The sequence below is a fragment of the Fringilla coelebs genome (genome assembly GCF_963513975.1).
Source record: "Fringilla coelebs genome assembly, chromosome: 24".
Taxonomy (NCBI): domain Eukaryota; kingdom Metazoa; phylum Chordata; class Aves; order Passeriformes; family Fringillidae; genus Fringilla; species Fringilla coelebs.
This window is the reverse complement of record NC_140050.1, coordinates 2,039,582-2,111,437: the sequence shown is the minus strand read 5'-3', so window position 1 is coordinate 2,111,437 and position 71,856 is coordinate 2,039,582. Positions and strand designations below refer to the sequence as shown.

At 41.0% G+C, this 71,856-nt stretch overlaps 1 protein-coding gene across 2 annotated transcripts; it reads left to right on the top strand.

The window, feature by feature from the left end:
• The first annotated feature begins 11,708 nt into the window (after positions 1-11,708).
• On the top strand, positions 11,709-69,294 carry RANBP3 (RAN binding protein 3). Of its 2 annotated transcripts, XR_014616725.1 has the most exons (18): positions 11,709-11,755; positions 27,211-27,266; positions 41,304-41,340; positions 41,430-41,516; positions 44,001-44,072; positions 45,272-45,337; positions 46,702-46,794; positions 47,919-48,022; positions 52,528-52,647; positions 53,174-53,277; positions 55,571-55,649; positions 56,564-56,666; positions 57,533-57,657; positions 59,883-60,003; positions 61,583-61,725; positions 63,242-63,425; positions 64,292-66,290; positions 69,189-69,294. XR_014616725.1 is itself a non-coding variant. In XM_084220959.1 (17 exons), exons 1-17 carry the CDS (start codon positions 11,734-11,736, stop codon positions 64,333-64,335), a joined length of 1,560 nt encoding a protein of 519 aa, XP_084077085.1. In that variant the 5' UTR covers positions 11,709-11,733; the 3' UTR covers positions 64,336-68,516. The 2 variants fall into 2 exon arrangements, 1 of the variants encoding a protein (XP_084077085.1); XM_084220959.1 differs by lacking the exon at positions 69,189-69,294 and having other exon boundaries at positions 64,292-68,516.
• Positions 69,295-71,856: the final 2,562 nt, after the last annotated feature.

The window sequence follows — 71,856 nt, the reverse complement described above, 5'->3', positions numbered from 1 at the left end:
TTTTAACCAGGATTTAGCCCTCATTGAAACACAGGATCAGCAAAGGTGAAACAATGGCAATTGTCCCGCAAATAATATTGATGATAATCATTATGATAATAAGAAAAACGCAGGGATTGCATAACATTGATCAGCAAACAAACATGGGGGTTACCTGGGCTAATCAAACATGGCAAGAATCAATTTATCATTGGTTACACCTCCTGATCCTTTTCGTCCTTGTTTAATTTGAGTTCCATTAGATTCTATGGAAGAATTTGGACCTTGGACTAAAGCCACAGTGCACAAAAATTTAAATGATGCTTGGTTAAGTTGGTGCACGGTCCAATGGTGGAGTATCGAGAGCGGACCAACCTCTGCAAATTGGTGTAACACTTTTGGGATTTCAGTGAACCCCTGGGAGCACAGGCTTTTACAATTGCCTAGGGATTGAATATCACTGGCATGGAGCCACAGGAGCTAGACATCCTGGGTTTTATGCCAGGCAATTCCTGTTTAATTTTTGGGTATTATTCTGTAGGCTCAGATTTATTTAGCCTGAAAGAGGGACGACCAAAAAATGATAGCACTTGGATATCCCCTGGCTCCTCATGGTTCTACAGTACCACAGATTATTGTAACAATTGGATAAGGCCTTTACCAACAAAGCAAGGCAGAGCTAAAGTGCTACCTCCTCGGGTTTTCCTCATTTGTGGGGATAGAGCTTGGCCTGCAGTGCCCCAGAAAGCATTGGGAGGACCATGTTATTTTGGCAAACTAACATTATTTGCTCCTAACATCCATCAGAGGCTTAACATCAGTCACAAGTCTCAGCACTCGAAACGTAGTGTGCATCAGTTGGGCCCTGAATGTAGAGCTGAGGTACAATTATGGGACTCACCATCAGTTATATTGGCATCATTTTTCACGCCAGGAGTAGCCTCGGCACAGGCCCTCATGCAATTAAGGCGACTAGCGTGTTGGGCAGGGAAACAAATTAACATTACTTCCACAGTGCTAGATGAACTGACCACTGATGTTGATAGCATACGCCATGCTGTGTTACAAAACAGGGCTGCAATAGATTTTTTATTGCTAGCACAAGGGCACGGGTGTGAAGATTTTGAAGGGATGTGTTGCATGAACCTCTCTGATCACTCTGAATCAATTCACAAGAAACTTTTGCAACTTAAAGAAAACATGAAGAAACTTAAATTGTTAATAACTCTTTTGATGAATGGTTAAAATCTTGGGGCATTACTGGTTGGCTTAAAGACTTAGTTCGCTTTGGCATTATGGTTTTTTGCATTATTTTAGCAATTTTCCGAATTGTACCTTGCTTATTACAGTGTCTGCAAAGAATAACTGAACATGCTATTAATTCAGTCTGGCTTGTGCAAAAACAAGACAAGGGAATTGTTGAGAGTTTTTTGCAGAACAATGGACATATACAGCATATGCACAATCCAGCCTTCATAGAGACTGAGTAAGGTCACCATGCCCTTGAAGGACACGAAAGGAGAAGAACACGCTCAAAAGCAGACAGTTCAGGATGCAAAGGCAGACAAGAAGACCGCAGCGAGACGCATGAAGAAGGAAGACTAACTAAAATTAACTAAAATGTTAAAATGCGTGCGTAAAAAGGATTTAACCAATCACGTATTAGCTTGAGGTGTGAACAACAGAGAACAGTATAAAAATGGCTTGCTTTTTGTAATAAATTGGTGTCACTTGATCATATTGATCATGGCATGATGTCCTGTTACTGTTCCTCTGCAACCCAAGGTATTGATTGCTTGAAAGTATTATCAGCTAGCCTGTCTGCTTAATAATTTCCCTGTAAGTCATTCTCCTGCTGCACAACCTGCAGAGACCTGAACCCACGCCCAACCTTGCCTCAGACTCCATTGGCCATTGGACTTCCTGCCTCTCCCAGGTTGCTGAAGCTCCGGGTCAGGGTTGGGGGACCACGTCCATCCCTCCAATCATGAGCAAAGAGCTGGCCACCTGATGGAACTAAATAGGCACAAATCTACGGAGCCTGATTAGATGTATCCCAAGGTCCTGAGGGTTGATGTAGTTGCCAAGCCATTCTCCATCCTATTTGAAAATGGTGCTCAGGTGAAGTCCCAGTGATTGGAAAAAGGAAAACATCAATCCTATTTTTAAAAAGGTGTCATGCTCTTAAGCCCAGCTGGAAATTCAGCCTTATACAGCCTTACAACCTCCTGGCACCCCCTCCCATAAGAGAGAAACAAAAGTCAGAGGCAGCAATTTACTGGAAACAGTAATGTGATGAGAAAATGAACAGTAACAGCAACAATTTTCATAACAAAAGTACACAAAAAGAGGGTGATTTACATTTTAAAAAGTGCTCACTGACTAACCAACCAACCAACCAACCAACCCAGCAGGTGCTGCATAGTTCTGAGACAATGAAGAAAATGGCCTACCACCCTTCTTTCTCACAAATTAGAATCCCCCACTTCACCCCACCTGCCCTGATGTGAAGTGGATGGTACAGAATGTCAGCTTAGGCACACCCACACAGCTCCAGGCTCCATGGAACTATGCACCAGTGACTGTCACCTCTGTGCTTGGGAAGGTGTTACAAGTTTGAGAGGATGCCCGTGCACAAAAAACTCAAGATGCACTCAGAATTGCAATGCAAATTAATTTTATTAGTCGCACTAGCAATTAATACATGCTGGCCCCTGGATTCTAGAGAAGCTGCCAAACAGGAGAGGGAGATGGAGTATGGCTCCTGAGCGGGAGGGGTAGGGAGGTAGTGCACCTTCAGGGCATCCCCTGGATGAAACCAGAATGCATCATGTCTTCCTCTCCCCTCCAGCCCAGAATCATACCTTATACCTCTTCCTCAGGAGTGGACAGTTTCAACATCATCTCACCTGGGGCCAGTGTGTGAGATGAGGTCACAACAGCCCATGTTAACACCTCCATGCCAGCAATGGCTTTATGTATACTATTCCCCTTCCACAGGTTGAATCCACTACCAAGTGACTGATACATAGTTTCATTTCTGAAGGTTAAAGTCTTCCTAACTAACAATAAGGTCTTCTTCTACATTATCTTGTCAAGGTATATAACAGCAGACCAAATATGGCAGGCTTAGACACGTCTTCTGTCCCTGATACAGAAGGGACTGGAGCAGATCTTCATGGAAGCAACATTAAGGCACATACAAGACAAGGAGCTGACCCGAGACAGCCAGCACAGCTTCACCAAGGGCAAGTCGTGACTGACCACTTTAGTGGCCTTCTATGATGGAGCTGCTGCAACAATTGACAAGGGAAGATGACTAATTTTATCCACCTAGACTTCTGTAAAGCTTGTGACATGGTCCCACATGGCATCCTTATCTCCAAACTGGGGAGACATGGATTTGAAGAGTGGACTATTTGGTGGTGTTGTGGTTTAAGAATGGTATTCTCCAGTTTAGTACTCCTGCTGACACTATGCGCTGCTTCCCCTCCACCTGCCTCCAACTGGAGGCTCAAAAGACAAAGATCATGGGTTGACATAAGAACAATTTACTGGAAACAGCAGTGAGATAAGAACATTAACAGCAACAATATTACTAACAAAAGGTACAAGTAAAATAAATTATTTACATGGCAACCCCCCCCAAAAAAACCCATACCGGACCATTCTCTCCACCATGTTTTCTTGGCTGGAAGGAACCCCTTCTCCCTGGACAAGATAAAGAGAGTGTTCCCTTTTGTGTCAAGTAACATCTGGACCTTAGCCATATCCTCTCTTGGCTACTGCAAAAAATTAACCCTGCGCCATCTGAAACCAGGATAGGTGGCTAAGATATTGGCTGGAATCTGCAGCCAGAGGTATGTGGTCTGTTGAGAAGTAAAGTTTACTTGTAGAATATTAGAAATTAATTGTGTAGGTTGAAGTTGAATTGTAACTTGCTTACAGTTTAGCATGAGTGGGCCCTGCTCAAAGCTTGACTTTGAGGTGAGCTGTAAATGAACTCCATGAATATAAACAGCTGAGCAGAGGAGGAGAGGAGATCTTCAGATAAGAGCTGAGACCCTGAAGGGTCCCAAGGTTACCCCAATCTGGAAGAGATGAGGAGTTAATGGTCTGTTCATGTGGATATGAAGAAAGAATCCAATGAGGTGTTAGAAGAACCCCAGATCATAAATTGCCATTGGACCAGGAGGCATGTACAGAGCATGTGAAGAGCCTGTGAAGGTCAGGTGCACAGAATGTGAGCAGATAAAAGCCCAAGAGTTGTGCTGTTCAGGGTCCCTCTTTGGAGGCACAGCTCAAGCTGAAATAAACTGGCTGCTTCATAACCTTCTCAGAAGAGAAGGCCCTGGGGTCATCTCAACTGCAGCCTTTCTGTGCTTAAAGGAAGCTTTTAAGAAGAGGGAGAGTGATTTTTTTACACAGGCAGATAGTGATAGGACAAGGGAGAATAGTTTTAAACTAAAAGAGGAGAGACTTAGATAATGCTGGGTCATTAGGAGGAAATTCTTTCATGTGAGAGGGATGAGGCCCTTGCACAAGTTGCCCAGAGAATCTGTGGCTGCCCCATCTCTGGAAGTGTTCAGGTCCAAGTAGGATGGGTCTTAGAGAAACCTGGTCTAATGGAAACTCTCTGCCTGTGGCATGGGATGGAATGAAATGGGCTTTAAGGTCCCTACTAACTCTCTGTGATTCTATGACTATATACCTCCAGATTTAGGGTCTTTCTTCTGTGGTCTTGTGTAGAACCTTCTTTAAATGTTGATAGGCCAAAATCCTGAGGTTGGGCGCTACAACACAAGGTATTCAAGCAGGTACCCAGTCAGAGATGCTAAACAGACAGGTGAGAACACCATGAATTGTATAAGCATAGCTAAAACCATGGAAGTACAATTTTTTAGTAAGAAAATGTGGAAAATCAAGTGCTTGCTTCCCCATCTAGTGGTTATATTCAGAAGGAAGAATGTTCCAGTAAATATAAGCCGCCAGTCTCTGGAGGCCAGGGCTATGTGCATGCACTAAGATCAGACACCACAAATGTGCTCTCATATGTTTTTGCATATTGATCCTATATAGATGGACAAAGAGTTGCAGTTATAACTGTCCATCTCCTCTTCCCCTTCTACTTGCACAGCTCTTTTCAAATAATCTTTTAAGAGTGAAAGAAATCAAATATATCACAAAATCATAAAAAGGTATAGGTAGGGCAAGACACTTTGTACTTTAAGTTCCTGCTTGAAACAAAGCTGTCTGCAAAGTTAGATCAGGTAATTCAGTTGAACTTGATCCAGTTAAATTTGAAACTCTCCAAGGATGGAGATTCATCACCTCAGTGAATATACCACCTCAGTCCTTACAGTAGTACTGTTCCACCAGCTTGGGAAATCACTTGAAGAAAACAAAGTCCTAACAAAAAAAAATGCTCTCAAGTCCTGCCAGGGAATGGGAGTGCAGGCCCCCTTTTTCTTGCACACTGTGATGTCTGCAGAGGAAGATGCTGTTTGTATTTCCGCTCTTCGGTTGTGCCAAGAACAGACTCAAACTGCCAGGTTTCCCAGCAATGCAGGGTGGTGAGAGAGATTTCTCAGCTTTTTGGTTCAGACCCTGAATAGCCCTAATTACTGACATCCTTGCTCATGCTTTCAGGCTCTAGAGTCCTGGGCCAGTATACCTGGAGAGTCACAGCTCAGGAGCAGTACTGACATTGCAAGTTAATTAGAGAAGTGACCCTTAGACTATGAATGCTTCTAAGGCATTTCTTTGTATTTGTGAGTGGACTTTCTTGCCCTTGCACAGATGCTCTTTGCTAAAAGCAAGCCACAACTTGTAAAAACACAGCTTGCTTCCCCTGAGAAAAAACATCAGGAAGGTTGCTTTAATGACCCTCTTGTAGTGTTTTTAGACCTTTGCCCTTAAGTCCTGTGTTTTGACAAATCCCTTCAGTTCCTCATGTCGAACAATCCTTTGCTCTCAGGGCTTCATAAGCTTCCTTCTTGTTATCCCAGATCACCATCTAGTGGGTGCTGGAGATCCCACCACAGACAGGGAGGAGGGCTATGCCACGGCCTAAGGACACCAGGCTGCTTTTCTGAGCAGCCTTTAAATGATGCCTGGATGAGCAGAGCTGTGTGCCAGCGGGACATCATTGGAATTTTGAAGTTTCACTCAGCTAGGCTCTTGGTTACATACAAAGGGTTTAACAGACAAAACCTTCCCTTTTGTCAGTGGTGCCTTGGCCCATGCTGTTATAAGATCTGCAGTTGAAATTGCATACAGTTCCTGGAAAAGCTGAGTAAGCTCCCAAATATCCTGTTATTTTTATAAAGCCAGATTGAGTTCTAGAGTGTGCTGAGCATGTGAGTAGCTCCACTCATGAAACAACTCATAGGACATATTGATCATTCCACTTTAGCAAGTATTTTACCTTGTGAATTTTCATGTTGAAATTATTGTAAATCCTTGCAGATGAAGATACTAGAAAGATCTGAATTTAATTAGAACCTGAAAACCTTCTGAAACTGCACTAGATGCCAGAGTAAAGACAAGGCCTAGGCTGTGTAGCTGGTTCGTTCCTCAAAACTGTCACGAGATCATGCCTTTCCTTACAGTTGGAGGAAGACTGATGGCTCTCTTTCCTCAGGGAAAAATTTATGATTCAGTCCTCACAAAGGAGGAAACAAATGCTTCATATTAAACTCCCTGCTGAGTTAGATCCTCTGAAAACATTAATGGTGGTAACCAACATCACTGTCATGTTGTTAAAGACCCTCAGATATGGGGTGCATGGTGACCCCATCCCAACTAATTTTGGGTGAGGATTACATGCAACTATTAATTTCCAGGGACGAACCACTGGCTTCACATTGCATATTTCCTGAAAGCAGGTTAACAGATGTATTTTATTTACTGTAATTTCCAGCAAACAAGTGCTTGAAAATGCATGGCTTGGCCACTGCTCAGTCACCCAGTAGCTTTAATACAGCAGTGTCTGGCTCAGGGTCATGATGTCACAGGAGGTGTGAGCTGCCACAAGAGAGAGCAGGACCTTAACAAAACATTCAGAAGTGGATCTGTAAGACCCACAAAAATGGTGTGGCAACTGGGAAAGCATGTGACATTGGTTAGTTGAGTGTGACATAAATCCACGCTGCTGATGAAAAATGAACCCCTATTCCTCTTAAGGTGGCTTGTCCTTGCCAACTATCCTATGCTGTAAGGAATGAGTTATCTGAGAAATAGTTCATCAGTTCAGAAACAAGTTAAAAAATAGCTTTCAACTGAATCAACTCCAGCAGAACCTAACTTACACAGAGTCCTGGATATATTTCCCAATTAATTAGAATAACTGTACTGCTGAAAATCATAGAGATGTTGGTAGAATGGACCTCTGGAGTCCTCAGGTACAACTTTCTGTTTGACCCAGGTCTGCTATCAGAAGCAGACAAGATAGTATATTAACTGACCTACATGGTGAGAGCATCTAGAAAGTGCCTTCTTGTCCAGGACACTGATGGAGTGATAAAGCTAGAAATGAGACAGCAATTACCTGTGGTGCTGTCTTCACTCTAGAGCATCTGTTTCTTTTTTTGCTGATGAATGCTTATGATGGATCAAAATGCCACTGTCATGCTATGGAACAACTGTGAATGCTCCAGAGTCTGAGTCCATCCAAATGACGCTCTCAGAAATAGAAAGTCTTCAAATACAGTGAGTTGGTTTTGGCTGGGGTTTTCTTTGTGATGTGGTGGCTTTTTGCCTCTGTGGGGTTTTTTGTTTGTTTGTTAATTTGTTTTTCTTTTGTTCATTTTATTTTGTGTGGTGTGGGGTTTTTTGGTGGGGTTTTGGGGTTTTTTGGTGGGTTGTTTTTTTTTTTTTTTTTTGAGAGAGAGCTCAGCTATGGAAAAATATTTAATTTGTCAAAGTCATAGTGACTTTTAGGCCATGTCCCCTTAGAAATACTGACCTAACAATAGTACTAATCAGAAAGTATGGCATTTATAGTATCTTAATGGCATGCACCCAAAATAGATTCTAGTTATATCAGCAAGTTGACAAGCTCATAGGGTACAGATAACTCTTGTAATTAATTTCTAAAAGTCACAAGAACTGTGAAGTTGCTGTAGGTGGAGTTTACTTTTTATTGAAATAATAAATTGCTAGAATCACATTTATCCTGGTATTACTACAGATTTACTTGAAGGTAAATTAAATCACAATCAGAAACCTCCCAACACTGTTAGGTTAAAACTGTTAATTTTCCTCTCTTATGCTAATGATTCTGAGAAGTATGGACTCTATAAGAACATTAATAGAGAACACACTATGACCTGCTGGTTCTTCAGTGTATGCAGCTTTCTGAGATACATTATTTCTAAAACACTCCCCTTAAATAGGTCACATCACTCACTATGCTGGTACCACACATTCATTAGAGAAGCACAGGACAGCAATTCCTATAATTAAAGTTGCCCAACATTTTCATTATAAAAGCATGTTCACAGTTTCTTATAGGTTTAATAGGTTTTAATGTTCTAAAATGAAATTTTCTGTAATGGATATTTGTATCAGATAAGTACTTAAGTAATTGTTGGTTTTTAGACACATAATAAGTAATTACTGTGACTCTCACTTTTCAAGACTAGTGTTTGGCTCAGTTTGTAGGACATGTCGGCTTTGGGAAAAGAGCTTAATTCCATAAAGACTGGAGCTAAGTCAGCCATGCTGTATATCCCTGAAAATTACAGTTCTTGTGTGAATAGAAACATGCTAATTATTTTGACTACATTCTCTGCAAATTGTCTGCACAAATGTTCTCCAGGGAAAAGGCACAGACAAGGTCTAGAACCACACACAGACTCAGGCTGCCATGCAGACATCATGCAGCTGCCAGCACTAAGGTCCAGCCCTGTAAGCTCCAGTGGACACGCATAAAATAAAAAAATCTTGCAAAGCTATTCAAAGTCTCAGGTCATGATCAGAGGATATGCTAAAATCAGCTTTAAGCCATCTGGGATCAAATGAAAAATGTTGCAGCCCCCAAAATCTGTGGATTCCATGGCTGGAACTCTACCCTCAGGGAAAACAGGGATGACTTGTTCAGGACCATGTAGCTTATTGACTAGTGGTAAGCCAGGGAAGCATGACAGGACCCATCTCAGGTGAAAAGCAAGACTCTTAATGGTATTTTTCTTCTGCCTTGGTAGCTGGAGAGTGAGAGGTTAAACTGAGCCTCCTGCTGCTTAAAGTGCCCCTGGAATGCAGGCACTATCTCCAGGACCTTTAAAGCTGATGGAAAGCTTCTGTTCAGTAACATCAGACAGCTTTCAGCCCCCTCCCACACAGCTCACTGGATCCCATGAACTCAGGCGGGCTGAGAGTTCTCAAGAGATTTTTGATCTTGTCTCTGAATCCTGTCTCAAAGCTCAGAGACCTGAGCTTGGTGAAACTGACTTGGCGGAAAGAAAGGACTTCCCTGGTGGAAAGTAAGACCAGGAAAGCTTTTGAAGTCCTTTGGCAGTGTCAACTCTAGTTGACCTTTGGATTTCCTCATACCATCTCTGCATGCTGAAGAAGTATTCCTATGTTCCACTTCATTAGTCTGTCCTTGTTTCTATCCCATGTATAGATTTTTTGTGTTCATTCACAAGTTCTATGTTTACCAAGTTTGTCTCCCAACACATTTACTTACTCCTCTGATTGCTGGGACAGACTGTTCTTGTGCTTGGAGGAAGTCCTTAACAAACTGCCAGCTCTTTTGAGCTCCTTTGTCCTTCAGAGCTAATTCACAGAATCTCACTTCACTTGAATAACCCAAAGTCATTCCCTTGAAGGGGCTGCAGTCTGCCATTTATCTTTGTCACTCCTCTCAGAACCTTGAATGCCCCAATTTCATGGTTGTGACAACGAACGTAACCATTGATTATCATGTCCCTCAGACATTCCTCTCTTGGTCATGAGTACCAGATACAGCTGGGTGTCCAGTTGAACTAGATCACCTGTCTAGGAAGTGTGGTAAGAATTTGTCCCTAACTGGCTTTATAAAACACATGGATTTCCTGTGCCTACTGTCTTGCAAATTCAACTGATAATGCAGCTTGCACTAGCAATCATAAAACTCCAAAGAATATTGCCTGATCTATGGAAATATTCCATAATATGCTGAAGATGGACATTTACTTACAGATAGGAATTTTGTATTTAAAAATAGGTATCCTGTGTGGTGTGGTCAACATGCTGGAAGGAAGGGATAGCATGGACAGGCTGGAGAGGTGGGACTTACAAACTTCTACAAGGCCAAGTGCAACTCCTGCACGTGTGTCAGGGCAATCCCAAGAACAAACACAGGCTGAGGGGAGAAAGGATTGAGAAAAGGCCTGGGGAGAAGGACTTGTGGGTGCAGGTGGATAAGAAGCCTCAACGTGCCCCGACCACAGGCACTAGCACACAGAAACCCAGCCTGTGCTGGGCTCATTGCCCAGCATGGGCAGCAGGGGATTCTGCCCTCTGCCCCACTCAGGTGAGCTCCATCTGAAGAGCTGCTTCCAGCCATGGGGAACAACAACAGGAGGATGTGGAACTGCTGAAGCAAATCCAGAGGAGGCCACAGAGATGCTCCAAGGGCTGGAGCCCCTCTACTCTGGGGACAGGCTGGAAGAGCTGGGGGTGTTTGGCCTGGAGAAGAGAAGGCTCTGGAGAGACCTTAGAGCCTGGTCCAGTACCTAAAGGGGCTTCAAGAAAGCTGGAGAGACTTTGGACAGGAGTCTAGAATGACAGGACAAGGGCGAATGGCTTCCCACTGCAAGAGGGCAGGGTTAGATGGGATATTGCAAAGAAATTCTTGGCTGGTAGACCAGCAAAGCCCTGGCACAGCTTGCCCAGAGATGTGGTTGACCCATCCCTGGGTGTACAAGGTCAGGTTGGATGTGGCGTAGAGCTACCTGGCCCTGTCTATGGAAATAAGGGTAATGAGATGGGCTTTAAGGTTCCTTGGAACCCAAACCGTTCTCTGATGATTCTGTTTTTATTTATTTTCTTTTCATTAGTGCCATTCGTTTATTTGTAACAAGTTTTGTCAGTTTTGTTGTTATATTCCTGATGGACAATTGTCCTAGCAGGCGAACCAGATGGTTTCAATGCATGGTACTTACAAAAGGAATCAGGAGGCAGGCCCTTGGATTCTGCCTTAGGCTAGTGTGATAGCTTGTGAGGGACGTAGTAAAATGAAGGGCACTGCGCATGCTGCTGTTAAATGAACCTCGAAGGAATCACTAGGGGTAAGATGAGAATCATTAATTACTCCGTTTCTACCCCCTGTGCCAGCTGCTGTTGAGCGCTGGACGTGGCACCAAGAGCAGCTCAGAGCCTGCCCGCCTGGGCTCCGCAGCCACGGGAAGAGGTGCAGAGGACAAGGCCGCGCACGGGACGGAGACGCGCGGGCAACTGGCCCTGCTCCGACCGCCGCGGTACACACGGTGCGCGGGCCGCAGGGAGCAACCGGGCCAATGGCGGCCCCATAACGAGTCGGCCCACGGAGAAGCCGCCCAGACCGCCCGTGCGGAGCTGCAGGACTAACAGAGACCCGGCCGGGCACCGCGCAGAGCCCCGAGTCCGCCAGGGACAGCCCCGCCCTCCGCGCACGCGCAGCGCCGTCCCGGAGCGGCCGTAAATCGGGGCGTGCGCGCCGCGCGGGGCCCGCCGTGAGCGGTGTCGTCCGGCCGCGCGGTGCATTGTGGGCGTGGCTGAGGAAGTAAAATGGCGGACCTGGCGAACGAAGGTAGGCGGGAGTTGCAGGCGTCGCTACTTTGGCCCGCAGTGGTCCTACACTGCCGTGAACCTCGTCTAGCCCGGCTCGGCCCGGCCCTGCGGTCTGCGTTCAGGGTCCGGTCCGGGAGCGCCACCTTCCCGCGTCCCTCCCGGTCCCAGTGGGGTGAGCGGCCGGACAAAGGGAGCGCCTTGGCCGGGCCACCGTGCTGTCCGCGAGGCGCGGGCGGATGAAGCCAGGCTGGGGCCTTCGTCCTTAGGTACCTCCCGCGGGTTGGTGGCTCCGCGCTCGCAGTGCCGCGGCTCCCGGAGCTGGGGCCCCGGGGCCGGCGCTCCCTGGACACGGACAGCGGGCCCGGCGCTGGGCACGGCCCCTGGAGAGCGGTAGCGAGCGCTGTGTCTTGGCCCCGGCTCTGAGCCTCTTTGTGCCCGTCTTGTCCAGCTGCTTTTTGGAGTTATTGTCCACAGCTTTCGTACTACTGTAAATCTTTCTTTTGCTTACTCTCATGTTAATCCTTTCTTTAGTTCAGGGATTGATTGAAGGCCTATGTAAAGCAAGGCAGGGTATTGTAGTAGATGCATTGTATTTTTTGAGCTGAAAACATCAGAGGTGGGCTAGTAAAGTGGCTTCATTTTTTTCAGAAGAGCATTAGAAGAACCTGAGCTGCAATACTGCAGTATTTGGGTATTCTGCCCCAAGGTGTGTACAGTGGTGTTTTTCAGTGACAGTGGGTATCTATATTTGCCTTTGGGAATGACACATGTCTCTCAGAGTTTTGGCAAAAGCCAGTTTGCCCAGCTGTCTCTGTTGTCTCTCATCATTCCTCTCTGCTAATGGAAGAGGAAAAGAAGTGCCCAGAGGGAGGTGAATGAAAGTGTTTGTGAGGCCCCTTCTTTCAGGACTGTTTCTTACTTTGGAACTCAGTTCCAGTGGCAATTAATGTTCTGATATTAACGTTAAACACCAGGAAGCAAATAAATGTTGTAGGTGCAGCCTTTGAAGATGAAGCCTCCAAACAGCTAAAAATACAATTACTCTTAAGTTAACAAATCCTGTGATGTGGCATTGGCTCGAGCTGTTGGCTCCCAGACTCAAGGTGAGTTGTCACTGCCTGAGGAGGCATGATAAGTGGTCTCAAGAATAGTAGTAGCCAAATCTGTAATGACTATTTGTGAGAAACTTTAGTACTTAATTTATATACTGCCATTATAATGACCCTTATAATAAATTTTAATGGGTTCTTTTGTTCTCTTAGAACCAGAAGCTTGGCAGTAGCTATCTTAAGTCATACAAGCCCCTCACTTAACCTCCCCTTTCTGCTGGAGAACATTAAGCTCAACTGTTTATCAATGTTTATTACATCTTTTGATGATGACTTGTCGTGTGTTTCTATCTCTACTTACTTCTCTTTTCCTGCAGGGTCTTGTAGGCTGTCTGGGATGGTGAGGGGGAGTGTGATCTCATCCTCATGGTCCTTTCCTGCCTCCAGAGACTTACCTCACCTATAAATCTCTTTAGTTTATACTCGCCTGTCTTTCCAGAGTTGTCACCTTCATCTGTTGCTGTTCTATTTCTTCTTGGTATAAGAATGTGATACAATCTTTCCTCAGATGAAGTAAGATAAGCTTGCTTTGGAACTGTTGTTTTCCCGTTCTAATATCATTGGCTGTTGCTAGTTTTGTTCCTTTCAGTGCCATTTTTGAGGTGTATCTTCTTTGTATAACAGTGGAACTACATGCACTTCCCGAAATTCGCATCTTTCTGCTGAAACTCTGAGAATTCTGTAGTCTTTCTACTTGGCTCATTTGCAGTCTCTGTCATGGCAAGGATCTTCTCAGGTGACTGTTTTATCCTCATTCTTAAACACATCAGTTAGTTTTATTTTTGCATTGTTTAGGTGAATGCTTTACTTCCTTGTGCTCAGGTATTTTCATCTAAATATGTGAAGTAACTATTTTGGTAGCAATAGTTCTTTGACCTTCTGCTTTGTATTGGTCTTCTGTATTGGTTGTTTATAGCATTTGATAGCTCACTTTTCCTGTTCACAAAAAAGTGTGATTACAGTGAAGTTCTTAACGTTCCTGAATCTTGATTGATCTGTACAATATTGCCGTCTCAATCATATTTTGTTCTTAGGTGTGAAGCTAATTATTCTTTGACACATAGTCGACACAAGTACCTAGAATGAGGTTTCAGTCATTCCTGCAGACTGTTTTTGTTTGGTGTGTTTAAACAGTCCAGTGGACAGACAGCTTTTATTGTCTGTTCATGAAGGTGAAACTCAAGATTTTTTTTACCTGTTTGATTACTACAACAAACTTTTTCCTGGCCTTGAAAAGTGCTGAGATTTGTGTGGCTTGTGTCATTCTCATCTTACTAATATAAAGCTCTTTTAACCTGTAACTTTTACCATGACACCCATCTTTAAATTCATTGATTGGTGTTTCTGTTTCCAACAGTATATTAGGTATCTTTACCTTCTAGGTTCTGATGTCTCTCTTAAACTACTGAATGACTTAAATCGCTGCTGAGCTGTCAGTACTGCCTCCAAGTAACCATTCTACCAATGTTCTTTACAATTTCGAACTTTTTAAATGGATGATCTTTCTGATGCATTTCTTCAAAGCTACAAGCATTCCCTCTAATAATGAGTTCATTTTTTTCCATTCTTATTGTTCCTCAAATATTTTTCATCCACTTGTCTTTGCTTTGTTTCTAGTGAGTTGGTGAAACTGCTCCCCTACCTTTTTATATTGGAGTGATGACCAACTGTATCTTCACCAGAGAAGGTTGTTAGTTTAAGGGGGTTCTCTACTGCGCAGAAGGGGGCTAAAAGGTTACACAGTCCTAGTGCTACTTTCTGAAGAAGTTTGTACTGTGAAGTTTCCTAGGAACAGATCCTGGTTTTGGCATTGCCTGTCATGGTGGGAGATGAGTTGATAAGCGTGGAGCTAATGAAGAGGAAGACAGAGTAGCTTCTCCATAGCTGTTTGAAGTTTGATCGACTTTGCTGCAAAGATTTAGTGACATTGTAATAAAGGTTTTGGGGACTGTCATTGTAAGGGTGGTTATTGAAAAGCAGGGGTTTAGACTGACAAGCACGATTGTTATTGGTACTAATGTATAAAATAGTTACTGAATGTTCTTAGAACTTTCTTTGGAGTCTTTGGTACTTCACTGCGACATGTGTGAAGTGTCAGTTTTAAGACAATCCAGCTAGAATACCAAAGAGAACTAGCACCTTCTTGTCGGCCCTATATATTTATGGGAATCGGAATGCTTTTCTCATTAACTTTTGGCTAGAACATGTCGTCTTAGCACGAACTCTAGCGTCATTATAGTGCAAGGGATTTTATATCTCCAGGGCCTCATACCTCCTTGAAGTTTCTTTGCAACACAGCTCCTCTATGCGCTGCCTATCCCTGGTCCTTGCAGCAGTCCTCTGACTCCTCTTCCTCACAGCCAACACATCCATCTTGCTTCACAGTGTGGCCAACAAATGCCATCTCTCTTCTCAGCACAGCCACAAAACACCATCACTCTTCACTGCTAGCCAGCAAACTGCAGCTCTCTCTTCACACCTAGTTAGTAAACTGCAGCTCTCCTCACAGCTAGCCAACCTGCTCTTTTGTAGCACTTGCCCTTATTGGATACAGGTATGGCTTGTTAAGAGCTGGGCATGTTTCTAATCTTTAGTAATTGGCTCTGCAGCAACTCCTCAGGTGTGAGATTACCTGCTGCACTATTTTCTTACTCCCCACAAGAACACAGCTAGTAATTTCCTTGTCTATAACTTACTGCTGAAGCTGCATTTTTAAGACAACAGTCTCCCCTTGTGTGGGGAATAAATTACTTAATCTTTCCAATGGCTGAAAGGTGATACAAATTTTTCTCAGGGCTAAAATTTGATGGATGTGTTCACATTTTTCTTTCAGGAGGTGACTGCAACTTACTTAGCTTTATGAAATTGCTGGGCATACAGTTCGCAATCATAACATGTTTACTGTATGTAACTGCCTTAAATTAATTAGAGGCTAGAGAGCAGTGGTGAAGGAAGGGACCTGGGGGTTCTGGTTGATGGCAAGTTGGATCTGAGTCAGCAGTGCCCTGGAGCCAGGATGGCCAACCATGTCCTTAGGGGCATCAGGCCAACTGGGTGAGGGAGGGGATTGTGTCTCTCTGCTCTGCACAGGGGCAGCCTCACCTTGAGTTCTGGGGGCAGTTTTGGGCACCACAGTATAAAAAAGACATTAAGCTAGTAGAGAAATGTCCAAAGAAGGGCCACAAGGATGGGGAAGCTGTAGGAGGAGCTGCTGAGGGCACTTGGTTTGTTCAGCCTGGAGGATACTGAAGGGAGACCTCTATGCAGTCTTCAGCCTCCTGAGAGGCTGAAGCCACCTGAGAGGCAGGTACCAGTCTGTACACTCTCATGACCAGTGAGAGAGCTTGAGGAAGCAGCATGGTGCTGAGTCAGGGGAGGTTTAGGTTGGATACCAGGAAAAGGTTTTCCACCCAGAGGGAGGTTGAGCACATAAGGCTTCTTATGGCAGTAGTCACAGCACCAAGCCCGAGTTCAAGAAGTGTTCGGACAGTGCTATGTCCCATGGTGGCCTTTTTGGGGTGCTCTGTTGTCCTGGTTTAGGGCAGATTTGGAAGAAAACCTCTGAAGGGGTTCCTCTAGAAAGCAGATTCAAGCGGCCCCTCCCCCAACTGGTTCATGAAAATATTTCCTTGGAGAAAAGTAGAAAAAATCCTATTTATTTCACAGGCAAAGCATTCACCAGCACAAAAAATAAACAATATTAAACAATAAAACCTCTTGCTGCTCTGAAGAGTTGACAAACTCAGAAAGTCCCTCTGTGGGCTGTAGCTCCGCTCACTCAGTCTCTTATCGGTCCCTCCAGTACTGGAAATGCCGTGGCCCAGGCTTGGCCTGGTAGGCCACAGGTGCGAACTTGTGGGTTCAGTCCAGAGCAGGTTTAAATAGTTCCAGGAAAAAGAAAAACCACAGTCCAGGGAACTTGTCTGCCTCAGTGAGCTAAAAACTAGCTGAAAGCAAAGGAAAGCTCTGTCCGTGCTGCAGACAACACAGTCCAGGAGGAGGATGTGGGGGGAGCAAGTGCAATTTTTGATAACAAACTCTGTGTTTCTTCTCTTCCCCCCTTAACTCTTGAAACCAGTCTTAATGGTGCAGAATTTATTTCTGGGCTAAACAGACTAATAGGGATACAAGCATCATAAAGTTACCTCAGGACATTTCACCCCTTATCCCCGTATTGTCAGCTTACTACCAGCGCTAGTATATATTCTGACTCAACACACGCATACATTTGTATACACATATACACAGTATATAGCTATAAACAGACAATGACAGTGACATTCAGTTGACAGTGGTATTTACATGTAGTTCTCACCCAGCAATCAGATCTTCCTGAGGTATATGTCATGTTGTTCCATCTTTCTGCATTATCTACCATGTGTAACTTGGTCCCTGAGGAAAGACAATCCCACAGATGGGTTTGTCTGTACTCAAGGCAGAATTGATCCAAGCTGTCTTTCCTAATAAACCTCTGATGTGCGCCAGTGGGACTTTCTCTACTGTATGCAGAGGCAGGGGTTCAGACTGGGCAGGGCCTGCTTGGTTCATGAAGCCTTGGGTGTTAACTAACCAGGTGACCTTTGCTAGATGCTGCTCCCAGTTTTTGAAAGATCCCACACCCAGTGCTTTCAAGGTGGTTTTTAAAAGTCCATTGTCAGCTGGTGCATGGTAGGGGATATGGTACACCCTCTCAATGCCATGTTCCCTAGCCCAGGTGTTTCTAAGGCTATTGTTGAAATGAGTTCCATTGTTTGACTCAATCTTCTCAGTGGTACCATGCCTCCAAAGGACCTGCTTTTCAAGGCCCAGGATGGTGTTACAGGCAGTAGCATGAGGTACAGGGTAGGTTTGCACCACAGCCATCTTGTGGTGGCTTCTATCATTGTGAGCACGTGGCTCTTGCCTTGGTGTGTCTGGGTCAGTGGGATGGAGTCAATCTGCCAGGCCTCCCCATACCTGTACTTGGACCACTGCCCGCCGTACCACAGGGGCTTCACTCGCTTGGCCTGTTTGATGGCAGCACACGTCTCACAGTCATGGATAACCTGCGAAATACTGTCCATAGTTAAATCCACCCCTCGGTCTCATCCCCACTTAGAGGTGGCATCCCTGCCCTGATGACCTGAGGCATCATGGGCCCATTGACCTAGGAACAACTCCCCCTTGTGCTGCCAATCTAAGTCTGTCTGTAACACCTGTTATCTTTGCAGCCTGGTCTACCTGCTGATTGTTTTGGTGCTCCTCATTAGCTCAACTCTTGGGGGTATAGGCATCTATATGACTGATTTTCACAGGTAGTTTCTCTGCCCTGGTAGCAATGTCTTTCCACTCTTCAGCCACCCAAATTGGTTTTTGCCTATGCTGCCAATTAGCCTTTTTCCACCTTTCCAGCCAACCCCACAGAGCATTGGTTACCTACCATCCAGTGTAGAGGGTAGAGCTTTTGCCACTTCTCAACTTTCAGCAAAGTCCAGGGTCAGTTGAACAGTTTTGAGTTCAGCAAGTTGACTTGATTCGCCTTTTCCTTCAGTAGCTTCTGCAGCCTGTTGTGTTGGGCTCCATCCAGCTGCTTTGCGCTTTTGTTTCATCCCTACAATGCAACAAGAACCATCAGTAAAGTAAAAAGAACGTAACCTGTTTCTTCTGCTGGCAGTTGGTTGTATGGTGGAGCTTCTTCAACATGTGTCACTTGCTCTTGTTCTTCTTTGTCAGTGACACCCGAGCTTTCACCTTTAGACCAATTTGTATTTATCTCCAAAATCTTAGGGCGATTCAGTTTTCCAGTATGGGTGCGCTGTGTGATGAGAGCAATTCACTTGCTCCATGTGACATGGTGGGTAGAGGGAACCTTTGCTGTGAACATCCAACCCAACACTGGTAGTCAGGATGCCAGGAGGAGTTGTGTTTCAGTGCCAGTCACCTCTGAGGCAGCCTGGACTCCTTCATCGGCTGCTAAAATTTCTTTCTCTGTTAGCTTCAGACCCTCTGTAGCTTCGACTCCAAAATCCTAGTGGTTGACCTCAAGTTTCCCTCCCTTTGGCACCTTCTGCCAAAGGCTTCAGGACAGACAATGGCCCCTGGCTGCAGAGTAAAGCACATTCTTCGCTTCTGGTCCTGTCCTGACTGGGCCAAGGGCTACCATATGAGCGATCTCCTGTTTGATCTGGGCAAAGGCTTTCTGCTGCTCGGGGCCCCACTGGAATCTGTTTTTCTTTTGGTTGACCAGATAGAGAGGGTCACAATCTGCTGTACTCAGGAATGTGCATTGTCCAAAAGCCTATGCTGCCTAGGAAAGCTTGTGTTTCCTTCTTGCCGGTTAGTGGAGACATCATGGTGATCTTGTTGGTGACCTCAGTGGGAATCTGACACCGGCTTGCCACTTTACCGCCAGGGACTGGATCTCTTGGGCAGGTCCCTTGACTTTGGTCTTCTTGATGGCAAAACCAGCTTTCAGGAGAATCTGAATGATTTTCTCTCCTTTCTCAAGCATTTATGCTGCTGTGTTCCCCCACACAATGATATCATTGATGTACTGCAGCTGTTCTGGAGCCTCACCCTTTTTCCACTGTTCAGTCACCCCCAGGACACCTGTGCAGGGCCAGGAGTTGGACTCACTGTTCCTAATGGGTCCCTTGCAACTCAGCATATTTTACGATTTTATGAAATACCCAGAAGGTGAGCAAACTGAAGTAGTTCCTTTTAGACTAATCAGTATAATTTCTTTACCAGACTTGTAGGATGCTGACTTTGCTTCTGTGCTGTTTTGGTGGCAGGGGCGAGGGGTTGGGGGTTGCCCTGATTGTTTATGCTACTTGTCTCATGGTAGCTTTTGGACAGAGGAAGGTCTACTGTTACTTTGAGAGAAAATGTGTCATTCACCTCTGACTGTCTGCAGACTCTAGAAACAAGATTTTTTTCCCTATGGTGGCTTCAGATGGATTAGTGGGTGCCAAGTTAGGCTGAGTGACATGTCCAAATAATTCACACCCAGACATCATAAAGAACTATTTAATTGACAAGACAAGGTTATCTAAATGCTTTAATACTTCTTGTGAACACTTTTTTGAATTCTTTATGTATATTTTATCTACATTACCAAATAGTTGCCCTGCCTCATGGCTTTTCCCTCTGATATGAAAATAAGGTACTTTTTTATTTTCTGACTTGTAACATTTGCAGAAGTATCTCTTTTCACCATGTCAGTTGTATTTATCATGACATCGCTTGTGAAGATTGGCCATAAATTATCCAGTTGTGTTTCTTGTTGTTTCTGACATGAGGTATGGCTAGATTTTGCTTGTGGAAGTCTTTCTGCAGATAAGCTCTTAGTGGCAGCTTGCTCTTTGCTTTGAGTCTGTTCTTAGCTATTGGAGGAGAATCTTGTGTTATCAACACCTTTTGAATTTTATAATGCTGTAAGTCATCTCTACCTCTTCATATGTTACATTTAGCATGATTATTCTGCTCTTCGTTATGTAAATGGTGAAAAAAATCCCCAAGAACATTTTTTTGTGACCTGCAATGTTCCAATAAGCATAATTAAACCTAACTTTGAATTTGTTTTCTTGACTCTTAGAGAAGGGTTTCACAGTGACAAATTACCACTCTGAGTATTTTAAGTCAGTTAACAGCCTAATTGCTGTTCTTTTTAGCACTCATTTTTGATTCACAGGTACACTTTTTCTCTCAGATGATGTATTACAGAGAGTTACAGTTGGAGTAGCTATTCCCAACTTGTAATCTTCTGGTGTTGAAGGGTGCTTCTTGAAATTGAAGCAAGGACTTGCTTGCCAAGAATTTGCACTGTAGATTTTTTTTTTCCTCCCTCATATAGTTTTCCATGTCACCAGGCACTATTCCATTTCTAAATGTAATTTGGAGTAAATTTAAAAAGAAAAAGTGTTTGAAACATTTTAATTCTTAGCTTTAAAAATAAATTCTCATCTTAATAATGTGGCTACAGGAGATCTGGCGAGGTCTTGAAAATTGTTTTCATGCCATGGTTCCTTCTAAAATTTAAAGACTAACCTGAATTGTCAAGACATTTGGTGATCTGGGTTGCATATTCTGTGAGGAGACTGGGTGTGTTCAGCCTAGAAGAAAAAAGTCTTCAAAGAGGCACATCTGGAGCTTATCAGAGTCTGTGAGGAAGCTGTTAGAGAGACAGACCCAGGCCCATCTGAGTGGTGTATGTTGAAAGGACAAAGACAAAAGGTGAGGGGTGGGATAAGATGTTCAACACTGGAAATAGGGGAAAGGTTGGGTTTTTGTGGTGATGGTAGGTTTTTTTTCACCATAAGTACAGATTACACTGGGAGGCTGCTCAGCCTCTGTCCTTGGATGTTAAGACCAGACTGAATAACCTGATTAACCAGGCCTGACATCATAATTGACCTACTTGAAGCAGGAGATTGGACTAGAGACCTCCAACCTGATTTATGCTCTATCCTTATGGTAGAGGCAAAATGGGCTCAGCAGTGAAGAAGGTGACTGCTTTTTTGGCCCCTGTCACAGCTGTGCTGTGTGGTATACTCCGTGAGCCTGAGAACTTTACAGAGATACACACTCTTGCAGGTGTTTATTTATATTTTCATAAGAATCCATAGTTTGGGTTGGAAGAGACCTTTGAAGACATCTACCCCCCCCCCCCCCCCCCAATCCCCACTGTTCAGGGATGCCTTCCACTACCCCAAGTTGCTCCAAACCTCATCTGATCTGACCTTGAATGTTGCCTGGGATGCCATCCACAGATCCATGAAGCAACCTGTGCCAGGGCCTCACCACCATTGCAGGGAAGAATTTCTTCCTAATATCTCATCTAAATTTACCTTCTGTCAGTTTGAAGCCATTCCTCCTTGTCCAAAGTCCCTTTCCTGTGGAGCCCCTTTAGGTACTGGACCAGGCTCTAAGGTCTCTCCAGAGCCTTCTCTTCTCCAGGCCAAACACCCCCAGCTCTTCCAGCCTGTCCCCAGAGTAGAGGGGCTCCAGCCCTTGGAGCATCTCTGTGGCCTCCTCTGGACTTGCTTCAGCAGTTCCACATCCTCCTGTTGTTGTTCCCCATGGCTGGAAGCAGCTCTTCAGATGGAGCTCACCTGAGTGGGGCAGAGGGCAGAATCCCCTGCTGCCCATGCTGGGCAATGAGCCTAGCACAGGCTGGGTTTCTGTGTGCTAGTGCCTGTGGTCAGGGCACGTTGAGGCTTCTTATCCACCTGCACCCACAAGTCCTTCTCCCCAGGCCTTTTCTCAATCCTTTCTCCCCTCAGCCTGTGTTTGTTCTTGGGATTGCCCTGACACATGTGCAGGAGTTGCACTTGGCCTGTAGAAGTTCATACGGTTTGCATAGTCCCACCTCTCCAGCCTGTCCAGATGGCATCCCTTCCTTACAGCATATCAGCTGCACCACACAGCTTGGTGTCATTGGCAGACTTCCTGTGGGTGCCCTCCATCCCACTGTTCATGTCACCAAAATAGATATTAAGCAGTGCTGGTCCCAGGCTTGGTCTCCACTTGGACTTTGAGCTGTTGACTGCAACTCTGAGTGCAGCTGCCACCAAATTCCTTATCCAGGGAGAGATCCATCTGTCCAATTTAGAGACAAGGCATCTCCTTCAGGACAGTGTAAAATGTTTTGCACAGTTCTAGGTAGACTGTCAATTGTTCTTCCCTTGTCCACCAACACTGTAAAACAATCATAGAACCAAATTTGTCAGGTGTGGTTTGCTCTAAGTGAAGCCATGTTGGCTCTCACCAATCACTGCCTTATTTTCTATGTGCCTTAGTAGAGTTCCCAGGGTGGAAGGTCATGGAGGGTCTGCTCCATGATCTTGCCAGGTGCAGAAGTGGGGCTTGCCAGCCTGTAGTGCCCAAAGTCTGCCTTTTCTTCCTTTTTGTAAATGTTTCCCCTTTTCCAGTCGCTGGGAACTTCCTCAGATGGCCACAACTTCTTAATGAGTGGAGAGTGGCTTAGCCACTTCCTCTGACGGTTCCCTTAGGACTCATGGATGCATTTCATCAGTTCCCATGGACTTATGGGCCTTTACCTTCCTTAGATGGTCTCAAGCCTGTTTTCCTATAGCAGGTGGTCCTTCATTCTGCCAGTCCCTGCTGCTTTCCCCTTTTATAACTTGGTTTGGAGCACTTCTTGTTGAAGATGGAGTCAGAAACATCCTTCAGTTCCTCAGCTCTTCATATCCATGGAAACCAGGTCTCATGTTTCCTGCTGGAGAGGGCCCACAGGCCCACATTTTCCCCAGCCTCTCTTATCACCAGTGTACCTATAGAAGCTTTTCTTGCTGCCCTTGACCCCTTGGATTTTTCGCAATGAGTCTTTCATGCTGCAATAAAGGTCTGACACTTTGTGGCTGCTAGAGTTGCATTATGTGAGTGAATGTTTTGTTTAGCTGTGGGAAATACGGTTGACAAGAGAGAGTTTGCTACAGCTACTAGTGGTCACACCTCTAGGTTAAAAATCTCATAATAAATAGTATATATGACTTGAAGATGATATCTCTGCATGAGCTGTGGAAGTAGTATTTTCTCTTTCTGCATTTTGATTTCCACAGCTTGTGAAGGAAGCTCAGCAGATTTAATAGTACATGTTTTTCTCACAGCACATAGGGCATTTATCAATAGTTAATGACTTGATGGTGAAATATGTTAAAGAAATTTAGCCTGTGAAATCCAGCTCTTGAGGTTTTTGTAGTTATTCATGCAGGTTACTCATGCAGAAAGGAGTTCTGTGGATTCAGTTGGGGATTCAATTTGATTTGACAACCTAAAACCATTCAGGTTTGGTTCCACATCTTGAGGTTGGAGAGGTCCTATCTCTGATGCTAATTACTGAAGTTTTGCTTTCCTTTTTATATGCTTGGACTTCATCTGAATATCTTTATCAGGACTGACTTGGTTAGTTCTCCAGAGCTTTGTTTTGCCATGTTTCTGTCTGCTTCTCTGAAGAAATAAAACAAGTCTAATCCTCAGTTTTTAAGAACTGTGTGTCTGACTGCTCATATCTTAGTGAAGGAGATCTCATGTTCTCTTACATGTATTCCTACCTGAAGTTTGAAAGTAGAGAGTTTTCCTTGATATCTATGTATATCCTTCCTTACCTTCATTTTCTTTTTAAGTTGTTGACAGTTTAGTGGACCTGGCAGATCTATTTTATCATAGGTCATCCTTCAGACACCCTGGTATAACAAAAGCTTGAGAACGTGACCGTCTGACCCAGATGTTTGCTAGTAGAAATAACAGTGGAATTCTTGTTTCAAACCAGCACTTGACTGGAAAAACCAAAGAACTACCTAACATCTGCATTTCTGATCTGCAAAAATAAAACCTGGTATGGTGGTTTTTCAGTCAATGGAAACAGGGTATGTGTAAGTGCTTTTATACAAAAAGCATTAAATGTTAGAGAGTTCTATGTAAATGCATTTGAAAAACGTAACTAGAAATAGGAACCAGAATCTGGAGCTGGGCATTTGAATGGGAAATTTGACACTAGAATTTTTTTACCAAGTGCACAAGTGGATGATTTGGGGCGGTATTATTTTGCTTTTGATGGCTTCAATGAAAATGTTTACCCAAAATTTAAATAAGGCTTAGAAAAATAGACAGTATTTAATGAGGGTGGTTAGATTAGGCAATCTAGCAATCCCTTCTTGCTTTGGGCTTGAATTAGGGAGAGGTTTTCAGCACTGTGGTATTGTGGCAGACTTCAGAAAGGACAAAAATGAACAAGTATTCCCTGTGTCTGTTCCTGAGTAAGCACTGGTACAGTTTTTAGCTGTGAGTGCCGGTTGTCTCATCATCTCTCATGACCCTGTCAGTTAGTCTAACAGTCAGCAAGAGCAGTAGTGAGATTCTTGGACCTTGAGTACTGGATGACTCTGTTCCTTCAGTGGACAAAGACTACCAGATGTTGCACCAGTGTTCCCTTTTTCAGATTGACTGACAAGCCTGGCCATAGTTTGCTTTATTAGATCCTTTTGCCATTCTCATTTGTCATAGCTGGACACAATCTCAAATAGTTGGAGGTTTTTCACTCTCTTTTATTCTTTATTCTTTCATAATTTTATTCTTTTCCTGTGAGCTTTCCACTGTTTCTGACATCTGTCTTCTTTTTTCCTGACTGCTTAGTTTTCAGTCACTGGACTCCATTTTGTATTTTGTGTTACTTTGCGTCAATTTCTCTGGCTACTCATTCCATCTTTTGCCAGCTGTCCCATGCTTTTCTCTGCACTCTGCGTTATTGTTGGATCTGTTTTTCTTAGCTTTCCTCTCTCTCATTACTTCAATCCTTTGTTATGCACTAGAGAGACAAGTAGATTTTGTTCAGTTCTCCTTGGTATTTGTGGAATTTGGTGCTGGAGTCTCTGGTAAGGTGTGCATGACAAGCAAGTCCCACATTCTGGTGGATCTCCCTACTGATTGGTTTGGCAGAGGGCATGCTACTGTAGCACTGATGAGCACTGAAGTATTGTCTTGGTCTGAAAAGACAGGTGTCTGCTGAGGAAGACAGGAGCCTCCCCTGAAATGGAAACTGTAAACCCCCTACCTCCACATTGTTATAATTTTGAAATTAAGGGGCTCTCAGGCAAAGATATGAGAGCGGGAATAACAGTTCTTTATTAGGAAAGAAAATTTTAAAAAATAAAATAAAAGAAACAATGCAGTAATAACAAAAACCACTGACAGACTCAGGATACGACCTGAAACCCGGTGGGTCAGGGTGTTGGTAGTAGTCCCGTTAAATAGTGGCTGTAGTCCTCCTGCAATGACAGGTGTGGGTCTGTTGAAGCTGTGATCCTGTAGAAAGGTCTAGTTTTCCTCTGGAGATCCAGTGATGGTGTAGGTGGGCTTGGTCTTCCTCTGGGAATCCGGTAGAAAAGGCTGACTGTGGTTTTCCAAATCTCAAATTATATACAGGTAGGAATGCTTGGCTCCTAGCTCTGGATGGCACACCTCACAATGGAATGATGTAATTTTTATCAGTCATGCAGTGAGACTCAATGGTCAATTAACAGAAGATATCTCCCCCGAGGGAGGATTAGTTGTGGAAAAGATAAAGAAAACTGCCCAATTCACAGAAGATAACTGCCCCACTTCTAACTGATAGGAATAGAATACACACCCCCATTTCCAACCTAAGACAAGTATACTACATGGTATTAAGAAATAACTGTCACTTTGAAGTCAAAGTTTAAAGGCTTGGCTGTTGCCTCAGTGAAGCCTCCCACAGGCAGGTTATACTGAGGCCCAGGGAATGAAAATGGATCCCTGGCTTGTTTCAACACACTCTGGGTTTTGGGACAGGTATTATATGTAACAGTCTATATTGTTTTCACTTCTGAAATGGATTGTCTGCACATTGCTCTTATTAATAAGCATTTTTAAGATTCAGCAGTATTTGATGGATAGATGAACTTAAAAAATAAAGGGGAAAAGAGATCAGGCAAAATGATGTCATAAGTAGCTTAGTTTCTTTTAATTTTGATTAATTTTACCTTTTGTGGAACGAATTAGGCCAGTCTTGCTAGATCAGTCTTGCAGTGTTTTTTGGTTTTGCTGAGTTATCCCTTTGAGTTAGATCCATCTAAAAAATAGAAAGATGCTCTTCCATCCTCACAATTAAATGCCCAGTTCTGGTAATGATTTTCATAATTTTGGGTATGTCAACTAAAGTTTCACTTTTTCAGCCAAACTGATCTAATATAGCAATTCCCAAATTGACAGTTTCATCCCTTTTCCCTTATATGGTGATTCAAGTACTTTACTGATTCTGCAAGATTTTGTGATTCCATTCTTTTTTTTTGGTGCAAGGTAGTTCTTGATAGCTTTATATTTCCATTTTCTTTTATGCTAGCCTTTCAAGCTCTGAAAGTTTTAAAGTTTTTAATTTTCTTAGATGTCTAGACTTATAAGACTGGATAATTGCAAAGGCGGAACTTTTTAATTTAATTTCTTTGTAAATCTGGCTCTCCCAGAGAGAGGGGAAATCTCATTTCCAGACTGAAAGACAGACTGAAATGTTGTACTCATCTTTATATACAAACGTACAGGAGGGCTGCTGACTGCATAGTGTGTGTGCAGCTTCTCTTCAAATATAACTCACAGAGAAGATGCATCAGTTTGTTGAACTCTCTGGAATTCTCACCTCTGTGTTATCACACACACTCCCTCTTTTTACTTTTGAAGATCAAGTCCTTATAAACATCTATTACCAGGAACTGGTAGAAACAGTATGTGTAACTGAGATTTAACTGGCTTAGGGATTCATTGTTACTAAAAACATCATAGAACATAACATTTTCATAATAGTCAATATGAATGTGGTTGGAAAAAGCTCCAATGATTTCTCTTTTTACAGAAAAACCTGCTATTGCCCCACCTGTCTTTGTATTTCAGAAGGATAAAGCGCAGAAGGTAAGGAGATATTGATGCTTTTTTTGGTTTTGTTCTTAGCCCTTACTCCTTCCTTCCATGGTGATCAGCCCTTTGTATTGTTGTGAAGCTGAAGGTATCTAATAGAGCATTAACATCATTAATGGGCATAGGGCAAGCAGGTACTGAAGGGCTAAAGGTGGGAAGATGTATGGTGGCTTCACAATACAGGTAGCTTTTCAGAGAGAAGATGGACCAATGTGGAAGAAAAAGTATGGTGAAGGTGTATCTTGAACATGTGTTGGAGCAGTGCTGACACACTCAGCATGGCAAAGCTGCAAAATTTGTTTTTCTGATAATAGGGTTAAGATAAAGCAAAGAAAACTGGTCCAGATTATTGCTTTGCGCCTCAGTGTACTTAAATGCCTCTCATGTCTTTGATTTGTATGCTGTGAAGTGTTTAGTTAGCTTGGGAAATGGTAATTTTGTTCCCTCCTCTCAATATGGTATTTAATTCTGTCTGGTTAGTAGTAAAAGCTAGTAAGATTTATGTGGGGGAAAAAAAAAAAGCAAGGTTACTCCTGTTTCTGTTGAAGATGATGGGAACCAAGAGAAGTATGTAATACACTTTCTGTTGGATCACTGGATTGTTGTTTGTGGAGTCAGAAATGTTTGAATTTAAATACTGAGCCATTTTTCAGTTGATAGCTTTTCTTTAGTTTAGAACAAGTACCAGACTCAAGCTTTCTCACAGGTTCAGTAGGTATATTCCTGGGCCGGAGCTTGAAATAGTTTCTCAGCTTGGAAAGGATTTAAGTCTGCTGTCCTCCTCATATTAGCTAATCAAATTAAGTCTTCTAGAGAGTAGTACTTTCAAGACATTCTTTTAATTTCATTTTTTACAGTGACTGTTTACATATACTGTGGAATGAAGGGAGTGGTAGTGTTTGCACTACCAATTTTGATCATGTTTCCTTTTAGGAAACAGCTCCCAGTCACCCACTGTTGCTTAGACTGTTCTGAAGTCCCTTATGAGTTGCATCATGGTGAGTGTCCTCTGCAGGTGTCCTTTACCCTGGTGGTGGTCATAGCAGTGTGCAATCCAGGCAGAGTGACATGGTCCTGTGTCCTTTTTGTCTGGCCTGGTCCTCACATGCCAAGATAGCAGTTCTGGTACTCTCAAGTTCCTTCATGATGCACTTTTGCTTCTGCACCCCTTCAGCAGCCTCCATACTGTAATGCCTTCAGCATTAAGCTGTGCAAACTCCTGCATCGGGCTGTGAGACAGTTCTGTTGCACTCTGATAGGTCTCAATAAAATATTTGTAAAAATACATTAATTAAAAGGATAATGTGTTTTGGGGCTAGCAGAGATGATTTAGGGAGGGACGTCTGTGATTTTAATCTGCCCAGCTGCCTCTAAGGATGCTGAGGTGGTGCTGAGCACATAGCTGTATTCAGGACTGCCTCTGCCTCAGCACAGACAGAAAGTCTGGCTTTGTTGGGTGGAGAGTCTGTGGGTTCCTGAGCGTCTTGAAGGCACAGGAGTTAGAGATAAGTTATACATTTATTTAAATGCCAAGTGGTGGTGGTACTGTCATTGGGGCTAGCCATTGTTGCTTTGGGCATGGAATAAGTTTGGCTTGAGTGGGGAATAGGCCCTGTTCCTTGAAACAGATCAGAGAGTCTAGTGGTAGCATCTCTCAGTTAGTTGCCAATTTTCAGAGTAGTAACAGACATAAATGCTTATGCTAAACTGTGTGTTGTGTGGAGGTGTAGGATTTTTAAAGGGGAAGGGGGAGTGGTTAATAATTTCAGTAGCTTTTATTGTGGTGTATTTGACACTGCAGAGAAGGACTTGTAGAAGCATCAGTGCTGTGCTTCTTGCAGTTTGATTGAATTAAGAGCTTGTTGCTGGTGCCAGTAGTTGTTTTTTGTAGTATAGATAGAGTAGTAGTGTAGTCAGAACATGATGTGTGAGCCCAAAGTAACAGCATATATACTACACTGTATATATCAGAACCTAGCATTCAGGCCAGTTTTAATCAACTTAATTAAGGAAAAGTGCATCAGGTTACATACTGGTTAAGATCTTTCTCTCTATTTTCAGAAAGACTTAATAGCTAAGTGTTCCCAAGAAGGGTAAACTCCGTTACTGCTTCTGTAAAAGGTGCTTGGTTAAGTGCTTGCCTACCACGAAAGACTATCCTTCTTAAAGTTATCAGGGAAATCCTGTAAACAGAGGAATTTTTCCTTGAGCAATGTTTTGAAGAAACTGCAAAAGTAACATCAAAATAGTTGTGAAACAGCACACTACTTGAATATGTAATTTCTCAATGTAAATTATAATTTTAATTTAGCAAAATGTCTGTCTAGTCAAGTCACTTTTTTCTGTAAGCGAAAGTGTTAGTGGAGGCTTTTTAGTGCTGACACAGCAGTCTGTCAATAAGCTGAGGGGAAGAAAAAGCACTGCATTATGTATTCATTAACTGTCTGTGATGGTTGTTTATATGTTTGTCTACTATTTTTCCACATGAACCTGGATGTCCTGAGCAGAGTTATCTCATTGCCGCATCTACAGATCCTCTCAGTATTACAGCTGGGTTGATATAATTCAGTGGTCTTACTGATTTTTCTGAAACTAACAGTAGTGTCTACTATTAAGTTAAACAATGTTCTTTTTCCAGAAATCCTGACTTAAGTTTGTGCTTGGAAGGTGTCTGACATTTGGGTTATACCAACTCCATGGAACACTTGAGGCTTGGAGCAGAGTGGCTGAAAAGCTGCCTGGTGGAGAAGGACCTGGTGGTCCTGGTCAACAGTGGCTGAACATGAGCCCAGGTGTGCCCAGGTGGCCAAGAGAGCCAATGGCACCTGGCCTGTACCAGCCACAGTGTGGCCTGCAGGACCAGGGCAGTGACTGGGCACTGCTGAGGCATTTCAAATCCTGGGTTCAGTTTTAGGCCCCTCATGACAAGAAAGTCACTGAAGGGCTGGAGCATGTCTAGAGAAGGGAACAGAGCTGGGGAAGGGTCTGGAGCACAAGGCTGATAAGGAGCAGCTGGGGGGCTCAGCCTGGAGCAAGGGAGGCTCACGGGAGACCTTCTCCATCTCTACAAGTGCCTCATAGGAGGATGGAGCCAGGTGGGGGTCGGGCTCTGCTAGCAGGGAGCAAGGGACAGGATGAGAGGAAATGACCTCAAGTTGCGCTAGGGTGTTTTAGGTTGGATATTGGGAATTTCTTCACTGAAAGGGCTGTGTCACAACTGCCCAGGACAATGGTGGAGTCCCCATCCCTACAGGGAATTAAAAGGTGTGTGGATGTGGCGCTTGGGGATGTGGGCTTCTGGTAGACTTGGAAGTGCTGAGGGAATGGCTCGACTCTGATTTTGGAGAAGTTTTCTAACCTGAACAATTCTATGGTTTTATGATCTTTTTCTCCACTAGAAATTGGAAAATATTCAGGACAGGAAAATATTCAGTTCTAGGACAAAATTCATACTAGTCTGGAAACTAATTTTTAACTGCATCTTCCAGCTAAGGATGTATACACTTGAATAAAACATCAGACCTTGCAATTTGACATGTTTATTTAGAGGGGACAAAAAATGCATAGTGTTTATAATGCTGCCCCTTAATGTTACTTTACTTGAATTTTCTTTTGCAGTTAAAAACGCTTGAGCACGTCCAGAGAAGGGCAATGAGGCTGGTGAGGGGCTTGGAACACAAGCCCTAAAAGGAATGACTGAGGGAGCTGGGGTTGTTTAGCTTGGAGAAAAGGAGACTCAGAGGTGACCTTATTACTCTCTACGACTTCCTGAAAGGAGGTTGTAGTCAGGTGGGGGTTGGTCTTGTTCTCCAGGCAGCAGCTGACAGTGCCAGAGGACCCATTCTCTAGCTGCACCAAGGGAAATTTAGGTTGGATATTAGGAAAAAGTTTTTTACGGAAAGGGTGATAAAGTTCTGGAATGGCCTGCCCGGGGAGGTGGTGGAGTGGCCATCCCTGGATGTGTTTAAAAAAAGACTGGATATGGCACTTGGTGCCATGGTTTAGTTGAAGTGTTAGGGCATGGGTCAGACTCTATGATCTTGAAGGTCTCTTCCAACCTGGTAATTCTGTAAATTCTGTGAAAAGATAGGATTAGTCTGTCCTGGTTTTCAGTTAATGGTGGATGTCAAGTTTGTAGTTACTAAATAGGAGTGAGTCTGCATTTTCATGATTTTTGTGTCTCCTTAACTACTTGACAAATATTTTTTACTATTTTTAACTTGCAAATATCTGAATAGTACCACTCCTATTCGTGTTTCTGACAAACAGAGTTCTAGGGCTGACACCAGTTGGAAAATTGCATCAGCTTAAAGCTCAAACTGCTGAGATCTGAAAGCAGTACAAAGTTTGAACCTCACTATGTTAGGCGTGCAGTATTTGTTACTCCAAATAACTCCTTTATGAGCTAAGCTGTGCTTTTCATAGCACTTTCTGAATTAAATATTTAAATTGATGGATACAAGTTATATCTGTGTTTAATATTAGTCACTTTGGTGTTTCTGCTCTGAAACTGATTTTAGCTTCTGCCATAAAACCATTTCATGACAAGTTTCTGGCCATAGGTTACTTTAAGTAATTTTCTGAAGTTAGCTTTTAACATGCATTTCTTAGGTGAAAGTATTCTGTCATTTTTGGAGTGACACATTTTTAAGCAAGTATATTAGCTCAAACAAATTTAATCAGTAGTAGCATAAAGAAACACTTCGTCCAAAAATGTTTTTAAAGTAGTGTTATTTGTTCTGCTAGTATGAACTGTTGGTAAACTGGTCCTTATTGATTGTCATCACATAGGATCATTATGACCTCCCTAATTACAAGTATAGGAAAAGGTAAATTCTCCACTCAGATGTAAAAAATTTTTGCACTTGAAAACACCATTGTTTATGATGTAGCTTGCACCTTGTCCTCCTCCCTCCACCAGCCTGAGCTGGGGTATTGGTAGAATATAGAAAAGAGCACTTCATTTCTAGTTTGTTGTATAACTAGTTTTGATCAGTGTACCGCTTTCCATATGTGAATTGATAATGGCAGCCTTTTAAGATTGACTCTGAAAGACGGTAAGTTATGTGATACTTGGGTCATGTTTCATACCAAAGTGGTGCAGAGAGTTTAACGGGTAACTGGGGGTCCTAAATGCAAAGCTTCTGGAGTGAGTAAGGGGTTATGTTATTAAATTGTTCTAGCTGTCATGATGGTCTTAACTATGGAGTTTTAAAAGTAGGTATAGAATTGTAAAAGTGATGTAGGTGATTGGAAGATGGCATTCCCAGGTAGCCTGGAGAGCAAAATCATGCGTTAATTTCTTAATTTTATTTTTTTTAAGATATGTAAAGTTGGGGTTAGTTGAAGTCCTGCTTTGATGCAGTGTTGTTTGGAAATGCTTGGGTTTTGGTGGTTTGGGGAGGCAGATGGCTAGAAAAGATTCTTCATGCTGTGGCCATGACTTACAGGTTTAGGATAGTGACAGAGAGAGAACTGTGAATGGAAGTAATTTGTGTACAGAGAGGCAGAGCATTCCCTTTCCCAGTCTGTTTCAGTATTGTTAGCATGGATACCCAGTGGAACTGTATTGTAAGTCCAGAGTATACTTAAGGAGTTAAAATTTGTTCTTAAGAGGTCGTAACTGTGAATATGTTGCTGTACTTAAAAGAACAATCTTGAGAAGGTATTTGGAGAGACAGTTGTGCAGAAAAATCTTGGAGGAATAATAGAGAGGCTGATAAAGATTGTTAGGCATAGAGGCAAGAGTTGTCCTTGGCTCTAAGCAGGTAAAAAATGTGAAAAGATATACTGAGAGTAGTCTTTTTAGGCCATTGGATAGAGGTGCTAGAGTGAGGAATATGAGGAAAGGGGTTGCAAATAACTCAACTTAAAATTGGGAGGCAAAGCTGGTCCAAGAGTGCGTGTTCCAGTCTTTCTTGAAAAATAATATTATTTCCTTGCCTATATTTGGTGACTGTAGTATTATGTGAATCTTAGCTTTTAATTATTCCTTCATTTCTCTCCTTATTTTCTGCAATACAGAGGAAGCCAAATTTCCAAATAGATGTATGTAGTCTGGGTGTGTTATTTTTAGTTTTAAAAAAATAGAAGTTGTTTGATGTGGCTGAGCAAGGTGAATTTGTGTAGGTGGCTTCCTGATATTTTTCAGCTCTCCCTTGATTTTTGCCGTAGTGTTTAAGAGGCAGGAACAGGTTTATGTCAAGTTCTCCCTTAGCACTGTATTTTATAAGGAATGTTTTCTCTAGAGAGAGGAGGCTCAAAGAGGGACACATTTCTCTGACAAAATATTCCAGCAAAAAGGAAGAGAGTGGACTGTTCACCAGCTCCAAAGAACACCCAGAAAGGGCTTAGATCAGAATTCATGAAGCTAAGAGACTAGGAAACACTTTCAATAGTATGCATGACTAAGAATTAAAATTAATTTTAAGAGTTCACAGTTTCCTTTGGATATGCTTTTTTGAGAGCAGAAAAGCAGCTGTACAAACATCTGCCTGGAGCAGTTCTGGTTTGATAAATAAATCCTTGAGTCCTTTGTTGGTCTTGTCTTCCATGACTTAAACCATATACTTTTCACAAAGTTCTGTAACTTAGAGTAGCTTTTGATTAATATACTTTTTCTAATATAATTTTATTTTTTAAATATATTTATATATTAGCCATGAGATTCTTATCTTGGATTCAGATTTTTCTTCATAGAAGTGGTGATTTGCAATAGTTATTTTTGTTTGTTTCTTTTGTGGGTCTTGAAGCAGATATTCCAGTCTTGCTTAGGATAGAAGTCAGATTTTTACTTATTTCCAATTTTTAAAATGCTTGACAGCAAGTATTTCAAGTATTACAGGAGTTATTAAAATCTGTTGGATGCTTACTTAGCCTACTTTAGGGTATTCTAAACTGTGGCGATATCAATTACTTGCAAAATATTTTGTCAATTCCAATTTTAAGTGCTTAGCACAAGTGTGCATTGCATGTTCTTGCTTATTCTTCATTACGTGCAATTTTCTAAGCTGTACTTAGAAATCAGTATAAATTTCTGGTAAGGCTCTTTTTTTTAAAATATGTTGGAAGTGCTATGGCCAGTTCCAGGTAGCCTTTTCCTGCTGTTTTCCCCAGATGAAAAGGTAAGGATAGGTAGCTAGACTGCTAGATTTTATTGAATGTTTGGTGAAAAAATTTTTCCTTAACTCTTCTCATTCTTTGGGGTTTTAAGTTAGTGTTTGGGTCTGTTATTAACAACTAAATATTAAAATGTTAGATAACTTTGACAGTACAGAAACCCAGCACCCTGAACTTTTACCCGATATCCATAGTAATATCCCCATAAATATATTTTTACTGTTTTGAGTCTTAATTATAGTAATTTGTTGCTTAATAAAATTTCATGTGTTGCTGGCTTTTGTTACCATGACAGGGCAAGTGTTACTTGAAGAACTTGGCTCTTAAGTGATGCTGTTTATTTTCCAGGCTTTTGCTTACTTTCTTGCACAGACCTGGGCAATGATGAACATTTTTAGTCTGTTCATTCTACCAAGTGTTTTCTGGGAGCAAGCCGAAGTTGTGTCCTTTTGAGTGCCATCTTTTTCTTACTGCTTAATTCTTCCAATACTTCACCATAAGATGCAGGGAAGCTCAGGCCGCAGATTGCAAGTGCACATCCTTGGTCTGCATGCTATCCATGGACTATAATTCAGTCCTTAATCACAATACAGTTGTTTGTGCTTAAAGCCTTTTTATAACTTGTTCGTTCTTCAGATGTATACAGAATATGATAATGCTAACTTCTCTTGTACAGGCAGGGATGTGCAGCATTAAATGATGTGAAGGAAATCCCATTAGGGTGCACTAGTTATCCAGTCACCTCCCTCCTTGAAATAGATTGAAACTTGCTAATTTATGAAAAAAACATTGGTGTTGCTTTTCAGATAATTCAGCATCATGTAAATATGAAAGGATCCTGTGTCTTGTGTGAATGTTAAAATAATTAATTTCTGTGAGAGTTTTATAACCAACCTCACCTCCCTCAAAAGTGGGCTGAAGAGGCAGTGGAGGACACTTATTTAGCGGAATTGTTTAATTTTTATATCTGAATCTGAAGGAAAAGCTATCTGTCAACTGTCCTTTAGTCCTTGAGAGAGGGGAGGAGTTAAACCCCAAGAAGCCTGTAGCTGGCAAAATCCTCTTTGCTGGGGACACAGGTGATTTTGGTAACTTTCAAAAGAGTGCATTTGCTCCAACTAAGGCTTTTCTTAAGGATGGGAACTATTTCTGTCAGCAGAACTCTGTTACAGAGTTTTTATGTATTTTAATTGGTGTCTCAGGAACAAGCAGCTCCTTCTGCCCTACTGAGAAAACAGTGAAAATTAAACAAATGGATCCTCTCACTAGCACGACCGATCTCATGTTGCAGCCTTGCATTGAAGGGACGTTGTCTTTTCTGCTCACAGTCCCCTGCAGAGCAAAAAGCTTTGTCGGATTCAGGCGAGGACCCCCAGGGAGAGGTTGAGCCCCCCTACCATGGTCTGGGTCACACAGAACCAGCTGGTGAGTGCGACTCTGAGCACCCTGCTCCTGCTGTGGCCTCAGTCAGTGCTACCCTGTGTCCTGCTTCTGAAGCCCAGCTTGCTCCTATTCAACAGGAACTGGCAGGGGTAAGTGTTGATCTACCAAGTACTTCTGCTGCTGAGGGGATTAGAGGAAAAAGTCCCTTCCATTAGTTGGAATCTATTGCTGTTCACTGTAGGTAGAGCAAATCACAGTCTATCTGGTTCTTTGATCTCAAGTGTTAGCTTTCTCTAAACCCTTGTTCCAATTAGAAGAAATGAATTTTGTGAGTCTCCCCAGTAGTGTAACTGTAGAAGACACCTCAAGTATTTTAAAATTTGAAGTGTAAACTGTGTGTTTGCTAAGGGCAAGAGCACTTCTAAATAAATGAGAAAGTGGGTCTATATTTGATGGGTTTGCTTCAAGCAGTTAGAGGAGGATTCTTTGTTCCCTCTATGGGCCATAATGCTGCAACTTGACAAAGTGAGCAGGTAATACTGCTTCCACTGGATATGTCATGCCAACCTATAAGGTATTTAACAGATTAAAAGCACCAAGCATCATAGCAAAGTTTTGGATTTGGGTGTTTGGAGTGGGGAGGAAATCAGTATCTTGTGGAAAAGCAGTCAGTGCTCATAATTTAATTTTTCTACTGGTAATGTGGCAAAATTATTTCTGAAGGACTGGATGACTAAATGACTCCTACCATACAGTCTTTCAGAGCAACTTTAGGTGTTTCTAATCTTTCTGGTTGGTGCACCATGTTTTCTTGGTGCGGATGAGTGTCACTGTTCATTCTGGCATCACACCCTAGTCAGGTACTCTTTGCTCAAGTTGTGTTAAGGCTGCTTCACCCGATACCTGAACCCTTTTCTTGCACTGGTTGGTTTGGGTTTTTTTTTGTCCAAGATTTGGCCATTTCAAGTTAACCCAGTACTGAATGGATTGTCATGATGAGGTGCTAATAGCTGTAGATTAAGCACCTCTCAGTGTTCAGACTGTTGCTTGATTGACTGCAGAACTCTCTCTGTTTCTTTTCTGAAGGTTTAAGTTTTCAAGGGTTAATATTTTAAAATATAGTTGGTAAGCATGTGCGGAAAATCACGCTCTGAAAAGCCAATGTCTATAAAGGAGACAGAGGAGTCCTGCAGCTTTATTCAAAGAAAAAAAGGAGAGAGTCCACTGGGCCACACGTCTCCACTGGGTTTTCTTTCTTGAGGTTCTGGAGGGTGCAGCCTTCTCTTTTTATCCCAAACTCCTGGCCACATGTCACCCTCTTCCTTTCCCCATTGTCTGAAGTATTAGGAAGGTGGAGCCTTCCCGAACTGCCTATCGCATATTCCCCCTTCAAAGTATCATTTAACCCCAAAGTTCTTAATTTCAGGCTTGTGCTGAGTCCCCCACTTGTCTGTTTCAGGAGTTGGGCTGTCTGGTCTCCATAACAAACCTGCTGCTTGAAGTTAGGGGAGAATTAACATTTCAAAGACGTTAACACCCATAACCTCACCCATGGAATTCCTTGTAAAGATGTTATCACACATCTTTTCTATCAAACCTAATCACAGACTTTTATCTTAGTTTTCTGTCATTTGAAATTGGAGTGTTGCTAGAACTGTCCAAGATAATGGTGTTAACCAGACTTTCAGGAACACAGCAGGAAGTGGTTAGCTTCATCTTGTTTTTAGAGAGCAGAAAATCTTACCCTAGTTAACTGTGTTCTTAAAGAAATTTACAACCCCCAAAATGCTGTTGGGGATCATATGCAGAAATTAGTGGCTGTACAGAACATCTATTTCAGCCTTCTTCTTGATTCCATTCAGTTAAATGTACTGAATTGTATGGTGCTCAGTATGGGCATGTAACTGGCAGCCACTGGCAAGTACTCTTCAGATTATCCTAGTGTCTTTCAGCAAAACCATCCCTTACCTTGAAATCTAGAGAAGATTGATGCATCTTAAGAGTGCTTTTACTGGCTCATTGGAGTGTCAGTTTTCATGCAGTCTTCCCAGGGCCTGGGAAGATGGATGAGTTAAGACAGGAGAGACACTGCATATTTCTTGTTTACTTGTTTGTACACACACTCACAGATATTTCTGTTATGGCATGAATTTAGTGTGTCCATAGGTACAGCCCCTTGCAGAACTGATGGTTATGTCCTAACCCACACCAGCCTCCCACAGCACATGGCCATCCCAGCAAGAGTCTGCTGATTAAGAGGTTCTGGAACAGCTTTTAAGCAAATCATGGCAGTTCAATAATGCCTGTGTATGTGCAGAGTGTCTGGACTGAAGACTTGCATTACTGTGCTCTGAAGTCCTTTTTCTATGATTTTTGCCTCTTAAAATGCATTTTCAAAGATAAACACTTTCCCTGAATGGCATTGACCTTTTCTTTTTTACCCAAATTCTCCCTTCCTCTCCCTGTTTCTCGTCACTAGTGTAAATAAGCAAAACCTGACAATTTAGTTAAAGTTTTGAAATTCTTCTCTTAGCTTGATTGTGATTTGCCACAATTGTGTGGCGAATCATTGTTTGTGTTTAGTTAACTACTGTGACTTATGCTTTTAAAAAGCAGTTGGTAGCCTGTATGAAGCTAATTTCCTTAACTAGAAATGTGTCTTAATTGTAGGAGCCTGTATAAATAGAGGCATATATGTAACTTTTCTCTAGCTGGATTTCTGAAAGCCAGGGACAGAGGGAATAAATGAAAGGTGGCTTCTGCTCTTCAGTGAGAAAATTCTGGGTTGAATTTTGCTGTTACCAGTTTGTGTCTCATCAGCATCTAAGTCCAAAGAACTGAATGGAGATAAATTTAATTACCTTGGTGATTTCTTAAAGGATGAGCTGGTCCTTGCTTTTGCTTCCATTTTGTGGGATACTTATTTAAAGCACGTGTTGCTGTAAAGTACAGGCTGAGTAGGTTGAGAAGAGAAGTGTGAAATGGAGAGGCTGGACTGCTGTTCGTTGTCACTAAATGTAATTTTCTAGTCTGCTTTTCTAGTCTGTCAGGTTTGTCATGCATATATACCCCACTTTTTGTCTAGTGTACCCAGCTTCCTCTGAAGCAGCACTGGTATGCAATTCTGGCTGCAGTGGTGACTTAATTTATCTGTGGCTTCATAGAAAAGTGAAGCTTATGCTAATACAGTAGATCTGTGTACCCCCCACAGAATCTACCTGGCATCTATTTGTCCACAGGTACACAGCTTTAATCTCCCAAAATTCTTGGGCTAGGAAGCATGGAAATAACTTGGAGCAGATTCTCCGTTCTGCTTTGCCCTCCGTAGAGTACAGAGTTGGTTTTGGATATTGATACCTGTTACCCACTAAACACGGTGATGGTACATTATTTGTGCTTGTCAGTTGCAAAATTACAATGACAAGATGATTTGAGGCACAAGCCTCAAATCATATAGGTTTGACTTTTGGATGTGTTACTTGAGCATTGAGAATGAAGCATATTTTAAGTTTTTGACATTCAGGTGGAAATAATTTGTTTATTTTTAAGGATTTTTTTGCATGTAGAGATCTGCAGTTCCACTCATGCAAATTTTTTACCAAGTGTTTTCTTTTCGCTTTCAGGATTTTTGATAAAAGTGGAAACAAATTGCTTTTATACGTGACAACACTTTATGTGCAAAATGGAATAATTTTGAGTTCAGATGCTGGTTGCTGAAATACATGATATCATGGTTTTCCATTTTAGCCTCATCTTTTGGGAAAGTATTGTGTGTTGGCAAGGTCAGTGACTAATAAGACCACCTTCTGGTAGTACCATGGACTACTTGACTAATTATGTGGAAAGAACCATGGATCATCAAGTGCAGTATTAACATGGCTGGGCTGATAGGTGTGTGTGAATGCAGGGAGTTGCATTCCAGAACTGTCAGTAGCTTCTTATTCCCAATGCTGAAGGGTCTAAAAGTACTCAACTAGGGTGCTAGTGAGGTAGCTATTTTTTTCTATGAACGTAAAACAAAGCAGAAAAGCCCTTAAAGGTAATTAAATAGGCAAAGTGCAGTGTAAGTGTTTTTAATTAGCGTTTAGTGGAGTACTGATAGTACAGTATTATCTGGGCTCTAAATGTATGCAATGCTAAATAGAAAGTTTTTTACTTTCTGGTATTCTTACACCCAGGGTATGCCGTAGATGTCAGTCTTTCTGTATGTCTGCCTGCTCTCAGGTGCCCAAGTGGGCCAAATCATGGTGGAGAAGGAGTTTTGGGGCATCAGTGGGCTCTGCCCATGAGCTGCCATTCTTCCATTTATGAGCCAGTCTCTGAAGTAAGACTGAGTGAAGGGGAGGTGTCCATCTGCATGTCCTGGGGCAGGAGTGGGATGAAAGGGTAGTGTTGGACTAGGCAGACGGTCCAATATGTCAGAGCTGTCTAAATGGATGGTGTAGCCAAGGTGGGGGTTGGTCTGTCCTCCAGATAACGAGTTACAGGACAAAAGCATATGGCCTCAAGTTGAACATTTAGGTTGGATATTAGGAAAGGCACGCTCCACAAAAGGTTTGTGTGGCCATGGAACAGGCTGCCCATGGTAGCAATGGAGCCACCTTCCCTTCAGGGATTTGTAAGATGTGTGGATGTGGCACTTGTGGACGTGTTTTAGCATTGGGCATGGCAGTTCTGATGGATCACTTAGACTTGATGATCTTAAAGGTTCTTGCTTACCTAAGCAATTCAATTATTCTAAGATGCTTTGTAGTGAGATGAAGATGCTGATGCAGCTGTGATCACCTTCCATAATGAAAGGAATCTGTCATGGGGTTATGTTTTGGAGGAGCAAAGGAGATTATATTAGTTGAGGAACTGGCAGAGAGATAGGAGGAAGGAGGCATAGAAATCCTCCGAAAATACGTAAATACATAAAACCTTTGTTCAAAGAGTTTTTTAATATCTATGATAGTTGGTAGCCTGTAGTGCTTCCTTTTTTGTTCTGGTGCTGTGGAAGATGTTAGGGGACTATCCATTGCTAATTCCAATAAAAATACTGTTGTACCAGTTTATAGAGCATACTTTGAAAGGCATTCTTCTAACGCTATAATTTTGTTGGAGGAACTAATGTCACTTCGTAATTAGGTAAAGTGCTTTGGAATGAACTCCCAAATAATGGGTATGTTTATGTTGAGCTTGAAACTTCATATTTTAACAATGAAACCAATTTTGAAAACTGTTGTTTTCAAATTTTCAGTATATGGAAAATGTAACTGTAGTAATTGTTACACAGTCCCTAAAGATATTAGTGCTTGGGAATCTTCCGGAATCTTACTTGTAAATGAAATATTTTGAATTAATTGCATTTGATAGTATCTGTGTGTAACTATGCCCACATACAAGTCACGAAAGGTTATTGCGTTGAGTGTGTATCATTTACATTAAAGAAAAATTCTCCTAAGTGATGTTTAAAACATTTGGATCAAACTGAAGAGACTGAAATGTTCAGTATGTGATCTTTCTTTGATCAGTGTAATCTGATTTCAGAGATCTGCAGATGGATCAAGTCCAGAAGATGGAGACGGTAAGAGATTTTATTGTAAAATTAACAGCTGCGAGTGTGTGTGTCTTGCTGGGCTGTTTTGCGTTTTCTCTAATAATTTTTTTCTACAGAATCTGATCGAGAGGATGGAAGCTACTGTCCACCTGTAAAACGAGAGAGAACTTCATCTTTGACTCAGTTCCCTCCTTCTCAGTCAGGTAGGTGTTGCTATGGTATTATAAATGAGGGGTGGTTTTCCTACCTAGACATTCTTTTTCCAGTCATGTAAGCAGTCTTATTACTGTCTGTTGTGCTTTAGGTTAAGACCACAGCAGCCATGTACTCATGTTAGCAAATTTGGTGAAGCCCAAAGGAGCTTATAGATAGTTTTTAAAAATGTTTTCTGTCTGTAAGTTTATGCGTATTTGTAGTTTCACCTTTTACTCTTGTGCTGTTAAATTGCAGAATTAACCAGAAATCTTCTTAATTTGTTGTGATCAGGTCACTTCTTTCCAAATTTATATAAGTGCTACCTTTTTCTTAGTTACTCTGCTGCCAGGGAAGTTTTTCAAGTCTCAGCTCGTGTTTTAGTCCTATTTTCTCTTCTCCTGTTACTTTTTGAATGGGGAGGATTCAGTGCATTCCTTAAACACCTGACATAAGCAAGAGAGAATGACCACAGCCTGTGTGTGTGCACAGTCAGAGCAGTGAATTCACTGGGGTAAATTCTTGCAGTTCACTTGCATGGGGATGGTCAAGTTTGATATTTGTTCACCCACAGGAACAGTCTTGATTTGTGCCGTTTCTCCTCACAGATCATATGAAGGTTGTAGCTTTGGTCAATGGTTATTTTAGTTAAGATATGTCAGTGTTTGAGGCAGATTTTGTGACTGCTACTTTATTTCTACTGTCTTAAGTTGAAACAAAGATGAAAAACCTTGAAGGAAAGTAAAAAAAAATGTTGCTCTCCTATGCAGCACATTCTGGAGATGTGACTAGAAGGTGAAAGCCTAGTTGTTTTGATTTTAATTAGAAAGAAATAAATGACTGTGAAATCCAAAATGTAGTTGCTGATACTTCATGCACATAGCATTTTAAATTGATGCACCAGTGCTAGTCAGGGGATGAAGCTCTTCTCTTTTGGATCCCAATTTTCTGGTGTGTAGCTCAGTGGGTCTACAGATGTCATCCTGTGAATTGGATGTTCAGTGTTGCTGCTGTCTGTTTGCCAACCACTCTTAGTAAAGGAATGCGAAAAAATAACGAATACAGGGTTTTGTAGATTTTCTGTTAGAATAACAGTATGTGTTTACCCAGGTTCCCCCTAATCTTTTAACACTTGCATTCCACAATGTCTTTGTCATATAAGATTAGAATCTCTATGCTAACATCTCTTAATAAGTAGAGGAAAACAATTTACTCAACTCTTCCTTGGTTAAATACTGGCTATTCCAGGAGTCCAGTATGCTTTCTCAAGCCTCTGCTTAGCTAATGAATTTTGAGAGGATATGGTGATTTATTCCTTGATGCCTTTCTTCTCTTCTGATGTGTGTTGTTCTTAAGCAGTGACAGCTTTAATTTGAATTGCAGCTTTCATGAAGACCTCTTTGAATATTGTTGGCGTTATTCAATGGCTTTGGTTTCCAGAAAATCTTTTACTTTCCTTCTTTTTTTTTTTTTTGTGGGGTTGTTTCTCTCAAGAATAGGGTAATTTTACTTACATGAAAACTTTGTCATGTTTAAGCTTAAGGCAGACAATAATAAAAAGAGAGAAGGTGGAATTAAAGAAAATAAGAAAAAAATTTTCAGACTTTGTTATAAAAGGCAAATGCCACCTTTTTTAGTACGGTGATGTTCAGAGATGAGCTTCATTTCTCATTTCAACATACTTTAACTTTTTTAAAAGTTTAGCTTTTGTAAAAACTAAAAGAGCTAGTAAATACTCTTATGCTCTTCTTCATGCAAAATTATATGTTGGAGAAGTCTGTCTCCTGATTGTCCTGTTTTATAAACTGGGTTGTGATTTTTGTATAATACCAAAAGTACTAGAACTGCTGGACAGGGTGTCAACCAAACTTCCTATTGTTTGCTTCTTTAGGACCCATCAAAGGCTGGAAAAGAAGCACTGTCCTTTGCCTGTTTTTTCAAACATTTTTCCATTTGGTTGTCTGTTATGCTGCTGAGGTGCCATCTGACAGTACTCTGATGTGCTCTCCTCTGTTTCTGTAGGAGTTTTGTCTTTGCAGGGTATTTCAAACATAAGTTGCCTCTTGGTGAAAACAGTGTGGTCCATCAGAGCCCAGATGTTCACTCCTACTCTCTAGCAGGCATTGCACACCTTTCTGCTCTCTCTCTCTGCAGGGGCCTTTTGGAATGGTATTATACATTTTGCAATGCTATTATGTATACTGTAACACCACTTTTAATTCCTAATTCAGGTACAATTCAGATTGGGAATCCTGTATTTATACAGGATTCAGAAAAAATGAAGTTGTTCTTTCTCTGTTTCAGGAGACACTGAGAGGCTTTTATGGCAGCGGCTTGTTTGCTACTTCGGCTGTAATGCTGTTTTAATTTAGAAGAAATAAAACCAAAATAAAAACAAATTACTAGAAAGATTACTTCAGTTTGAAGTCTGGGAACTGGTTTATAATAAAGAACAACATGCACAACTTCTCTTTTTTCTTTTTCTTTGACTGCAGTAACAAAGAACAATGTCTTTATGCCATCAAGCTTTTGTGAACCCTCTACGGGCAATTCTGACTCAGAACCAGGTGAGCATCCTCATTTTTCTGCATTTTTCTTGAAAAAATGTTTCTGTTGTTAATTTGTCATGATCTAAAGTACTCTGATACTTCAGAAGTAAGACCCTATCTGTGAGAACGGAAGTGATGATGGTTCTGATCTTAGAGCTGTTCTCTTGCTCACTTCGTTGTTCAACATCACCATTGCTGGAGGTAATTAAAATAATATCAAAGTTGTTAAATGCTTTGGGAGTGATGGTAGAATACTGCAGTATGACCCTTTCCTGCTAGCCTCACAATAAAACCTTTGGGAAAGTCTCATGTATCTACTTCAGAAAAATGTTCTTTTATATTGGAAACCAAAACAACCATAAGGTATGGTCATGATTGTGTTCACCTATGGCCTGTGAACCCTGTGTTGACAGAACTGCTGATTTTGTTAGTCTCCATAGTTCTGGTTTGATTGTGTTGGTATCACTGTAATGCACATCAATATCAAATGCTTATAACCAAGCACAGTGAGACTGTAAGATGCTGAGCTGTCTTATTCTGAGTACAGATATTAAGTCCCTAAAAGGAAAAAAGTATGATTATTCTTTGTAAGTTGTAAGGAACTCAATTTTTAAGAGCTGTAGATTTATAATTTTTTTTTTGAGATTTTGGTATTTAATATAAAAACCGTAACTGTGGTGAGCGTGAGCAAAGGAGTTATCTTCATACTACAAAAGCTTGAGTAAAAAGTTATTATTACAAGAAACTAACATTAAGCAATTAAGTTTAACTTAGTTTATGATCATTAGTATTAGATACTTGTTAGCAGCGGTCACGTTCAGTCATAACTTTGATTGTTCTTTCTTTAGTTTGATTCTCACTTAAAACCTTCATTATCTGTATTAAGTCCTTTGTTATCTATATTAAGTCCTCCAGAGAAAGAGCCCCATTTCTCTGGTGAACACAGTCTTTTTCCTGTTTCCTCTGAAAAAAATTTTGAACTTCTTACTTGTGATACCATGTGTTTGTCTGAGATGTATATTTGCTGTGATGATCACTGGAAATTCAGGTTTCTTTCAGAAGAAGAGAATTTGTTCTTTGGAAAGCTCCTAATAACTTTCCATATTTATAGAACTTGTGGATTGTTACAGTGGGGAAAACCTGAGCAATTTTATGACTGAATGGCTGTTTCTAATATGTTACAGCTTTGTCCTTGTAATTTTGTATTTCACTTCCAGAGGAAAAGAGCAGTGGATTCCGGCTGAAGCCACCAATACTTATCCATGGTCAGGCACCTAGTGCAGGTGAGTTCACTGTTTACTGTGACAGTACAAAGAAACCAGCTCTAGCATTTTATTTAGTTAGTAGTTTCATCAATCAGCTATAGAAGGTGGTAAGTAGAAGGTGGCAATACCTGTGTGTCTGCAGAAAGAAATCTTGTCTTCTCTGGGGTGTTGGGCCATATCCACTGTGTAACACATATGGATGCATCCATGTTTTGCATTGGCTCAGCTGTGCATGTCTGAAGTGCATCTCCCACCTGTTGCTGCTGCTGCTTTGCAAGCTTCTGTTTGTGCTTGGAGTTATCCTACAGACAGTGAATTTCGTTCCTTTGGTGGCAGACCATAAGGAAAAGGGTGTTCAGCGTGTGCCTTGAGCAAGTTCTGGCCATTACTGAATGTTTAGTCTGCGACCAGGCCAGGGCAGTTGGAAGTGTCAAGAGAGTGCCCACTTCTGCTTCTCCCTGGCTTTTGGTGGCAGTGTAAGTGGCAGGTCCTTGATCATGCCTGTTCTGCACAGGTTGGCTATGACCGAGTTTCCTGTTTACTGATGTAGACCCAGCCACTGTCAGAAAAATGTTAGTATTACAGCTCCCTAGGAATTTGAGGGGGAAAAAAAGACAAACACAAAACTATATAGGTAATGAAAGCTTTTATTGCATAACTATATGGAAACTTCATTTCACTTGAAGGAAGAGTGGTAAATTTAAGAAAGGAACAAGCTGTTTTGAGCTTATCAGTGTTTGAACTTTGGATAGCTTTATAATCTGATGTCATCCCCTTTTAATATGGGTGACCTGAAATGGAACTAATTGCTATGAGTGAGTTCTGTTGCAGTATTTTTATTGGATCAAAAGTTTATCTTGACCTTTTTCAGTACAGAAAACTGAATTTTCTGGGCTTGCCATAACCTTCTAGAGTTGATGTTACAATGTTTGGGGGTTTTTTAATTAGTTTGTTTAAGATCAATTAGCTTTTTGAATCATAGCAGAATTAGAGTTGTAGTGCTGTGCATCTTACTATAACAACCGAAGAGGCCGGGTTAATTCAAAAAGCCAAAAGGTTGTTAAATGATACAACACAAATATTATAGTACCAATATGTCTGATTTTTATTTCTTTTATTTCTGGATCACTTTCTTTATGTGCTTTCCTGGATAAGGTAGACAGTATATTTTAAAGTGTCTATTTAGGCTAGGAAATAGTCTTCCCTGTTTGGGACTAACTCTCATTTGAGGCTATGTAAGGAGAAAAAGAAGTGAGTAGAAGCCTTTCTAATGTCTGTTTTTTAATTGTGTGTTCTGTTGGAAGCAGTTAGAGAAGATTAGATGAAGCTGAATTTTCCAACTTTAAAACTTTATACTTCTTGAAAAAACTTTGCACTTGCAGGTCTCCCTAGCCAGAAACCAAAGGAACAGCAGCGAAGTGTGCTCCGTCCAGCAGTACTACAGGCACCGCAGCCAAAAGCTTTCTCACAGACGGGTAAATAATGCATTTGCTTTCTAAATACAGTGGAGAGAGAACAAAAACATTGAATTTGTTTAGTATGGTGGCTTGCTTTTATTCAACACCCACCTTAGTTTTTCTAGTTTTGTCTTTTCAGAAAAGAAACATCTTAAATAGTAAGTGTATCTGTATTACATGAAGGATAACATAGTGGAACCTTCAGATCTTGTGTAGGGTGACTGTCTGATGTTGCCAGGCCTCTCTAACTTTGGTGTAATCCATACTTGAGTTTTGAAATAAAAAGACTTTTAAGAGTGTGGTATAGCAATCAATCTCAAATGACAGCATTGACCACAGTGTAATAAGCTATTACTGGTAATTGATCAACAGTAAAGTACCTAAATCAGTGAGAAGTGCCTCTGGGCTTGGGGACCATTTTGCAGTTGGGGCTTTGAAGTACAAATTTAATTCTGAACATAGAATTTTAATTTTTAAGTTTGGTCATTCATATAATGTTTATTGTATTATGGAATTATGGAATTTGATGTAGCTGATGGAAATAGGCATGAGAAAAATGTGGAAGTTAATTAAAAAAAACTGTTTAAAGTCCCTGTCTCCTAAACCCCATGTTTCCCCAGCCCAATGCCATTTGTTATGTGGAAGTTTAGTTGAACAGAAACAGGAGTAACTTCAGTTAATGCAGAATCTGGCATAGAACCTAATATTTCTAGCTTGATTTCTTGACATGCCTCCTGACAGAGATTGGACTCTACAGAAGACTTGGGATTGGGGTAGAATCTTCAGTGAGAGTTCAGTATGTGAGCAGGTAGATCAATCTGAAGACAAACCCTGCTGGGTGTAAACAGTATTAGGTTGGAGAAGGATGGTTTGCTTGAAGTAGTACGTATTGAAGTCCTTACAACATTTATATAGATAAATTTGCTGACTTGGTTTTCTGTATTTGGAATTTTGATTCTGCTAAGAATTGCTGAATTGCGGTCCTCGTGTCTCTTGCAAAATACTATGGGAAATTTTTAGTTTACATTATAATGTTTAATGTACTTAAACAAGAAAACTGCATATGCAATTTGCATAAGAAAACTTTTATGACAGTCTAAGTATCTAGAGAGTTCGCGTATTTTTTTGTTTCTGTGTTGCAGTTCTCAGCAGTGGCACCAATGGTGTAAATATCCCTCCAGATTCTGCAGCCACATCAGAATCACCAAGTGATGCAACATTGAAAAGTTCAGACTCTGAAGACAAGGTAAGTTGGCGAAGGAGACTCAAGGTGACAGACATAAATATTTTAGGAAATACAGCTGGAAAGACAGATAGGGGTGGGTTCCACTATGCTAAAAGAAGCTGTATGAATGCAGAGACTTTGTTTTGGGAAGGCAGTTAATTGGTCAAGGCTTTATAGATTAAGACCAGAGGAGAAGCCAACAAGAGGGAGATCAAAGTGAATCTTCACCAGACTTGGACTGATAAAGTAGCGAAAGTAACTAACACCCTTGAAGAACTAGAAGCTTCACAATTACAGGCCTTGGGTCTGAAAGAAAACTTTAGTACTTGGATACCTGATAAAATGGAAGCGTGTCCTGGTAGAAATTCTTCAGAATACTCCTGGAGATTTTAGAAATAAGTTGATGAGCGTATTTGCTGGGTAAGTTGACATGGGAGATATTTAGCTATTTAGCTGTACCTGGTATTCACAGCAAAGAACTGGTTAGAAATAGAAAGGTTGAGAGTAGCTGTCATTGCAACATCAATGAGATTGAGTTTGAGATCATGAGGGAGCTAATAAGTAGCAGAATAAAGATCGAGACTTCAGGAGAGAAGGCTTCAGGTTGTTCATTGAGCTGGTTGGTCCACGGACAAACACCTCAGAGAGTGAATAATTTATCCCAAAGCGCACGAAACTGTGCACGTTTGGGAGGAGGCCCGCGCGTGTGGGCTTGAGAGCTCCTTAAATCCAGAAAGAGAACGTGCATATATCTCGTGAAAGCAGTCAAGACACCTGGGAAGTATACAAAAGGATTGCCTGGATGTGTGGAAGATCTAGGAAAGCCTAAATTTGGCTGGAGTTGGAAATTATAGGGAATGAAAAGCTGCAAGCAAGGCTTCCAGTGGTACTGGCAGCAACGGTAAAATGAAGGAAAATCGTAGCCTTCTGCATAATGTTAAAGGAACCTAGTGGTGAAGAAAATGAAAAAATCTGAAGTACTCAATGCCTTTGTCTTGTTTTCTACTGAAGAGCTCTCCTGTCAGGTCTACCAAATCCTTTTTTTAGGGAACGCTTGAGGGAGCAAGTTATTACGATAAATTTGATTAAGGACTGTTTTAGACAGTTTGATGTACACAGGTCCCTAGCACCAGGCAGAATGTATCCATGGGTGCAGAGGGAGAGTCATGGTTTAACCCGAGCTGGCAGCTAAGTACCATGGAGCCACTTGTTCTCTCCCTCCACTCAGTTGGGATGGGGAGAAGAATCAGGAAAAAAGTAAAGCTAGTGGATTGAGATAAGAACAGTTATTTAAGTGTTGAAATAGAGTTAATTATAATAATAATAGTTTAATGAAAAGGGGAGCGAGACAGATAAAGCACAAAGAAAAGAAGTGATGCCCAGTATAGGTGCTCAGCACCTGCTGATCTGTTCCCAGCCTGCCTCCCAGCAGCCATCAGTCCCTCACGTGCAGCTCCCCCAGTTTACACACTGGGCAGGATGCTTTATGGTGTGGAATATCTCCCTGGCCAGTTTGGGTCAGCCATCCTGCATCCTGGCTGTGTTTCTCCCCCCCCCCCCAGCTTCTTGTGCAAATTCTCTCTGGCAGAGCATGAGACACTGAGAAGTCCTTGCCTTGGGGTGAGCATAACTGAGTCACAACAAAAATACCAGTGTGTGATCAAGGTTATTCTCATCCTGGATCCAAAATACAGTGTTGTGCCAGTGTTGTACTGGGAAGAAAATGAACTCAGGACAGGGAGCTGGGGGGTGCTTGTGTGAGACCACTACCTGTCCTCAGAGAGTTGTGGTACTGTGGTGGGTCCCAGTTACCGGGAAAGAAGAAAGTATGGCACATGTTTCCACAAATAGCAGAAAAGAGGTTCCAGGAAAGTAGAAATGGCTCAGCTTCTTCTTCTCCCTTTGTGGTGAAGGAGTCCTAGGATATAAGGACCTTAAAGGGATTGAGAACAGCCAGCATAGATAAAACAGAGACCAACCTGATGGGTTTTTTATCATCTGAGATTATTTGCTTTGCAGAGAGCCCTAGTTGTTGATTTTTACTTTAGGCAAGATCTTTGAATGGTCTGAAGTATCATTGTCATAGCCAAAATGGAGAGAGGTGTACTGGTTGGGTGGAATTTAAAGTGGGTGATAAATTGGCTGAAGCAGTGAGCTTTGAGGGCAGCAGGCAGTGATTGGAAGTCTGACAAGTGTCAATCATTGGAGGCATTCCTTAGGGCTGTTCAACATATACACAAACAACTTGGCAAGGTGGAATAAATCTTGTTATGTTTGTGGATACTAGTATACTGTGGGAAGGGGAAATGGTCGACATGTTGGAAGGCAGGGGCTCTTCAGCAGGATCTGAAGGTTAGAAAAACAAGCTGAGAAAAACTAGCTGATGATTAGCAAATGCAGAGTTCTGTATCTGGGGTGAAAGAACCCATGTGTCACAAGGACTGAAGAGGGACTAGCTAGAAAGCAGCTGTGCAGACAAGTCTTGGGGATCCTGATACTGCATGAAAAATGTTGACACAAGTTCTCACGTACAGGATTTATTAGCAGATCTATAGCTGATAGTATTACTTCTAAGGGTGACAGTTATTTTATTTTGGAGGAAGGGAGATCAAAAAGGGAAAGAAAAAGGAAAACTTCACATTGGCCAGCCATAAAGACTAGTAATGGGCTCCCCCTGAGTGTCCTCTCCAGTGGAGCAGGTGCTGCCCACTAATAACGAAGTTCCCATAGTAACTGTATTGTTTTCTTCATAGTATGTTCAGATTTCCTGTGGTTTTGGGGGTTTTCTGCTTATGATGCTGTTGATGCTGATGGAAGTGTGCTTTGCTGAGAGGCAACTGCTGTATGTGGGTCACTTCCAAGGCTTTGTGTGTGCATAGTATTGGGTCTTCCCATCAGTGTTAAAAGATATGGAGTAGGAAGTTAGGACAGAAGCAGGAAAGAGTAATTCCCATGCAGGTTGCAATTGCTTTCCAACATTACTTTAGGGTTTTGTAAGTGCAAGGCTCTGAGTATTTTGGAACAAGAACTATAGTATGGGAATAATCAGGAAATGTGCCACCACAGCGTGTGCAGGGAGAAGTCACAAAGCCACTTGTGGAAAAGCAGAGGTGCAGAATAGAAAGTCCCTAGGAGAACAAAAAGCTCAAGAACCTTCAGGTGCTGTGCAGCAGTGATGAACAATAGATTGAACATGAATAAGTAGTGTATCCTTTTATTGATTAAGAGGACTTATAGGCTGCTTTACTAAAACTGCAGGCCTTAAGTTTGAGAAGTGATCTTTCTTTTTGTGCCACTGGTGGATGGCGTCAGGAATACCATATGTAGTTTGGAGATGGACACTATGTGAAAGACACTTAAAAAATCACCAAGGTGACTAGTGGCTGGAGCACAAGAAGAGTGATGAGAGATTGAAAAAGCTGAATATGTTCTGCTTGGACTAGGACAGGAGAATTGGAGAGAGCTCTCAGCTCTCAAGTGATAGGCAGTGGCAAGATGAGAATAAGATTAGGAAGTGTCTATCAAACGGGTGAGAAGCTGCAGGTGTGGTGAGAAGGGGATTCCAGATGAGTTTTAGGACATAACTGTCATACTTAGTGTAGTGGAACATTGAACTGAATCATTAAAAACAAAAATCACAGACAAAGACTCTCTAGCTAATTGAAGTTAGAAAGTAGTATGTTTATTATGCTGGCAGGTGGCACAGGGGGGGTCGTCCCTGGTATGCGTGACCACATCACACAAGGATTTTTGCCTTCTGTTTATTTCCCAAAATAATACATATGCCTAACCCCAGCACCTCCCATCCCCGCTTCGTAATAAAATGAAGTTATTAGTCCTTCATTCGTGCTCAGTTCTTCTCTTGAATTGGGTTGGTGGTCTCAAAGTGGGTCTGTAGTCCCAGGGATGAAGTCAGGAAGGTCTTTGTCAGGTCTCTGTGACTCTCTGGCACCATCCAAGGCCCTTGCTTCATGATGGATTGACATAGAGTCCAGGGCATTGTTCTACTGGTTGTAATATGTTCCTATAATGGTTCACTTGCTCCACTTCCTTCTACAAGTGAGCTTATTTGTAATTTAACAATTAACTTAAGCATCTAATAATCATTAACCTGTCGTTGGTTTATCTAACTACAATATGAATTGGCTTAACTCTCAGCTAAAATCTTAACCCTTTAAAATCATGATTCAGAACCAGACTACCGAAATGTAAAACTGTCATGTGGATTTTTGTTTTGAAACTTGATATGACATCTTGGGCAGCCTAATATAAGTTCGAAGTTGGTGCTGCGTTGAACGGAGTTTGGACCAAGTGATTGTTAGAAATTCCTTTGATCCTTAACTATTCTGTGATTTGCTAAGTAAAACACTTAACAACAGAGACATTATTTAAATGCAAAACATGCCTTGTAGATCTGAAAGTGTTACTGGCTTGTCATTGTAAATGAATGTGTGACTCACCTCATCATAAGGTGTTTTTATTTAAAGAAATTCAACTTCTTCGGCTACCTTTTTCCATTTCTTTAGGCAACAGAATGTCAGAAAAAGGAGTCCAACAATACTTCAGATGATGACAGCTCTGAGAAGGCTGAACTAAATGCACAGCAAGCATTTGTTTTTGGGCAAAATTTACGAGATAGAGTTAAGGTAAACACATGTTTGTTCTCTTGACTAAGAGTTTATGAATATATGTAAAATTAAAAGCTATGAATACAGCAGAGTTGTCTGTTTAATAAAACTAGTCTTTTGGGCATTTAATAAATTAATTCTGTTAAGTAACACAAGAAGCTTTTTCAAAAAAATGCATCTATTGCAATCATGAGTAACAGCTAATGCTCAGTAGAATGTAATGTTTTCTCTTACTTTTTGGGTTAGAATGAAGTTGAAATGTGGCCCTAAGCTGCTCCCATGCTACAAAGACTTCACAGAAAAAATGGAAAAACAGGCTGAACCTGGGCTTAAACTTGTCCATAGAATAACTGAGTTGGATTGTTAGTACCTCCTGTTGAAGACAGGTTTGCTCAGGTTTCCCAGGATGATAAAAGAAAGTGTAATATTGGGACATATCTTGTTTTATTGCAGAAAACATTTATGGATGAAACTTTTTCTTTAGGTAGAATGAGGTGAAAATTTTGTAATTAAAATTATTGATATACACTTGCTCTTTTTCTAGCTAGGAGATGAAAGCAATGAAACTGCTGATGTGCAGAATGCTGGCCTTCTGACATCAGATATACCTTCTGCAACAAACTATTTTCTACAGTACATCAGTTCCAGGTGAGACTACAGGAAAACTAATATAACAGTTCTCCTTACTCTTTATTTTCTTTACGATTCTGCTGTTTATAGGATCCAGGGCTTAGGCTGGGTCAGTGGGGACCCAGACTTCTGAAGAATGAGATGTCAGTCTTCAGATCTGGGGGAATCCTCAATCATCTCTTCAAGGGAAATGCATTTGATACTATTTTTTTGACCACATCCTCACCAAAAGCCTCTTCAGAAAACCAAAAACCATGACATGAGAAGCGTGAAACCAAAAAGCATCACATTCTTCTCATGAAACAGTGATCGACTAAATTTGAGCTGCCAGTGTGGAGATCTGCACTGTATTTGTGTTGTTCAGTCAGTTTCATATATGATACAGATAAAAGGAAGAATAGTTAAAATTTTTTCATGATAGTAAGCTTTTCAGAGTGGCCTGTGTGAATAAGTAGGAGCCTAACTGTGGGAGGTTTTTGAGAGAACTTCTAAGGAATAACAATAACATTAGTAACATCAGAAGAAAAGTGATGTATATGTAAAGTGAGGCAGCCAGGAGAAAACTGCTAATCCTGTCTTATGTAGTAATGAGCTCTGAGCTGACAGCGTTCACTTGAGGCTAAGGCAGTGATACATGAAATCTGTATCTCTGTGAAGATGCTTAGTAGTGGTCAAAAAAATTAAGTCGTGTAAAAAATAAGAAAACAGGAGATACAGAGCTGTGAATTCATGGAAAAATGTGAGGGGAAATCCCACCAAGAGTGATGAAGCAGAGCAACATCTCTGCTCCTGGCATAAGCTGAAATTCAGATTGAGGCAAGAAAATGATTGTAGGAAAAGTACCAATAAATGCTTTTTTGTCTTTATATTGGGCATTTTTAAGATCCTGTTGTTCACCATGAAGGAGGCAGTAGGCAGTTTTGCAGTCAATGAACTTTTGATGCTGAACTTTTCAGATGTTGCACTTGGAGAGGTAGAGAACACCTTTGCCCGCTTGATGCCAGATCAGTGTCTTTCCAGTAGACACAGTCAGACTTACTCCATCAGATTTGGCAGACAGTAACTACTAATATGTGCCCGTCAAATACTGGAATATTTTTTCATATTTTTCAACTCATATGACACCTACTATCATTTTATTTGATTCTTTACTTTGGGAAGATTTATTCATGGTGAGCCAATTGCAAGAAACCTAGGTTTGAACTAGTCTTAAAAACAATAGTGTCTCTAAGGGGAGTTGGCTCTGGTTTTCTGCTGAGATGGCAAAGCATTATGGTAATCAACTTGTAAAAGGTAACTCCTTCCTTTGTGTAACACTGTCAATTCCTTAAAAACTGTGGTGTGGCAGATATTGGTATGGCGCACTGAGTTCCCTGTCAACATTTGGAGCTCAGAACTGTGGTATTTAATTCCCTGAGGAGGTAAAGTTATCTTCCACTGAGATCTCCTTTGTTCTAGGAATCTCCTTAATCAGAAGTAGCAACTCTACATGTACAATTTAAAGGTTTATTTGGTTTCACTTGGATCATGTAGATGTGAGTCCCCGTTCTCCAAACTTGGTGAAATGCACATAGGCTTCATTCAGAATGGTCTGCTTTTGTATGTTCTCTTTGTGAGCAAGCTGGTGTCTTAGAAAGGTATGCCTGATGGGAAGGGAGAGGAACAATGTCTTTTTAAGTCTTTTGAGTCTGTAAAAGAATAAAACTCCTGTCCTTCCTAAATAGGATTAAAAATCTGTTAATAAAAATACTAATGGGAGGAAGATGTTTATTCTGTAAGGAAGAAGTAAAGGCTGATATTTGATTGTGAAACTTCTTGGAGAGTCTGTGATATTGCAGCTAGTCTAATAAAAGGCATTACTTATCCCTGCTATCTTTGCTTCAGTTACAAACTTGCAAGTGCTTTTGTTTCCATTCTTTCCATTTCTGAGAGAATTGACCTAAAGATGTGGAGTAATTCAAGTCTGTACATGTAGAACACTGTTTAAAAAAGAGGTATGTTATATGATTAGACAATAAGCTCTCACTTAGCATTCAGCGTTGCTTTGTATTTTAGTAGTTATCTGAAGGGGAAGATTTTGGCAGAGAAAAAATCATTTGTTGTCATTCTGAGAGAATTCTTGTTCTGTAAAACTAGAATGTGCTTTCATGTTAAGTTGGATTAATTTTTACCTAGGTTTGTGTCAACCGGTGCTTACTTTCTTAAAGCCAGTGACAATCACTCACTTTCTGAGAAATTTTATTAGTAGAAAATAAAAGAGGTATTATTTTCTGTCTTGTAAAACCTGGCTTATTTCTTGGGTTTTTTTCAGTGTAGAGAACTCTACGAACAGTGCAGATACATCTAGCAACAAGTTTGTTTTTGGACAGAACATGAGTGAGCGAGTCTTAGTGAGTATCCACTATGTGTATGTTGTAATTCTGCCAGCAGTTTGTTACGGATTCTCACTCAGGAATTTTGAGAGCCTTTAATTATACTTCTCACTTGAGTATGGGGTTTTTTTCAGTCGTTTCCTTTGAAGGTAACTTACTTTTAGTGCAGCATGAGAAGTTCATTATAAGTTTTTGTCTGCCCAGCAATACTTTCCCGGATTTCCCTTTCAAACTCTCAGTGCATTCTCTGTAATGTATGTAGTTCTTGTGCTCAAGCTTTTTATGGCACAGCTTGTTGCTTTAGATGACTATTGGAGTATAAGTATTAGAGGGTATTTTATATTTGTCCTCAAAATTGAGAGCAGTTCAGTAATGTGACTCCCCCCAGATGGGATTTCAAGCCCAGGAGTAAAGCAGCTGCCTCAGGACTGAGGTATGATTCTGGAAATGCTGTTTATGATGTGCCAACCTAAGGAATAACTTCTAGTACCTCACTGTTTTCTGCTGTTGTTTTTATTCCTGTGCTGCAACAAAATGGAAATGCAACAAACTCAGACTAGACAGGTCTGAGTGTTCAGACCTGTCTAGTTAGCAAGCAGGAGTTCAATCAATTATGACATGAGTAGATGTAGCTGAAATTGACTTGCTATGTTGAACAAAGCAAGTCAGGAAGCTTCAAAATAAGGATTGAAATTTGGTATCAGTTCAAGGGAAAATGATTCAAACTGTTTTTTAGGTCACACTCCATTCAGTTCCTTGGCTAAGGTAGTAGGATAGTTTTAACTGTGAAAGCATGTTGTCCATGAGCTTCTTTTTTTGCCACATGGTTTATAAATACTGCAGCTACCTTCAGTACTTGGTCACTAGTTCTGTTAAGCAGAATTAGTGTATGTTTTCTCCCTTCTGTTTACCTCCTCTTATTTCTGTGATAGAGTCCACCAAAATCAAATGAAGGTAGTGCAGAGAGTCATAAGGAGAATGCTGCTACAGAGTCTGGGTCTGAATCATCTTCTCAGGAGGCCACACCAGAAAAAGGTGAAAAACAAAATATTATATTAGGAATGGTAGTTAATCCTTTTTTAAATTACTGTATTTTTCAATATATTATTGCTTTTCAAAAACATAGGATTTTTATGTTGCCTTTACTGTCTCCTGTAACCAAAGATACAGGCTGGGTATGGAAGTTGCTGGATGTTGTAAATCCTTTAATAGTAAACATGTGCAGGCTGCACTTTCTTTTTCATTGTCAGTCTGTGGTTGTGGGAGTATCTTCAATGGAATAAAATTACAGGGAATTAACAGGACTGGTAGTAGGACTTGGTAGGAACGTAGGAGAAACGTGGCAAACTTTTTTTTAACAATTCTATTTTATTTCAAGTGACTGAATTTCTGAGTCAAATGTGTATTGCATTGAGTGGGTGCCCCACATGTTGCTTGAACTCAGAACTGGTTGCTGGATTCTATGACTTCAAATCGTCAAGAATTACAGAAATTCTGGGAACCATGGGTTTTCTTCGGTAAACTGCTTTCAAGCCCAAATGGAAGTAGAAAATTAAATGCACTGTCCATGTGTAGGCACAACTGTATGGCTGGCAAGAGTATCAGTACTGCTGAAGCATCTGCAGATAAGCAGGTGTCCATGAAAAGGTTTTGAACTATTGCATGTATGGACAAAACTTCTTGAGAATTTATCTATTTTTTCCTTATGCTTGTAAAACAAGTATTAAAAGACAAGCTTTAACTTCTGCTTTAAATTTCAGTCCTTTTTTCTGTGTTCTATTAAAGTCTGTTTTCTATACATTTCAAAAGGCCTCAAATTCTGGTGTACTTGTGTGAGACTTATTTATATATCTTTGAAAATTTTATGCTAATCATTCTCAGACTCTCAAAATGTTGTTCAGCTAATAATATTTCAGAGTCACTGGCAGAGTCTGCAGCAGCCTATACTAAAGCAACAGCAAGGAAGTGTTTATTAGCGAAGGTAGAAGTGATTACTGGGGAGGAAGCTGAAAGTAACGTGTTGCAGGTAAGAAACAGATAGAGGAGCTTTGATTTTGTGGGGATTCATATGGATGTCTGTCACAGTAACAAGTCCACAGATAGGTTGTATTTAAATCTATACAGGGGATCCTCAGCCAACCCTGTTCAAGCTTAGATGCAAGCACACCACTGGCCAGAGATGTGGGCAGAGTGAGATCCTAACCAATCAGCTGTTTAAACCAGGAAGTTTCAAACCCCCTATAAGAGCAGGCCTCCATAATAAACCATTGCTGTTGTTGCTTGGATCTCTGAGAGTTTGTGTCATCCCCGTCTCTGACCACACGTAACAGATGTCCAGTGAATGAACACCATCTGATTCCCTACAACTCAGCCTTCCTCTATATCTCTAATGTATTTTCTTGTGTTAAAATGAAAACTTTAGATGTTTATATCAAATCCTTATTTATTAACTTGCTATCCATTGTTTTTTAATGTCCTCTTTCTGAATACATTTTAGTGTATAAGCCATCCAGGTGTATCTTAAGCATATTTTCCTGAATCCATTACATGGAAGCTTCTGTTTTCTGTGAGACAATTATTTGAAGAAAATTTAAATTAATTAAATTTTAAAGTAATTTTAAAGTTCTTTAATTGTTGTACCACTGAAGATTTTCTAAAATCTGGAATGGACTATTTATGCCAGCAGTCTAGTTTCTTGCAAAATAGAAACTGTATCACAAACACTCAGGAATTTGGTTTGAGATACTTAATTTAATTAGTGATGGTATGGAAGGATATTTGGTCATGACTTGGACTGTTGATTTTAATAGTGATATATTTAACATTATAGTTATTTGTTATTTTAAATATACTTATTAACTCCAGTGTATCCTTAAGAAAAACATGCGGGGTTTTCATATAAAATGAAGTGGTATACGTATTTTTTCCCATCTCTCTTTATGCTCCAAATATAGCTTGGTTTTTTCCTTGAGATATTTTGTTTCTCAGCATTTGAATTGTGTTATTTTCAAGGATAACTTTTTTATTCTTACAGACACAAGGCACTATTCTCCTGACACCAAACAGTTGCTCTGTCAGTATCTAATGCCTATCAGTTACATTTGTATTACCTTACAAAATTATACTCTATAATGTTTATTTTCTTGGACTTCTTTTTTACCAGACATAAATGGTTTTAAAATGGTTCTTCTGGCATGTCTCTGTTTCTATGTAATTCAGAAATGTCTGGGTGCTTCACATAATTGAACAAGACACCGAAGAGATAAGAATCCTGTTTCACTTAGGAAAACCGCAGCTTTTGGCAGTTGTATACTTAATAGGAGGATTGACTTGCCTGAATATGTTGTAATTTAACAGACCTCTTGCCTAGCTTTAATTATTTTTTTCTTGTGAAATGTAATGCAATAAAATTCCAAATGGGACTTGTACAGACAGAGCTATGTTAATGCTGCAGAAACATACAGAGCTATATGTTTTGGCATGAAGATGAGAAATGGAGGGAATGAAAATGGAAGTATCTTTTCCACTTGGTGCATGCTCATCTGTGGGGAACTTGACAGGTGATGGTTTGAGGTATAAAGCCTCAGCAGTAACAGTGAAGTTGGATTAGAGAGGGCGATATAGAGATGTTTGGCATGGAAGAACAAGGGAGCTTGTAGGTCAAGATCCTTCAGTATTCCTACTGTTGGAAAAAATATATACACTTTCTGAATTTTATAACCCCTGAACCCTCAGTTAATAACCTGAGTTATTAATGGCTTTATGTTGTTCACGCTTTGATAATGAATTAATAATGAGCTAGCATGTTTGTTCATCTTTTGCTTCCTTACAGAAGAATTTTGCTTTGCTTTCATTATATTTGCTGGGTCTTCCCAGCAACAAATAACATATTCAGTGGTGCAGTGTGTACCTAAGGCTTTAAAAGAATTGACTGATATAAGGCAGTCTCTTATGACATTAAGTTTCCTCTGTGAAAATTTATATCTTACCTGAAAATTACTTGTTGTTTTGATCTTGAACCCTCTTATTCTTTAAGAATATATAGCTTCTTTTAATAAAACTTGATGAAAACAGACGGCATATTTTGAGAAATTTATTGCAAAAGAGAGGATGACTGTTTTGATTTCCACAGCTATAAACAATTAAAAATTCCAGTATGAAATCTGAATATTTTTTTAATATTCCGTGTAGGGGACTAATATATTCTTACTTCAATCAACCACTGTGCCATAGAGATATTTTCTGTTACAGATCCAGTGCAAGCTGTTTGTATTTGATAAAAGCTCTCAGTCTTGGGTGGAAAGAGGTCGAGGGCTCCTGAGACTCAATGATATGGCCTCAACAGATGATGGAACATTACAGTCTCGACTGGGTAAGAGGAACCAGGGGAAATGAGATACTGGATGACAGTCATGCTATTTTCATAAGGTTCTTCTGTGACACACAGCAACATTCACTTAAGTTTGTATTAGCTCTAGCAACTCAGAAGCAGTTTGGACCTTTTCTTTTGCTTCAGTTAGTGAATAGTGCCTCCAAAGAGAGTATCTTCATAGTCTTCTATTACAGCAGATGTTCCAGTTACTTTTTCCCCCAATGAAAGCAAGCCATGTTTAGTAACTAGATTATTTGCCTAGAAATTTTTGGTAACATCATTCAGATCTGGCTGTTTTGGATGGGTAGCTTGTGATGAGGGAAGTCTGTCTGAATATAGTGCACGATTGTTCAGGCTGGCAGGAATGTGCATTATCCCGAGATTATCTGCTCAGATACCACTGCTGAACTTCAATGAATTAACATATAAGGCTTCAGACTAAATAGCTGTAGATATGACTCATAATCTTCAATCGCCTTGTTGCAGTTAAAGCCCAGCCAGTAGCCAAGTCCCTTGCTGGAGGGAGAGTGAGCCACTTGTTCACTCTCCCTCCAGCAGTATCAGGGAGAAAATTGGAAGTGTCTAAAAGTTAGAAAACTCCTGGGTTGAGATAAAGGCAGTTCAATAAAGAAAGCAAAAGCGGTGCATGCAAATTGCAAACAAAGCAAAACAAATTAATTCCTATGGGCAAGCATCCGTCTCCAGGACAGCAGGACCCCATCATGTGTAATGGTGACTTGGGAAGACAAATGCCATCCCTCCAAATATTCTCCCTTCCTCCTCTTCCCCCTGCTTTATATCCTGAGCATGATGTTCTGTGGTCTGGAATATCCCTTTAGTCAGTTTGAGTCACCTGTCCCAGCTGTGTCTGCCCCTAACCTCCCACATACTTGTCACAGCACAGCTGGTATGTAGCTGGCCACCTAGATAAATCTGGCCATCTAGATCCTATTCGGCTTGACTAGTTTATTAGAGAAAAAAAATAAAGTCCCTAGGTGAGCAGTGATAGGATAGATTTGAACTCAAACAAAGAACCCCAGCCAGTTCCATTCAATCCTGAATGCAGACATATCATTTGTCAGGGAGCTAGGCAGTGCAGAGACCCCAACCAATCAGTTGTCCAAGCACAGGAACCCCCTGTAAAAGGGGACGCCGAACAATAAACTGAGCTGTTTGTCACATGATCATCGGTAGTTTCTATCTTCCCTATCTCCAGCCTATGACCATAATGTATTACATACTCCCATCCTCCTCATCAGTGTAGTAGTATGAAAAGCAGAAAAGACCTTTGCTCTGTGCAAGCACTGCTCAGCAATAAAAAACCATCTCTATACTATCAACTGTATGTTCAGCACAAACCCAAAATACAGCTCCGTACCAGTGACTGGGAAGAAAGTTGACTCTACCCCAGCCAAAACCCACACAAGCGTACATTCTCCTCATTTACAGTTGTGACAAAAGCGTAAGAGGGCTTATTTGTAAAAATACTGAGACCTTTGTACAGTAACAAGTGTCTTGACTGTTTTGAGCTTCCTGATGTGTCTTTTTCCACCTAACTGATCTTGTAACTTGGCTTTAGTGATGAGGACTCAGGGGAGTCTCAGGTTAATCTTAAATACCAAGCTCTGGGCTCAGATGCAGATTGATAAAGCCAGTGAGAAGAGTATCCGGATCACTGCCATGGATACAGAGGACCAAGGAGTTAAAGTTTTTCTTATATCAGTGAGTACTGTTTATGTCTTAACCATCCTACTAAAGTTGGTACGTACTTTAAACTGTAGCTGAGGTACCATTCAATTTTTATTTGCACCCTACACTGTCTTAACATCACCCCTGCCCTGAAGACAAGACACTTGGCAGATTTGCTTGTCTGAAAAGTCAAAGCAAACTTTGTTCACAACTAGACTAGTTGTGAACAAATGCCACATCAAAGGCTACCCTAAGAAGCCATGTTGTTCAAAGCATTGCCCATGGAGTCATGGGATCTGTTCCACACAGACTCTAACTATACTGTTTCATGCAAATTATTTTCTGATTTAAATAAAAATTGGCATTATTTAATAGATTTTATGCAGTAGTTTAACCAAAATTAGGTCTAGTGGAACTTTCAGCACAGGAAAACTGCATTGTGGGAGGATGAATAGTGATTTCTGAGCTTACTAAATGGGGAACAGCAATTGCAATCAGAATTACTAAAACATTTGGGATCTGATCGTACAGTCAGCTAGGGAGAAAGTGCTTTAGCAGACGTTAGAGAATGACCTAACAGATTTGGAGAGGTCTGAGAACATACTTTTGATTTAGACTGATTTTACACAAGATGCGAAAGAACAAGCATCTTGCAACAGAATTAGTGTTCCTAGGGATCAGAAATTGAGAGCATCAGCAAATGGTCAGCTTTCCCTGTGACATTAGATTTCTAGGGCTGGGATCTGGAGTCCCAGAATATGCATTGATGAAGAAAAAGAAGTGAAATTATTGGATAAGTTTTTCTCCATATTTTTCTAGTTTTGAAAGTTTTGAGTTAATGTATCATCAGGTTATTCACTCTTGATTTTAGTATTGATAAAAATATCTTGTTTGGAATTATTTTTTCATTTCAGTTTATTGCAGGGGAATTTTGCAGATACGGAGTTGACACATTCAAGTGTCAGATGGGGTGGATGGAAGCTATTTTTTATGAAAGAATTTGACAGATTGTCAAAAATGCTTCCCTCTGAAACAGAGACTGTTCAAAAAATTTTTTGAATAATTGCCTGTCTGTTCATTGAGTCTTCTCATTATATCTCATATTGAAATTTTATGCCAGTGCCTCATGAAACAATTGGCTTGATGATGATTAACTAATGTGTGAAGTTGAATTATTGACAGGCCAGCAAAAATCTGCAAGATTTTAATTGAAGGTCTTTTTAATATGAGCTTTTGGGAGGTGTCAGGAAAGCTATGTGATTTCTTTGTGAAGAAGGTTATATGAGATCAGCAAATACTGGGTATGTTAGCCAGAGAAAGTTGGAACTAAGCAGAGGAATATACTCTCACCCCCAGAGTTCTGTATATCTAATGTCCTACTTACTGCGTGTACCACAGCCCATTCTGACTGGTTCGAAAAACACTTTATGAGAAAACTAAAAAGTATATTTTGAAATCTGGCATGACTGGTGTGTATTATGTCAGTAGTGTTTTATTGTGTTATGATTCCATGCACCTTTTTCTTATTTCTGAATATTAAAAAATGCAGGCAAGCTCTAAAGATACAGGGCAGTTGTATGCTGCATTGCACCATCGGATCTTGGCTTTGCGCAGTAGAGTGGAACAAGAGCAAGAAATCAAGAATGTAGCACCTGAGCCAGAGGTAGCACAGTCAAATGAGGAAGACAGTGATGATGATGATGTCATTGCACCTTCAGGATCAGTTGGAAGTGGTAAGTAAGAAAGACAGTGGTGTTTCCTGTTTTCCATGCATTCTTCTGTGTCATTTCTTAAAGCAGTCTGTGCTCTTTGTGTATGTCTATAGAGTAGGACTATTGCATGGCTTTCCTTTTTGAAAAGAAATACTCCTTGCTTATTCTCCAAACTGGTAAAAGGCTCCTGTGCTGCCTGTGAGTTACATGCCATGGTTTAGCAGAGGTTTTCTGTGCTTTTTATCATTTACAGGATTTCTAAGGGTGGTTCTGAGTTTCATTTTTGCCTTCATCATGGCCAGGAGTTGCACATAAAACCTGAGATGATTCAGGATCAGTAGACAGCATCCAGACTGGCCTTTCAGTAGAGAGCTGTTTGGAAAGCAGAAGGTTTACAAAGGGGCATGGAAGTAGTGTAATGTTTTTTATTGTGCATGAGGAGATCATGATTTAAGAAAAGTACTAGTCTTCAGCTTGAGGAAGGTTTCCTTTTGTATTCTCAACTTGGAGGTCATCTGTGCTTCGCTTTCTTGTGGCTGAGAACATAGAGCCTTGGACAGTCCTCCATCCTGATTCACAGAAGGGTAAAAAAGGAGGAGTGAATATGAACAAAAGCAGTGGGAAGCTTGGAAACTGAGCTTTTAGGTTTTGGGATGCTGCCTAGGATTCCTGAACTAGATTAGTCAGGAACATAAAATACTACAGTAGACAGATCTTAGTCTGGAGAAAGCCATATGCAAGGTGGAGGTGGAAGAATTCTACAGTTTTCATCTCTCATGGAACACCTGAATCTGAGACTTATGTAGGCTTCTTGGGATGGGTTTCTTACCCCAAGGCAAGAAACAAATGATATTTCTTATGACCAATAACTACTTTTATTGTTTCAGGTCCTAATGATGAAGGTGATGGGCAGAACGTTGGCAGCACATAGCAGATGTGAGCTGACTGCTTGCAAGGCTGCTATGGACACCATCTTGCAGGCATCTCTGGATACCCCAGGCCAGCAATTATTTCAGGCAGTTTTGAAAGCTCCAGGACTTAAGAACTGTGCATCTCTGTTCTGTTTGTTTGGGTTTTTGGTCTGGATCAGTAGATTCCACACAAAAAATAGCAGACTTGGAAACTACCTGAATGTGGTTTGGGACGTTGAAAGCTCATCATATTGATGAGCAAAAAAAAAAAAAAATCCAACCCCAAAACAACAAAAACACAAAATGCAACCCCCCCCCCCCCCCAACCATTTCCCCTCTTCCTTGTAATTAAAATGGCACATTACAGCTTGTCACAGCTTTTCATTGGGACCTTTTGGCTGTTTTTTCAATAGTTCATGTCTTGCAGGTCTCCAAGATAGAACTTTTCGACACGGTTCCAACTCGAATTGTGCTTTTATAACCCCTACTCCCCTATACGCAGGGAAACCCGGTCCTCAATAGCTCCTATGCTCACTGGCTGCCCTTTTGGGTTCCTTTATTTTTTTTTGGACTGTAGATTGGGCAGGTTATGTTTCTACCTTTTAATCCCAACATAGGTTGTGGATGTGGACACCATTGTTTGCTGTCTAGTGGGTTTGTAAACAGAAAGAAACAAAACATTGTGGTTCACCAGAAAAGCTTTTTTAATGCGATAAGAGACTTTAAAGTCTGCAGGACGTTTTGCTAACTCCTTTTTCTTCCCATTTCATTATTATTTTTTGGGGATTTATATTGTGGTGAGACTTTTTTATTTTAGTTTTTCAATAAGATGCTCTTGTGTGTTGAAAAAGTGAAACTATTGTTTTGTACTGTTCTTTTCTGTTACTATTTAAGGGAGAGCTAAGCCACTATATATAATAGATGTTGCATACAATTTTTCTTAGAAAATTTTATTTCTGTGGCTACAGTAAAGTGCAGGAGGCATACAGGTTACACCTTCAGAAAAGTTAATGACAAAACAGCTGTTAGCCCTTGGAAGAATAAAATAGGCTCATGTAATGAGCTCTGCCAGCCATTAAAATAAATCTGTATAATAAAGCAGCTCTCATTTAATGGCTTGATTCAACAAGCCATATAAGCACTTGCCTGACTTAACTGTATGTGAATAATCTTACTGAAGTCAATGCAACTCTTCATGCTTAAAGTTGAGAACATTTTTTAAAATCTTGCTGAATTAATGGCCTTAAATAGAAAATTTAACTTCTAAACCCTTCCTGTCCCTGTTCCATTTCCTGAAGTCTTGCAGCATGAAGAAAAAGGTAATACTGCCAGCCTTGAGTAGTTTGGGCTGAAGGTTATTGTATTCTGTTCCACCACAAATAAAAGCAAAAATGTGGTTTTCTGTGTGCAATTCTGAAGTACTCCTACTGTAACCGTAACTCATCCTTCTTCCTTTTTTCTTTTTTTTTTCTTTTTTTTTCCCTTTGGGTGTTTTTTAATCATTTGAGCCTTTTGTGTGAAAGTTGACTTTTATTTTCTTATTGAAACCTATGGTATGTTCTTGTCCAGCAAGGTTGGAATTTGGTAGTCACCAGGTCACTTTCACTTTAAATTCCCCAAATTGTTCTATTTCCTTTATAAATAGTTTGCTGATTGATAATTTCTGACTTGCATGCTTGCTCTTTTGTAGGTTAACGATCTAAAATGCATCACCTAAAATAAAATGAAAGGGAAAGAAGCATTTGATACAACATGAATTGAAAACAGAAACCCTGGTGATAACACAAAATCAACTTTGAAATTTAGCATTCAAATAGCAAAACAGTCCATATTTCCTCTATTTTAATGAAACACTTTTCACTGGCAGTCAAGAACAACTCTTCCCCTGTTTCCTGTTGTTAATCATCGCTGAAGACTGATGCTGTTTCCCTTTTCCTGATAGCCAGTTGAAGAAACATCTATGATTACTTTTCTGGTAATTGAAGAGGGCTAATGATAAGCTGTGCCACTGCATCTTGAGCTCTCTGGATTGTCTGCTCATGCCTTCTTGCATTTTGGTTTTCTTTTTTCCTCCTTAGGGTTATGGGGGTTTTTACCAATGCACAGACCTGTTGCTGCACCCCCTACACTTGGCATGCTTCAACAGGAACATGGCAGATTTCTTAGTACCCACCACACAATTGTTTCTGCATCACAAGGTCTGGGACTAAATTTAGAGTAAGCAATCTGCATTTTGGATCTGGGATCTTTTTACATTGTTGAGGTACTCAGATTTAAACTACTCTTTTTTCAAAAACCCTTGCACTGTAAAGCTGTTTCTTGTCAGCAGCTTGTTCCTAAGGAAAATTAATAAGGTGTCTTGGCCTGCACAGCCTACTTCTGTGAAAACAGGCATTATTTCCTGGTCCCAGGCTCTATGGCATCCATGCTGAGTCTAACATTGAAGTGTTTTACCTAAAATGCAATTGATGGTGCATGAAGTTTCAGAAATAGTGAATAAGTATGCTTGCTTTGGGGTTTGATAGTACACAATCACCTACAGCTTTCTAAAAATTTCGGCAACTATTAACTGATGCAGATTTTATTTTTAGCTAGAAGCTTTGCATAAATGTTTATAGTGAAGGCAGAAATGTTGCTGTGCATCCCAACAGAATTGGCAGTGGGTTGAGTTCAGGGCCTGCCCAGCAAGATGCTGTTAGCCAAAGCAGAACCCTGACTTAGCTCTCTGCTTTAAGCCTTAGTAAGCCAGTGACAGGCAAATCTGGATAATGCCCATGTGTCTCAAAAGATCTATGTAAGATTGTCATATCAAAATGTACATGGGAATTACATTAAAACCTGTGTCAGCCAGCAAGCAAACAAAACACCCTGAGCCCTGCGTTGTGCTTCCTGTACCAAGCAGCGGCTGTTTGAGGGGAGGTAATGGTGACCAGCTCTGCTGCCTTACAGCAATCTTCCCCTTGATCGTGCTTGTGTTCCATCTGTCCCCTTAGGCCTCCTATTAACTTTTGTGTGGTGTTGACAATTCCTGTATAGCCTGTTGGCTACTGACCCACACAAGTATAGCCTTTCAGATTTCCAAGTGGAAAAAAAAATACTGAAGAGTGTGGTAAAGTTGAACATGCTTGCTGATGACTCAACAGTGTACTCTGGCAACCAGGAGGGCATACCATGTCCATGGGGCATCAGGCCAACTGAGCAAGGGAGGGGATTGTGTCTCTGCTCTGCACAGGGGCAGCCTCACCTTGAGTTCTGGGGGCAGTTTTGGGCCCCGCAGTATAAGAAAGACATTAAGCTAGTAGAGAAATGTCCAAAGAAGGGCCACAAGGATGGGGAAGGGTCTAGAAGGGAAGCTGTAGGAGGAGCTGCTGACGGCACTTGGTTTGTTCAGCCTGGAGAAGGGGTGACTAAGAGGAGATTTCAATGCAGTCTTCAACCTCCTCATGGGGGGAGGAGGTTAGGGGAAGGTACCAGTCTGTACACTGATAACCAATGACAGAGCTTGAGGAAACAGCATGAAGCTGAGTCAGGGAAGGTTTAGCTTGGATATCAGAAAGTTTTTCACCCAGAGGGTGATTTTAGAACTGGAATGGGCTCCTCAGGGCAGTGGTCACAGCACCAAGCCTGAATTCAAGATGGATTTGGACAGTGCTCTCAGTCATAGGGTGGGGTGCCCTGGGCAGGGCCAGGAGCTGAGTTTGATGATCCTGGTGGGTCCCTTCCAACTCATCGTGCTCTGTGATTCCATGAAAATGATGTTAGAATGGTGATGTCACTGAAACCAGAACTAAGCCTCTTAGCCATAAAATGGCAAAAAAAAAAAAAAAAACCAACCACAAACATTAAGGTAAGAGAATGTTGTTATTACAACATCTTTCTGTAGTCCAGTTCCCGGTTCATTGGTTTAGAAAAGACAGGGCAGGAAATGATATCAATAAATGAATCCTCAGCCATCCTGCGCTAGAACTAGGGTGGGAGGTGATCAGATTGTTAAAAGCATGCAGAAATAAAAACCGTCCAACTTTGTCATGGCTCCTCTTTGTTCCCTGAACTATCAATTGATGCCATTGCTTGGGTAACACTGCCATTGAATGACTGCTCCTAACCCATCCTATTCTGCAGTTCAGCTGGTCTCTTGCTCTCCCAGTGAGTGTAGAAAATGGTTTATTTACTTTCTAGAAACATGTTACATATTTCAAAATTTACCATGTTTCCCATAATCTTCTCTAGTTTTAGGAATTCTAGTTATGATAATTGCTATAATTTGTTCATACAAGATTTTATTAAACTGACTTTTCACTGTGTGCTTTCTCTCCCGGTGTTACTTGGTCTTTCTGTCCACTGACTGGCTTAAATTGAACTCTAGTCCATTCTGTGGGTAGCAGATTTTCACACAGGATGTTACAAAAATGGTTTAATTTTTTAAAAGGATTTTTTTTTCCCGCCTGTGAAATCATCACAGACCAACACAGTGCAAGAGACAATTGCTAAATCAGACAGTCAGCCTTGATTCTTTTCTGTTAGTTGAAAGTACAGGTATCTCATTAAGAAATGCTTACAGACAATTTCTGTAAATAAAAGTCTCATTTGAAGGTAGTAATCAGAGCTCCCTTTTGACTACCTTCTTTCAAGGACTCCTTTCCAAAACTTGTTATTTTGTAAAGATACAAAAGCTGAATTTGTCACTGAGAACACTGGTAATTTTGTTGCATGGGTGTGCAGTGAATGCCTTTTTTCCAGGGTTATCTGTGAATGAAATGTGGGGATGTTTTAAATGAACCACTCCTCATCAAATTCTGGTAGCTTACGTTCAGCTTCTAATGGAACTGAAAAAGCCAAGTGGTGATGTTATGTTTGATTTCCTCTGTTCCAGAGACCAGGCTGTATCATTGAGCCCCACTGCAGGGTGTCTGCTGCTGGTAACTGAGCATCCATATGCTGACTGTACACTGTCCTCTGAAAAGCAGCTTGCTGTCTGTAGTCCATTTAGTAGACAAGATAAATTCCTGTTCCAGAGAATTCAGAGCACAAATTCTGCTATAGCCAGGAGATCTATTGGACAAGGCCCTACAAAAAGCTCCCGAGAGGGAAGGATGGAGTAATGTTTTGAATGCAATTTGCTGATGGATGGTTCTGCCATTTTTGAAAAGATTTTTGAGACAGAAGGAGCCTCAACTGTGAGAAATGACACTCACTTAAAAATTTTAGAAGGTTTATTAAAACCTTATCAAAAAGTACAACAGAAGACTGAATAGAGAAAATAATACAGCGCGCCAGGAGCAAAGGATTCTATCACCGTCTGCTCATCCACACAATGAATGTTCTGTCTTTTTAACCCATTAGCCACTCCCAAAGTTCTGTCAATCAACTCCTTCTTCACTGTCCAGTGGTGGAGATAATTTTCTTTTATCTTGATTGGAGGTCGGGTGTTGCCATAGTAACAAGTCAGTCCTCCCAAGTGTCTGGACTACCCAGGCCATCCTGTGATAACAATGCAAGGGGGGAGAAACATAACTATATATCTACAAAACTTCTCTTAACATATACTTAATATTCACTCTTTAATTGTGAGAGTCAACCATCGCATTACTCATCTATAACAAACCCCCCTGTTTCATTTTCTATAAGTCATTTGGCTCGAACAATTAACTTAAAATTTTTTTCTCTCTTGCATGAGTCGTACTAACATCTATTGATGTGGGCAAGGACAGTGGGAACCAGAGAAAAAATCTCATGTTTTCCCTAGACACACTTATTTGGAATGGACAAAAGGACATCACAGAGGTCCAGTATGGCTTTGAGTCCCATCTACCTTGCCTATGGGGTTCCTAGCCATAGTAGGTGAATCTTATTGTGAGTACAGAGCCCAACTCGGTCTTGCCCTCTAATCCCTTTTGTAATAAAAGACAATTGAGGAATAATAGAGGTCCAGTATGGCCTTTTTTGCCCCTACCTTACCATGCCTATGGGGTTGCTACCTACAGCAGGGCTATGGAATCTTCTTGGTAGTGAACAAAGGGACCAACCTAGTCTTGCCCTCCATTCCTTGTCTTGCTTTACTTGTGGTTCTTAAGGAGGCTGTCTCATTACCTGTTACAGTCCCTTGTGTGCTTCCCCATAGCAGATGCTTGTAATTCTCACCCATTAAAACAGGAAAACAGTTCTCAAGTTGGCTGGTGGAAACTTGACTCTACTTTTTGGGTATCTTGTTGTTTTTCTAGTTATCTCTTGGTCTCTGCTTGAAAGTCAATCTCATTTCACCCAGTCTGGATGTTATAGCCCGTTCTTTGGGTTCTTCTACTGGGCCTTTAACTCTGTTGGCATGAGTCCATCTCCGCTCTGCAGTTTGCACAGCTGATACACCGAAGAATTAGGGGCTGATCTCTTAATGACTTGATCATTACCCAATCTCCAGGATTAATATTAAGGGTTCTGAAATCCAGGATGGTAGTTTGAGGAATTGCCCCTTTATGTCTTAGCCCTTCTAAGGTTTGTGCTATAGACATAACATATTTCTTGGCATTGGCTTCCCCTTCCTCATAGGTGGCAACCTCCTGGGGCAAGGTCAAAAAGGGTAACCCAAACATCATTTCATCAGCTGAGACCCCCAGATCTGACCAGGGCTGGGTGGGTTCTAATTCTTTACAAGGCTAAAGGGAGACATTTTATCCATGGCATCTGGGTTTCAAACATCAGCTGAACTAGAGTTCTTTCAAGAGTTTGATTCATCCTCTCAACACAACCAGAACTCTGTGGAGTGTGTAATTCCCATTTTACTCCCAGGGTTTGAACAACTTTCTGCAATATTTTAGATGTGAAGTGAGCTCCTTGGTCTGAATCAATCCTGTTTATCATTCCATATCAGGGGATGATTGATTCTAGAAGTGTTTTATTCACAACATTGGTATTGGCTTTAACAGTCAGTACTGCCTCTACCCGCTACCCAATGAGTCAAGTGACCTACTATCACTAGCAAAATCTTCCACCGGTGTACCTGGGGAAGCTCGGTAAAGTCTACTTGGGTGTTTTGAAAGGGCTGTAAGGCTAGTTCTCACCCTCCTCTGGGTGTTTTCCTCATGACTTTCTTATTCACTTGTTGACATATCACAGACCGTTCAGTTACTTGCTTAGATATTGCGAAAATTCCTATGCAATCCCAGTCCCTGAGAAATTGATCACTTAGCACTTGAGTACCCTAATACGTTGTATCATGTATGCCTTCTAGCATTTTTTTTGGCAAGGGGTTTATTCAACATTTGCCTCTCATCTGCTAATCTCCACTTCCTTTCATTATCTTTCTTGGCTCCTATTTTAAGGAGTTATTCCTCTTCTGTCCCACTGAATATGGGGACTTCTTGCATTTCTCTCATGCGGGCTAATACCATAATTAGTTTTTCTATCCCTGATTCGGCTGCATTTTAGCTTCTAAATCTGCTAAATTGTTCCCTTGTGCCTCTTGAGTCACCCCTTTTTGATGTCTTTTTGTTGCAGTTCATTTGGGGGATCCCCCAGGAGTCCCTGGGGGGCCCCCTAAGGTGTAT

Coding starts and splice junctions, on each gene's coding strand:
- RANBP3 (XM_084220959.1), top strand. CDS start 11,734: ATGGCGGACCTGGCGAACGAAG. Junction 27,267..41,303: donor AGAAGGATAAAGCGCAGAAG/GTAAGGAGATAT, acceptor ATCTGATTTCAG/AGATCTGCAGATGGATCAAG. Junction 55,650..56,563: donor ACATGAGTGAGCGAGTCTTA/GTGAGTATCCAC, acceptor TTTCTGTGATAG/AGTCCACCAAAATCAAATGA.